This window comes from Nyctereutes procyonoides, unplaced genomic scaffold (genome assembly GCF_905146905.1).
Source record: "Nyctereutes procyonoides isolate TBG_1078 unplaced genomic scaffold, NYPRO_anot_genome, whole genome shotgun sequence".
NCBI lineage: Eukaryota > Metazoa > Chordata > Mammalia > Carnivora > Canidae > Nyctereutes > Nyctereutes procyonoides.
The window spans coordinates 20,011,870-20,082,157 of NW_026575035.1; the positions used below are offsets into that span (position 1 = coordinate 20,011,870).

The 70,288-nt window shown below is 37.7% G+C and overlaps 2 protein-coding genes across 2 annotated transcripts; one reads left to right on the forward strand and one right to left on the reverse strand.

Annotated features, from left to right (window-relative positions):
- Positions 1 to 22,894: 22,894 nt before the first annotated feature.
- Positions 22,895 to 23,203, reverse strand: LOC129505246 (ATP synthase subunit g, mitochondrial-like). The gene has a single exon (XM_055318200.1). It carries the CDS (start codon positions 23,201 to 23,203, stop codon positions 22,895 to 22,897), a length of 309 nt encoding a protein of 102 aa, XP_055174175.1.
- Positions 23,204 to 33,373: 10,170 nt separating this feature from the next.
- Positions 33,374 to 43,895, forward strand: LOC129505321 (cytochrome P450 7A1). The gene is made up of 6 exons (XM_055318329.1): positions 33,374 to 33,529; positions 35,689 to 35,929; positions 36,731 to 37,308; positions 39,131 to 39,261; positions 40,890 to 41,065; positions 41,885 to 43,895. Exons 1-6 carry the CDS (start codon positions 33,450 to 33,452, stop codon positions 42,182 to 42,184), a joined length of 1,506 nt encoding a protein of 501 aa, XP_055174304.1. The 5' UTR covers positions 33,374 to 33,449; the 3' UTR covers positions 42,185 to 43,895.
- Positions 43,896 to 70,288: the final 26,393 nt, after the last annotated feature.

A 70,288-nucleotide genomic window follows, 5' to 3' on the forward strand; every position in this document is an offset into this window, starting at 1 on the left:
GTAGAAAGGCTACATACTGCATGATTCTGACTATATGACATTATGGAAAAAGTGAAATTACAGAGGCAGTAAAGAAATAATTGTCAGAAGTTTGGGCAATAAAGAGAAAGATAAGTAGGTGAAACACAAGACGGTGAAGCTATTTTGTATGATATCATAATGGTAGACAATAACATTAGCATTTGTCAAAAGCCATACGACAGTATGCGGTGTGCATGTGTGTGTGTGTGTGTGTGTGTGTGTGTGTGTGTGTGTATATAGTCTTTGTCTCCAGTTCCTGGATCAATGCTTCAGAAACGCTTTTGAGTTTCAGGAGTGATAGGTGTGTCCTAATGAGGTGGCTAATGGCTATAGGGGGAAGGAGCCCTAGATAACTCCAGGATGGAGGCTGGTTGCCAGGAAGATGAACCATTTGAATAGAGCTGGAACTTTTAGCCCCTGCTCCCCACACTTAAGGAAGAGAGTGCACTGGAGAGTGAGTTCATACACAGGTTTCCAGATAGAAGAAATAGGTCCTGTGCTCATGACTGAGAATCAGAATGGATTGGACTTCTCAACAGAAATGCCTGAAGCCAGGAGACAATGGAACAATGCCTTCAAAATCACAAGGGAAAGTGATTTCTGGAGCACCTGGGTGGCTCAGTGGTTGAGCGTCTGCCTTTGGCTCAGGTCATGATCCTGGGGTCCTGGGATCGAGTCCTGCATCAGGCTCCCCACAGGAAGCCTGCTTCTCCCTCTGCCCATGTCTCTGCCTCTTTCTGTGTGTCTCTCTCATGAGTAAATAAAATCTTTAATAAAAAGGGGGCAGTGATTTCTAACCTAGGAGTCTACACTGTGGCAGATGAGATCATTTGAGAGTGATAATTGAAGACTTTTGTATAAATACTACAAAGTATCATAAAGTCGGGGATGCCTGGATGGCTCAGCGGTTGAGCATCTGCCTTCGGCTCAGGGCATGACCCGGGGTCCAGGGATTGAGTCCCACATCAGGCTCCCTGTGAGGAGGCTACTTCTCCCTCTGTCTGTGCCTCTGCTTCTCTCTGTGTTTCTCATGAATAAATAAATAAAATATTTTTTAAAAATCATAAAGTCTATGTCTCGTGTTCTCTTTATCAGAAGGTAACTGACAAAGTAAATGTGCATTTGTGGCATGAAAGAATACGATAAGGGCAAGGAAAAGTGGGTGAAGAGTTTCCCACAACACAGAAAGGCATCAGATGCCTTTCAGCATCAGAAAGGCAAACATAGTTGAAGGATGTCGTCAAAGGGAGATCCTCAAATGACAGCTATGCAAAAGGCAAAAGGAGCAATCCCATTTGAAGCTGGATGATAGAGGGCTCTAGAGGGAATGTCTCCAGGAAAAGTAACATATTTGAACAAGAGATTCCTGCTTCTGGGAGAGGGGAGATGAATTAATAAATTAGAGTACAAAGCAGTGGAAAAAAATGAGGCAAATTGACCAAGAAAAGACATGTAATTGTATCTCTTTACATGACTCATCTTTGAAGAATATTTATGTAGATACAGTAAGATGAACATATTATTTATTAGTTTAGACCCAAACCATGATCGCAGGTTAGCTGCAGACATTAATGTAGTTATTTTCCAGAACATGTTATTTTCTTTGGACTTTGAGTGGTCTGATACAAAAACAGATCCACAAATATGAATATACTCTAACAATTACCATGGTAGGGTATGCCTAACCAAAGATATTACTATGTATTAAATCTCTTTGGGGCGCCTCGGTGGCTCAGTTGTTGAACATCTGCCCTTGGCTCTGCTCATGATCTCAGAATCTGGAGATAGAGTCCTGCATCACGCTTCCTGTGAGGAGCCGGCTTCTCTCTCTGCCTGTGTCTCTGCCCAATCTCTCTCTCTCTCTCTCTCTCTCTCTCTCTCTCTCTCTCTCATGAATAAATAAACTCCTAAAAAAAAAAAAACAAAATTTCTTTATATTCTCTGCCATAAAGTTCAGTATTCTTATTTTAAAAATAACCTCTTGGATCTCTTCCTGGCTTATAATGTTGTTTATGGGTAGGAGTAAAGATAAGAATGATTATGATACATTTTTATTCAATTTTCAGAACTGAGAACTTTGTCTTTTTAAGGTCCTTGATATACTAATAATGAATAGTACTATCCGAATTAGCATTGTTGCTATTTCTAAAGATTTAATTTTATCGTAAAGAGCAAAAATAGTTGATCACTCACAGGTCACTTGCTCTATTGAATTATGCAACTTCCTCTTCTTTTTTAAAATCCCAGCCACATGACAAACCAGACTCCCCTAAACTCTTTATGATGTTAGCTTTCATTCCGGAACACATTTCCTTCCTCAGGGTTTTACATCAACACGATTATGAACAATGTTTTATTGAACAGTTAAACCACCACTAGAAAGCTCCTCAGCTGACTTTCTTGAAACAAACTTATTTATGCACATTTTAGAGAATCACACTTAAAAGAGAGTATCTTTCTGGAAAACAGATAAATTATATTTTGTCAAGTCAGTCACTTTTTCAATGTACATGGGGTACTCCCTATTTAAAAAGAACATTGAATTAAAGACACTTGTGAAAAGCAATTATTTCTTAGCAAATATTACTTTTTTAAGTTTGGAGTTAGTATAACTGGTTATTTTATAAAAGAACATTCATGTGTAAATATGAATAGTCTCTGTTGTTAAATTACCATTTTCCCAGGTACTTACAATTCTTACAAAGCTACTTTTTAAAAAGTTTTTATCTTAATTCCAGTTAATTAACATACTGTGTTATATTAGTTTCAGGGGAACAATACAGTGATTCAACACGTCCATACATCACGCTGTGTTCATCTCAACAAATACACTCCTTCATCCCCATCTCCTATATCACCCATCCCCCGCCATCCACCAGTTTGTTCTGTATAATTAAGAGTCTGTTTCTTGATTTCTCTCTCTCTCTCTTATTTTTTTCCTTTTGCTTATTTGCTTTGTTTTCTTTCTTAAATTCCCACATGAGTGAAATCACATGGTATTTGTCTTTCTCTGATTAACTTATTTCACTAAGCATTATACTCTAGCACCATCCATGTCATTGCATGTGGCAAGATTTCATTCTTTCTTATGGCTGAATAATTTTCCATAGTATATATACATAGTATGTGTATACCACATCTTCTATATCCATTCCTCAATCGATGGACACTTGGGCTGCTTCCATATCTTAGCTATTGTATATGAAGCTGCCATAAACATAAGGGTGCATGTATCCCTTTGAATTAGTGTTCTTGTGTTCTTTTACAAAGCTATTTTTAAAATTCTTTCATCGTAGATTATTTTGCTAGAGTGAAGTGGTCATCAGTACTAAAAATTCTGTCATAGTCATGAGGCACACCTTTCACAGGTAATAAAAATATTGTTGGATGACATACCAATATGTTAAACATAACTTGTAAAAATGATTAAACTAACTTACAGTATGGTATTTGACTTTCCTTTCAAAGATGTGTGTTGAATTCTGCTTCCCTAAAATATTTAAATTTTACCATATTTAAAAAGTTCTCTCCTCCACAAAACAAATATTCTAGGGGTCTGCTGAAAAATTTTCAAGCAAAACTAAAGTGAAATGTGACTTAAAAAAAGGAGTTGCAGTTGTCAACTGGGACATTTGCTTTATTTCAAGGTTTTTTTTTTCGATATTCTTTCACTAACCATGATGAATAATTCTTACAAGGAGCGAAATTTAAATATATTTTAATACGCACTTGATCTATGGATTCTTACACAGAAAATATAAAGAAATAGAAATGGTCAATAATATACAAGAATTTGCTATAGCCCATTTGAAATAGCTATGTTGGTAAAAGGACATAGCTCTTTTTCTTCATCAGTGTCCAAAACAATCATTAAAGGAGCACTGTAATACATTGAGTCCACTTATATTTGATTTAATTTTTAATAATACCTGGACTATTTAAGAGCACCTGGGTTCTATTAAGAAAGTAAAATCATTAAAGTCTCTAAATGCATCCATGGACCACAGGGGATGTGCCAAATTAACATTTGGGTTACCCTGGGCTCCATCAGTTATTAGCTGGGTGTTCCTCTACCACACAGGACAGTACTCTTTCAGTATAGTAAAAATTGTATTTGCTATTAACTGTGGAATTCTATCTGGGATTCCTCCCTACACTGTGAAAGCACACACCCTAAAAAAGGATGCCAAATGCTTTGTTCCAAGTTCCACTTGGCCAAAAGTGTTCCAGATGTTCAGAATCAACTGTATTAGTTGCATTTACACAGCCAGGAAAATGCTTCATTTCTGAACTGTATTCATATGGAAAATTACTATAGTTTCAAACATTTAGTCTCTTGTGTGTGGATAATGAGGCAATTGTATTAATTTGACCCTTGGATGGCACCCTCATCCTTCAGCTCTTGCCATAGTCCTTACCATATAATTTTACATGTAATCAGAAGTGGTTTTGTCTTTGCTTTTCTTCCCTGCTGTTTCTTCTGTGTAATCATTACTTCATCTTATAGAAACTTCCTGAGGGCTGGGGCGACGCTTGAAATGGTCTTTGATGCTTGGCACAATGCCTGAGGAACAGAAATTTTTCTATAATGCTAGAATTACTGTATTTTTCTGTTCCTAGGATCCACATTATTTTTCACATTTTAACAACTAAGGACATAAGATTTCTGTAATAATCAATGTCAATAGACTATTTCAGCTGCCAGGCCAAAGAGAGTAAGTTGAGACGTTTTTTTGTTTTGTTTTGTTTTGTTTTGTTTTGTTTTGTTTTGTTTTTTGGCTTCCGCATGTAGCCATGCCCAGAAGTAACCCTTGAACGCTTTGTCACCTGGCTGCATTGTTTGCATTCTTACCACTCCAGCTGTTAAATTTTTAACATAAAGTCTGGATTCCTTGTTGTCACGGAAAGTGCCTTTAAAAGGTTACACAGTGAAGTAACTAAAAACCACAAGATAAGCAGCAGATTGCCTATGCAATTAAAGGCACTTGAAGCGTCCAGGTGGCTCAGTTGGTTGAGTGTCCAACTTAATTTCAGCTCAGGTCATGATCTCAGGGCCATGGGATCAAGCCCTGTGGTCGGCTCCACACTGAGCATGAAGTCAGCTTAAGATTCTTTCTCTCCCCCTCTGCTCCTCCCCCTACCTCACACGTGCTTCTGGGCATGTGTGTTCTCACTCTCATAAATGAATGAATGAATGAATGAATAAATGAATGAATGAATGAATGAATAAAACAAAATAAGGCAGGAAAGAGAATTTCATTACCTCACCTACATGTATATTTTAAATTATTTTATTATTTTTTTCATCATGATAAGTGTACCCTTTCATCCCAATCACCTATTTCACCATCTCCCGACCCACCTCCCCTCTGATAACCATCAGTTTGTTCTCTATAGTTGAGAGTCTATTTTCTTGATTTCTCTTTCTCTTTTTTCCCCTTTGTTCTTTTATTTTTTTATTTTTTTAAGATTTTATTTATTTTTTCATGAGACACACAGAGAGAGAGAGAGAGAGAGAGAGGCAGAGACACAGGCAGAGGGAGAAACAGGCTCCATGTAGGGAGCCCGATGTGGGACTCGATCCCTGGTCCCCAGGATTAGGCCCTGGGATGAAGGCGGCACTAAACCGCTGAGCCACCCGGGCTGCCCTGTTCTTTTATTTTGTTTCTTAAATTCCACATATGAGTGAAATCATATGGTATTTGTCTTTCTCTGTCTGACTTATGTTACTTAGCATTATACTCTCTAGCTTTATCTATGTCATTGCAAATGGCAAGATTTTATTTCTTTATAATATTTATAATATTCCATTGTGTGTATTATATATATAACACATATTATATATATATGATATATATACAACATCTTCATCCATTCATCAGTAGGGCTTTTGGTCTACTTCTATAGTTTGGCTATTGTAAATAATGCTGCAATAAACATGGGGGTGCATATATCCCTTTGAACTCATGTTTTTGTATTTTTTTGGTAAATGCCTAGTAGGGCAGTTACTGAATCATAGGTAGTTCTATTTTTAATTTTTTGAGGAAACTTCATAGTGTTTACCAGAGTGCTGCACCAGTTTGCATTCTCACCAACAGTGCATGAGAGTTCCTATTTCTCCACATCCTTGCCAACACTTGTTTCTTGTGTTTTTTATTTTAGTCATTTTGAGAGGTGTGAGGTGATATCTCATTGTGGTTTTGATTTGCATTTCCCTGATGATGAGTGATGTTAAACATCTTTTCACATGTCTGTTGGCCATCTGGATGTCTTCTTTGGAGAAATGTCTGTGTCTTCTGCCCATTTTTTAATTGAATTGTTTATTTTTTGGATTTGAGTTGTATAAGTTCTTTATATATTTTGGATACTAATTTTTTATTGGATAGGTCATTTGCAAATATCTTCTTCCAGTCAGTTGCCTTTTGGTTTTGTTGATTGTTTCTTTTGCTGTGCAGAAACTTTTTATTTTGATGTGGTTTTTACTTTTGCTTTCATTTTTTCTTTTGCCTCGGGAGACATATCTAGAAAAATGTTGCTGCAGCCAATGTCAGAGCCATTGCTGCCTGGCTATCTTCTAGGATTTTTATGGTTTCAGGTCTCACATTTAAGTTCTTAATTCATTTTGAGTTTATTTTTGTGTGTGGTGAAAGAAAGTGGTCCTGTTTCATTCTTTTGCATGTAGCTGTCCAGTTTTCCCAACACCATTTGTTGAAAAGACTTTTTCCCATTGTGTATTCATTCCTCCTTTGTCGAAGATTAATTGGCCATAAAATTATGGGTTTATTTCTGGGTTTTCTATTCTATTCTATTGGTCTATATGTCTATTTTTATGCCAGCGTCATACTATTTTAATTACTACCACTTTGTGTTATAACTTGAAGTCTGAAATTGTAATGCCTCCAGCTTTTCTTTTTCGTTTTCAAGATTGCTTTGTCTGCTTGTGGTCTTTTGCATCTCCATCAAAGTTTTGGATTTTTCTAGTTCTGTGAAAAATGCTGGTGGTATTTTGATAGAGATTGCATTAAATGTGTAGATTGCTTTGGATAGTATAGATATTTTAACAATATTTGTTATTCCAATCCATGAGCAAGAAATGTCTTTCCATTTCCATTTCTTTGCATTGTTTTGAATTTCTTTCAGGACATGTTTTAGTTTTCAGAATACAAGCCTTTCACCTCTTTAAGTTTATGCCTAGATATTTTGATTGTTTTCGATATAATTGTAAATGGGATTATTTTAATTACTTTCACTTTCTGCTGCTTTATTATTAGTGTATAGGAATGCAACAGATTTCTGTACAATGATAGACTTTACTGAATTTATTTATCAACTCTAGTAGTTTTTTGGTGGAGTCTTTTGTTTTATATACATAGTATCATGTCATCTGCAAATAGTGAGAATTTAATTCTTCCTTATCAATTTGAATGCCTTTCATTTCTTTATGTTGTGTAATGGCTATGGCTAGGACTTCCAGTACGGTGTTGAATAAAGTGGTAAGAGTGGACATCCTCGTCTTGTTCCTGACCTTAGGGAGAAAGCTCTCAGTTTTACACCATTGTGTATGATGTTGGTTGTGGGTTTTTCATATCATATTGAGATATACTCCCTCTAGACCTACTTTGCGGAGGTTTTTTTTTTTATCATGAACAGACATTGTACTTTGTCGAATGCTTTTTTTGCATCTACTGAAATGATCATATGTTTTTTATCCTTTTTCTTGATGATGTGATGTATTGTGTCAATTGATTTGAGAATCTTTTTTAAAAGATTTTATTTACTTATTAATGAGAGACACAGAGAGAGACAGAGAGAGGCAGAGACACAGGGAGAGGGAGAAGCAGGCTCCATGCAGGGAGCTCGATGTGGGACTCGATCCCGGGATGCTGGTGTCGTACCCTGAGCCAAAGGCAGACGTTCAACACAGGCACACTGATTTGAGAATATGGAATCACCTTGCAGCACTTGATCATGGTGTATGATTTTTTAAATGTATTGTTGGATCCAGCTTGCTAATATTTTGTTCAGAATTTTTATATCTGTATTCATGAGAGATATTGGCCTGTAGTTCTCCCTTTTTTGTGGTATCTTTTCTTGTTTTTGGTATCAGGATGATACGAGTCTCATAGAATGAATTTAGAAGTTTTCCTTTCTCTTGTATTTAATGGAATAGTTTGAGAAGAATAGGTATTAACTTGCAAGTATTTTAAAAGGTTGTCTTTCTATAAAGTCCCACCTTCTGCAAGGAAGGCCTACATTGCAATTAACCTAATATCTGACAAAGAGGTATATAAGGTAAGCAAGGAATCTTTTAGGAGCAAGATCTTGGCTGAGCCTAGGAAACTGGGAGAAATAGGTAGGTATACCGTTGCTATTTGAAGCCAAAGGTCGGATAAGGATATTCAGAAAGAACAAGTAGATCATCAGAATTTTACACCTCTGGGAGAAGTGCAGAGATGGCTCTTCTTGACCAGAGTTTGGGGAGGTAAAGAAGCCCTCTAGGAGCTATGCCACAGGCACAGAAGTATGAAGTATTCCATGTGCCTAGGACAAGTAAATCTATTAAAACTGCAGGATTGTTACTGGAACTCTTGAAATGTAACAGGCTGACATCCATTTTTCTATTCTTTGGTCCTAATGGACAGTGTAGTATGTGTGATCCACACTATATGGTGGGAGGTGCAAATATTGTCTTAATCTCTCACTTCTCAAATCAAGATAGGACTGGCATGGGATGCCTGGGTGGCTCAGTGGTTGAGGGTCTGCCTTCGGCTCAGGTCATGATCCTGGAGTCCTAGAAGCAGTCCCACAGCCTGCTTCTCCCTCTGCCTGTGTCTCTGACTCTCTCTCTGTCTCTCATGAATAAAGAAATAAAACTTAAAAAAAAAGTTAAGACTTGCTTTCTTGGTTTTACAGCTAATCCTTTCCAGTGTCCCCAGTAGAGCTACAAGATACCTTTATATGTTAATTTTTCTATGCTCAAGCATATCTCATCATTTGCACGTCCAAGGAACCCCATCTGTGCAATTTGTCTCCTGTCTGTTGAGGGAGGTTTCTTAGGGATCACTATCACCCTAGACCCTACCCCAGGCTCTACCCTGAGCCCCTGACTCCTGCATCCTGCCATTCATGCTTTCGTTCTGCAAGAGTATATCCTCTAGTAGCCTCCTGAGAAAAAAAGCATGAAGCTTAAAATGGCATTTTTCAAAACTTTTTTTCTAGATGATAAAGGAGAATGAAATTATAGAAGCTAGCAGGTTGGAAAGCCAATTGTGGCTGAAGAACTAGTGCTAAGTTGTGAAAGAAGAATATTGTATTAGTTATAGTTTGCTGTAGAGCTATTCTTCTTGCTTTCTTAGTATAGCTAGTCTGTTTTAAAAAATAAAATCATGTATGCATTCATTTAAAGCTTTGCATCCTACAAAAACATGTGCTAAAAACAAAAGGAACATATGGGATAAATAGGGTTGAGGCAGACCATACTGTCCAACTTTACAATAGGTGTGCTAACAAAAAAAAAATCTATTTCTTTTATTTTTTTAAATTTTTAAAAAAGATTTTATTTATTCATTTGACAGAGAGTACACGAGCAGAGGGAGCACCAGGCAAAGGGAGAGGGAAAAGTAGGCTTCCTGCTGAGTAAGGAGCTTAATGCAGGGCTCAATCTCAGGGTCCTGAAATCATGACCTGAGCCAAAGGTAGATGCTTAACCAACTGAGCCACTCAAGTGCCCCAAACATCTATGTTTTCAAAAGATTTTATTCATCTATTTAGAGAGAGTCCACATGTACATGGGGAGGGGCAGAGGAGGGGGGCAGAAAGAGCATCTCAAGCAGACTCTGTGCTGAGGCCTCTATCTCACAACCCTGAGGCCATGACCTGAGCCAAAACTAAGAGTCAGATGCTTAACCAAATGAGCTACCCAAGTGCCCCATTGTTTTTTTTAAATGGCTCAATTAGTCTCCACTAGCAACCTGGCCTGTGTAGTCTTTGAATTTGGGGGCTTATACTTTCTTCCTTAAAATACAGGGCATTGGGCAGCCCTGGTGGCTCAGTGGTTTAGTGCCGCCTTCAGCCCAGGGCCTGATCCTGGAGACTTGGGATCTTATCCCATGTCAGGCTCCCTGCAGGAAGTCTGCTTCTCCCTCTGCCTGTGTCTCTGCCTGTGTGTGTGTGTGTGTGTGTGTGTGTGTGTGTGTGTGTGTGTGTCTCATGAGTAAATAAATAAAACCTTTAAAAAAATACAGGGGCATTTGCTTCTAAGAGACCATATTTATCAAAATTAAAAATATGATTCAGGAAGCTACATCATTTTTTTTAATACAGAAGGAAATATTGTTGCAACCTCCTTATGTCTTCACAGGTTTAGCAAATAGCTTAATATAGGGAAACGGGTGGCATTTCTTGAACTACTCACCCAGCTCTTGCTTTCACTAAACGAAGCTATCTCTGTAGGATTTCTTTATTAAGGCCTTCATATGTTGTTGCTAAGGCTTGCTCTTTAATTGTAGAGGAAGTTTGCTCTGGATTTCTTGGAAATCACATGCTGGGAAAAATTGTTTATGAACAAAGTGACTTCTGCATTATTACTCTGATATCATTTCCCTACTTATCAGTTGTCTATGAGCTAATTTGTGTCGCCAAAACACATGTGATAGCAGAATAGATCGTACATTTTGCTCTTTGAAAGACTTTAGGAGGGCACCTGAGTGGTTCAGTCGGTTAAGCGTCTGCCTTCAGCTCAGGGCATGATCCTGGGGTCCTGGGATGAAGCCCCATATTGGGCTCACTGCTCAGCAGGGACTCTGCTTTCCCTTCCTTCTTCATCCTTCTCTTCTCCCTCTCCCTCTTTTCTCTGCTCATGCTCTCTCTCTCTCCCAAATAAATAAATAAATAAATAAAATATTAAAAAAAAAAAAGACTTTAGGGAATACACCAGCTCTAGAATCTTAACACTGTTTTGTTTTGTTTACCCATTTCCTCAATCTTCTCTCCATGTTTCTTTTCTTCTGTTCTCTACAAGCAAGGAAAACTATCCCTGATTTTGTTAGGATTATGTTCGGATACATACAGAAATCTAAAATAAAGTGGCTTAAACAATATGAATATAATTTTTCTTACATACAAACAATCCAGAGTAAAATGATGCAAAATTCCTGCTCCGTTCCACCCATCATATTTACATTCCAAACACAGGAAAGAGGAAGAGCCAATATGCCAAAGGGCACAGGTCCCTTCCTTTTGTGGCGCCTTCTTAGAAGCCTTAGAGAATACTTCTATTATATCTCACTGGCCACATCTAATTATAAAAGGGTCTAAGAAATATCATCTTATAGCCAAGTATATTTCCCAGGGTTATTTTATTAAGGAAGAAGGGAGAATGGGTAATATAAGCAATCAGGATTCTTTGATGCAGTATTACTTCAAAATAATTCATATATATTGAGCATTTTCAATATGCCAAACACTGTGTCACTTGATATCTACCATTAAAGATACATGACAGTATGATGGGTGTAGTTAGTCATAAGAATTCATGGTAAGTCAGAGAACAAGAACCCAAGCCCAGTCATAGAAGGATGCCTTACCAAAGAGTACATAACCTAAACTCACATTTGTTTAACTTTTCTCTTTGGAATTGCTACTTGCTTCATGGTCAGCCCAGGACAGAAAAATCACCTTGAAGCAGATTTTTCTTATGTGGGGGAAGGGCAAGAGGTAATTAAGGAATTCAGAGATTTTTTTAGAGGAAAGAAAGCTGTATTCCTTTTTTTTTAAGATTATTTTTGAGAGAGCATGAGAGCACAAGTGGGGGGAGGGGCAGAGGAAGAGGGAGAGAAGTCCTCAAGAGCCCTAAACAGAGCTGAATCCCAGGACCCCAAGATCACAACCTAAGCCAAAATCAAGAGTCGGATGCTTAACCGACTGAGCCACCCAAGAATCCCAAGGAAGCTCTATTCTAATTCTTGTTCTCTAAGATTTGAAGTTATGGACATCTTCCAGAATCAACCAAGCTAGGTACAAGGAATGGGGCCCCCGACATAGAGTGACTATAAAGATGAGGGTGAACTAGCCCTGCCACTGAAGCAGAGAGAGAGAAGCGAAGGGATGGCACATCTGGGTCATGGCAAGTTGGGTCTGAGGATATATTCTAGTAAATGAAACAATGATTCTAAAAATGAGGGATATATATGTGGGATATGAGAAATAGTGGAAATACCAACAAAACATATAAAGTCTGATAATTGGTGTATAATGTGAAAACAGCTAAAGCTTTAAAACAACAAAGTGAAACCTATTGAAAATTATCTCCATGTAGAAGATTCTGGGACATTAGAAGGAAGGAAATCAAATCATTCAATTTTTCTTCTGTTTGAGAACATAAAAAGACACCAAATATCTCTAGATGTTACTAGAAGAATACAAATTAAATACATGTGTTAAAAATATGAGTACAAGCACTATTAACATTGAAATTATATATGTATATATATATTAGGTGTTGGGAAGATATATAATATTAATAGAGATATAGAGGGGCGCCTGGGTGGCTCAGGGGTTGAGTGTCTGCCTTTGGCTCAGGTTGTGATCCTAGGGTCCTGGGATCGAGTACCGCCAGGCTCTCCACAGGGAGTCTGCTTCTCCCTCTGCCTGTGTCTCTGCCTCTCTCTCTCTCTGTGTGTCTCATGAACAAATAAATAGAGATCTTTAAAAAAAATAATAGATATAGATCTCTCTCTCTCTCTCTCTCTATATATATATATATATACTACAAGAAAGAATGAAAATTAAGTATACAGAGAAAAGAAAAACCAATCCAACAATGGTAGGAAGGGGATAAAGAACAAGAAAGAGTGATAATTGGCAAATAAAAAGTAGGATAGGATGATATGAGAAACAAAAATAAACATGAAATAGTTTCATCCTATTAAAAGACAGATGCTCTCCAGGGAGCCTGGCTGGCTCAGTCCATAGAGCATGTGACCTTTGACCTCAGGGTTGTGAGTTTGAGACTCACAGGTTGGGGATGGTGTCTACTTAAAAAAAAAAAAGAAAAGGGATCCCTGGGTGGCATGGTGGTTTGGCACCTGCCTTTGGCTCAGGGCGCGATCCTGGAGACCCGGGATCGAGTCCCATGTCGGGCTCCCGGTGCATGGAGCCTGCTTCTCCCTCTGCCTGTGTCTCTGCCTCTCTCTCTCTCTCTGTATGACTATCATAAATAAATAATTAAATAAATAAATAATTAAAAAAAAAAAAAGAAAAGCAGAAGCTCTTTTACTGTGGGGGATAAAAACAAACTCCAACTCTTTGATATTAAAAAATCATTCATTAAAAAGTGACCAGAAAGAATGTGAAAGATATACAATGTAACACTAATAAAACAAAGATAGTTTAGCAATATAAAAATAAAAATAACTAGACTATATGAAAAAATCTTTATTAGTGAGAAAGTCATTCCTTAATCATGAACTTCTAATGTACCTATCAATATACCTTCAAATATATGTCAAGCAAAACTTGACAGAATGACAAGGAGAAAATGAGAAATCCCCAGAGTAGGAAAGTTGATTATAATTCAGAAATAAAAATATCAAGCTGAGAATAGTAAAAATTCAAAAATTTAATGTAATTAAATAATTTAATGTAATTAATAGTTCTTCCTAATAAAAGGATAGAGAGCCCTACACTTAACATGTAAAAATACACTCTTCATTGTGAAATCCACATGGAATATTTACAAAATTGATAATATTAGGCCACACTGAAAAATTTTAGAGACCCCAAATCTGAATTCACATAAGACCACTTTCTCAACCATAATAAAGAAAATGTGGAAATGCACAACAAGATAATAAAAAAATCAAAGCAAAATACATTTCTTCCATTTGGAAATTTATAATCATCCTTTTAGGTTATTCTTGGCCAGGGGTGCCTGGGTGGCTCAGTGAGTTAAGTGTCTGACTCTTTTTTTTTTTTTTAATTTATGATAGTCACACAGAGAGAGAGAGAGAGGCAAAGACACAGGCAGGGGGAGAAGCAGGCTCCATGCACCGGGAGCCCGACGTGGGATTCGATCCCGGGTCTCCAGGATCACGCCCTTGGCCAAAGGCAGGCGCCAAACCGCTGCACCACCCAGGGATCCCGTGTCTGACTCTTGATTTCAGCTTAGGTCATGATTTTACAGTCATAAGATTGAGCCCCACATCAGGCTCCACACTGAGTGTGAAGTCTGCTTGAGATTCTCTCTCTCCTCCTCCCTCTGCCTCTGCCACTGCTCATGCTATAAATTAATTAATTAATTAATTAAATCTACAAATTATTCTTGGGCAAAGAAAAAATAGAAACAAGGGATCTAAATTAGCTATCTTAGGGTATTATTTTTCCTATATCAATTAAATGTTAAAAACAAAACACATACCAATATTGACAGTTGCTAACCATTTTTAACAAAATTGATAGACATGATTTTAATCATTTATTATTTGGATTAGAATCAAACTTTACTTGTTTGCTTAGTCTTTATAAATTCTTATTTACATAAACTGGGGAAACATTTGATAGCAATCTATTGAACAAACCAAAATAAGGATTCACAACTTTATTAATGTAACAAAAGATTTAGGTAAAAAAGGAATATTGACTTTGTCCAAATGAACTACCTAGGAACCAAGCCACAAAGTGGAGAGCTAATGGTCAAATAATGCTGATAAAAGGTTATGTAGTAGATACAATATAACTTAAGGTCCATCAGTCTTTGAAGTTGATCTTTTAATTTTATTCTTGTTTTCCAGTACATTTTCCCTAATCTTGATGCTCTTTTATTTTAAAGGGTTTTTTTTATTTATTCATTTGAGACACACACACAGAGAGAGAGAGAGAACACAAGCAGGGGAGAGAGGTAGAGGGAGAGAGAAAAGCTGACTCCCTGCTGAGCCAGGAGCCCAATGTGGGACTTGATCCCAGGACCCCGAGGTCATGACCTGAGCCAAAGGCAGATGCTTAACCATCTAAGCCACCTAGGCACCCCAATCCTATTGCTCTTGATGATACTAGCTACTCTTCAGACCTGGAGTTCCTTGATCATATAGTATCCAGAATAAGTGACTTTTCCCTCTACTGCTAGGTGGCATGACTTACAAATATCTGATAAACCCTTTTAAAAGTGTTAAAAGTTTAAAAGACTGAATGTGTACCAGTGTCTTCTTGCGGAGTGGTCTCTATTCGGAGAATCAGACAAGGACTTCAATGGTTACAAATGCCTAGTAGAGGCACCTGGGTGGCTCAGGGGTTGAGCATCTGCCTTTGGCTCAGGTCCTGATCCCAGAGTCCTGGGATCGAGTCCCACATCAGGCTCCCCGCAGAAAGCCTGCTTCTCCCTCTGCCTATGTCTCTGCCTCTCTCTGTGTCTCTCTCATGAATAAATAAATAAAATCTTTAAAAAATATAAAAAAATAAAAATGCCTAAGTATATGTTTTGGAGGTATTTGTGGGAAGTGTTGAGCTATTTGAGCAAACCAAACTAGAGAAGTAATCAAGCTCTTTGAAGTAATTGATGAGAATAATCAATGTATTGAAACAAATAGTATTGAGAATTGGTGTCTACATATTAGACTTTAAAAAAATGCCTAGATGACTGCTGTGTGGATGGAGTGAGAAACTATACCAGGATATACCCAACAGTATTCGAGTAAAGGTTAAATATTTCTAACTACATGGCAAAATATTCACTAGGTGGTCAGTCAGTGATACTACTTCAAGTGATAGAGGCTGTAAAGAAATTCTGACTTTTTTAGCTTTATATTTATGTGATGTAATAGGAGTACCATGTGGAGAGGTTTCAATGCCTCCAATAGTTAAAAGCTCTGTGGACTACAGAAACATGCAAACTGGAATAAGAAAACATAGAAAATGATAAACTCTGATATGGCTGTAGGACTGGATACAGGGCAGGAGAGGCACTGGGATCCAGATAGAACAGAGGGAGGAGATGTGGGTGAACAGTGGGCTGGGGTGGGGACTGTGGGAATTTGAGGGCAGGATTGCAGCTCTGTACAGCTCACCATGCATGTGTTGGAGTCCTTGATATTTAGCTATCCTTAGGGGTTATGTGACATAACACTTGGACGCAACCAAAAGCCATCGTGGACCAGGTACAGACAACCAGTGACATGATGGAACATGTTCAGATAAACTGGGAAGTGACGTCTTATAATGAGTCATGATATGAGAAATACATATGTCATACAGGAAGCAGACTTGATAAAAGCAAGGTAATTAATAAGAGATAAAAAGTATGCCTCAGGGGCACCTGGGTGGCTCAGTGGTTGAACATCTATCTGCCTTTGGCTCAGGTTGTGATACCAGAGTCCTGGGATAGAGTCCCACATCGAGCTCCCCACAGGGAGCCTGCTTCTCCCTCTGCCTATGTTTCTGCCTCTCTCTCTGTGTCTCACATGAATAAACAAATAAAATCTTAAAAAAAATAGTATGCCTCAGTTCTTGGATATATCAGAGTCCCATAGTATGCAAACATGTAAGTTCTGCCCAGAAGTTTCACATCCACAAAACTACAAGTTCTTTATTTTTCTTCTAGCCAGATGTCATCCTTCAACTTAGCCCAGTGATTCATATCCTCCCTTTCTACAACGCCAATCTTACAGGAGATTTCACTAGCTCAGTTCTGGAACCCTGGTTTCTGTCACTGCAGCTTCTGAAAAATATCTGTCTTTGTTCTTAGCCCAAGGTACATGGGTGCCATACTGTACTGTTACTCTCTGGGACAATACTAGACAATTCTTACATTGGTTCAAGGGACAATATATGTGGGTTTAATGAAAGCAATTAATGTAACAATCAATACCACTTCGAAGGCCAGAGCCTTCAGCCTTCATCAGCTGAAGGAAAATAGAGTACCTCAAGAGGAGAATTTGATGTTTGGATTAAAATTTATGAGAGCCAGAAATAACATCCACTAGCTTAAAACTTAGATTATCTTTATCAACTTACAGCCAAAATAGAAGTATTATCTAACGCTGTACAATAAGAAAATGCAATATAAAGAGGCCACAAGGTATTCATTAAACACACCTAACAACAGAGTAGACACATTGTCAAATTAGGAGCCAGTTTAGAACTCATAATTGGTGAAGTCTAAGCAGCTGGATGAAGCCCCCTGTGCGTGACAGCCCCGCCTTTGTATGCTATTATTTCCTGATTTGATCTTGCAGCTGAGTCAGACAGCAGCTATCTTCTTTACTTTGTCTTGGATAATAACCTGATACAAGAATTTATCATGTCCTAAATAGACACTCATTGATTTCCGATCAATAAGTGTGGAAAGGTGTGCCTTGAGGCAGTGCTCTACCTTGCACAAATCAAACAAATTCCATTTCCTCTTCACCATTCTGATTTTCCATTCTTACTTTGTTTTCTCCTGAACATTTCCTCTCCTTTCACTCTTTTTTTTCTAAAGATTTTGTTTATTTATTTGAGAGAGAGAGAGCAAGTCCACAAGTGGAGTGAGGGTCAGAGGGAGAGGGAGAAGCAGACTCCCCACTGAGCAGGGAGCCCAACATTGGGCAGACCACACTGGGATCATAACCTGAGCCAAAGGCAGACGCTTAACTCCCTGAGATACTCAGGTGGGGCCCCTCCCTTCACTCTTTTAACAAATATTTTCTACCTTTGTTGGGCCAGCACTCTTCCAGACATTTGGAATATAGTAGTATTTAAGGCAGACAAAACTCGCTGCCCAAAATATTAAGACTTTCAGAAGAAAATATAAAGGAAATACCGACATACATACCTTTATGACATTGGGATAGAATAGATTCATTTAACCAAGATGCGAATAGCACAGCATATTTTTTAAAAGATTGAAGAATTTGACATTAAAAGTCATATATATATATATATTCTATTACTTATGTTTTTCTAGAGAACCCTAATACAGATGTACCACAGTTGGTTTATTTATTCACTCAGTGAAAGACATCTTGGTTGTTCCCAATTTTTGGTAATCATGAATAAAGCTGCTATAAATATTTGTGTGCAGGTTTCCGTATGGACATAAGTTTTCAGCTCATTTGAGAAAACACCTGGAACATGATTATTGGATTGTATGGTAGTTTATATTTTGTGATCAATTGTCAAATGGTCTTCCAAAATGACTATACCATTCCCACCAGAGATGAATTAAGAGTTCCTGTTACTCCACATTGCTGTCAGCATTTGGTGTTATCAGTAGGAGCCAATTTTGAATAGTGCCATAATTTGTGGCAACAATATTTTAAAACTAGAATCTACTGGTGAACAGATGGGATTTTGTACTTGTCTCTCTTTGCAATGTTTGGGAACAAGACTGACCCCTTTGGATTAAGTTGGCCCTTTGGGTTCTTATGTCTTCTTGATGAGAAGAGTTTATAAGAGGTAATAGATGTCCTTCTAATTTACATGGGTGGGTACTTAAGCAATCAGTTGGAGACACAAAAGTGCTATTGGCATAACTGTACCTCAAGCTAGGGAAGGGAGTACTGTGTTATAAAGCACTGGTATGTACTTGGAAAATATTTCATCTACTTAAAATCTTCTTTAAGAACCTAACTAAAACCTGAAGGGTTAGTCAGCTGATTGCCAAGTAAAACTATGATTATCTTTCTTTTGCCTTCTGGCTCTCTATCTTCCACCTTTATCTACCACTGTGAGAAAAAAAGAAGTATAAATGTTTTATATAACTCCAATTCTTAGCTGCTTATGACTATTTATAAATACAAACTCACCCAAGACCTTGGTGTTTTAGCTTAAAGTTTTATAAGAATTTTAAACTGGGATTTAAAACTCGCTTTCCCATTTATTAAAAAAAAAAAGGAGAAAATTACCTTAGCAATGTTCAGTACTTTCAAATAAATAACATTTCCAACAAATTGAGTAAATTAATGATGACATTTAAATTTCAAGCTAAGAATAGTCAAGTGTGGGTGGTGGGATAATGGGTATGCAGTGTTTCTTCATTGTTCTTGACATTTCTACATATAATCTGTGTTTCTACAAGTACACTCGCCTAGGGATTCAGTAAGTAAACAATAACAATAATAAAACAGTAAGTTTCTGGCTCACATTTCACCTTGTGAATTAAGGGTTCTCCCATTGCATTCTGCAACACCATGCACCTCAGCTCCACACACACATCTCAAATTCCTCCCAGCTTTATCATTTCTGTGTTCTAGGCACTAAGCTGGACTTTTGGAAGAAACATTGATTATGTATCTGGAAACGAAAGTAGAACACGTCCCAGGTGCAATGTTTTACAAGTCCCAAGGGAGGGTGCACTGCTTGCCATTTGCCCTTAGCTCTTGCCCTGCTCCCATCTGGCCTTATAAATATTTGGTTTCCAGGCTGCCCCATATGCAGAAGTATGAGCTAGTCTGGCTCTCTGTTTGGGCTGCTTTGTTCTTATCTTAAATATATATGTCTGGGACTGAAAAGTCTGAAGATCTGTAGTCCAAAGGCCTGAGGAGGACAGCTGATGATTTAAGTTCCATTCCTGGTCCTAAGGCAAGGAAGGACTGAAGTCCCAGCTTGAAGAACCTCAGGCAAAGTGAGTGAATTCTCTCTGGCTCAGCCTTTTGTTCTATTCTGGCATTCAGTGGACTGGATGAGGACTGCCCACGTTGGGGAAGGCCATCTGCTTTACTCAGTCTGTTGATTCAAATGTTAATCTCATCCAGAAACACCCTCACTGACATACCCAGAATAATATTTAACCTAACATCTACCCCACCCTCTCCACCACCTCCCCTCCATGGCCCAGTCAAATTGACATGTAAAACTAACCATTACAACAACCATACACTGGAATATCATTCAGCAATATAAAGAGACATGAGCTATCAGGCCAAGCAAAGACACAGAGGAATCTTATACATATATTGTAAGTGAAAGAAGCCAATCTCAAAAGGCTACATGCTGTATGATTCCAACTCTATGACATTCTGGAAAAGACAAACTGTAGAGGCAGTAAAAAGATCAGTGGTTGAGAGGGGTTTGTCAGGGAGGAAGTAATGAATAAATAGATGGAGCCAGGAAATTATTCTATATGATGTTGTAATGGTGGCTATATGACATTATGCATTCATCAAAACTCCTAAAACTGTACAGCACAAGGGATGAATCCCAATGTGAACCAAGGACTTAGTTAATAATGTAATTATTGGTTTATAAATTATAACAAATATACCACATCAATGCAAAATAATAATAATAATAGGGGACACTGGGAGGGGGCATATATGAACTCTTTACTTTCTGCTCATTTCTTTGGTAAATCTAAACCTGTCTTAAAAATTGAAATCTATAGTTAAAAAGCAAGCAATCAAACAAACATTGTTCCATAGAGTCAGATGTATCCCTGCTGTGCTGTTGCTACTTGTTTGAATCCCTGTGCAGGCTGGGGTATCTTAGATTTGATACTTTATTTTCTGGCTTTTTATGTGAATTTTTATATTCACATACTTAGTTATTTTTGTGAAAGCTTGGCTGCCTTATGCGGAGGCCTGGCTTCAGATGCCCTTTCTGCCTCAGTCATATGTTCTAACAGACTTGGCTCTTGACCAGATACATCCAATCGGATCAGAGTTGCCAGTACAGAGTCTCCCTGCTCTCCTGGTGAGTTTTTATTTCCCACTAGCTAACATAGATGAATTTAAATATCATCACAGATAGCTTCTACAAAAGTAAGAAAAGTCAATCCCTCTTCAAGGAAAAAAGAATTCAACAGATCCAGACTAAGAGGAGATGAACAATCAGAGAGAATTGAAAAGAATTATGATTAAAATATTAAAAGATCTAATGAAAAAATGGACAGTGGGCAATAACAGATGGGGTATTATATTTAAAAAAGATGAAAACTATCAAATAATCTAGTGGAAATGCTAGAAATTAAAAAAAAAAACCCACCATGAGGTCAGAGATGAAGAATTTCTTCAATAAGCTTATGAACAGCCTATAAACTACAGAAGATTCAGTGCAATTGAAAATAAGTCCATTGGAATCATACAACTGAAACACAAGGAGAAAGAAGAAGGAGAAGTAGGAGGAGAGGAAGGGAACAACTATGTGATAATGAACTAACACACATGTAATTGGAGTCCCAGAAGAAGAGAGTGAGAGGAGAGAAAAGAACATTTGAAGAGACAAGGCCAAGAATTTTCCAAAGTCAACGAAGGAATACAAGCCAAAAATTTATTAAAGAAAACAAAAATCTTAAAAACAGCATTGTCAAACTCTTAAGAACCAAAGTCAAAGAAATCTTGAAGGCAATCAGAGGAGGAAAAGCATTATATACAGACCTGATACCATAGCCTGGCAAAACAACCATTTAGTCAGTATGAGTCAAGCAGAAGTTGCAACTGGCTATCTGACCCACTGCTAGGTTTCTCTTCATTGTCCACGTGTTAGGAAAACTCAAATGGACTTATCCTAAAATCTCTGGGTTTGGAGCTTCTCCAGGGTCCTGCTGTCACCAGCTAGACCCCAACACCTGACCTTTACTGCCCACTTGCTTATACTCACTGACCTTTGTCCTATGTTTTTTCTTAAGCTTTTCTTTCCAGCTTATCTCTTAACTCAGGCCAGCTGAAAGCAAAACCACTCCTCAGGTGGTAGCAACTGCCCTGACAAGACCTCCAGCCAGCCCAGACCACCCAGACCAGTTTGAGCTAAACCCCTTGTGCCTCCACAGAGAGGCCTTGGAATGACCTCTGGAATGATCAACAATTACCCTTACCTCATTATAATATTAGTACCTCCACCCAAGGAGGACCACTGGCCTCATTTACATAACATATAATGTATGTATGGGCATGTTCCTTTAAGGCACATGCATGACCTTATGCTCACCTCTACATATGATGACAAGACTTCCCTATCTAAATATTCATCATAGGGGCACCTAGGTAGCTCAGTCCATTAGGCTCCTTCTTCTTTTTTTTTTAAGCAAGCTTTTCTATTTATTTCAGAGTATAATGTACTCTTCAGAACCATGGAGGATATTAAATTTATAACTATTTAATATCCATAAGGTATTTTATTTTTGCAAAGATGGGTTCTAAAAACCATAAAACTGAATAGATTAATAATACAACACAGATCAAAATTAGATTTACTGTGGCTTTCAGTAGCTCTGCCCTGGTGCTTAAAGATGTCATACTTACTTAGAATACCACCAAGATGGTATAGATGTCATACTTACTTAGAATACCACCAAATTAAATTGAACACCAATAAAAATTAATTTATTAAAAAAAAAGAATAAAACAATTAAAAGTAGGTCCTAAAAAAAAATACCACCAAGTACTCTAACATTTATAAATGTGGGTGTTATCAAAAAGGTCTATCTCTGATTCTAGCAAAAAGAAACCACTGAAATTTTATTCTTTATATCACAGACATGATTTAACCATATCACTTTGGCACATGGTATTGCTATTTTTCCTACTGTAGCAAATCCTAGTTTTCCCAAGACCTTTCCCCTGACTATTCCTGAAATAAAAGAAATTTATCATATATTTCAAATTTTCAAATTAGAATGTTATTCTTATAAATGTATTTCCCAGGTTGGTATATTCATATACATCCTTTCCGATTTTAGGCTATGCAAAAGATATGCTCTGAGAGCTGTATCAATGTATTATAGCAAAAAGACAATCCATCTTATTATCAAGAGAAACTGTGATCCTTCCATGTAGTATCTGACAGAGAAAACACTGATTTTGATACATTATCTTATTTTATTCAAATACCAGTCTGATCACACATGGTCCAAGAACACCCAAATAACAAGCCACATGAAAAGAGATGTTGATAGAAAGATTGGTCTTCAAACATAGCCAATGATGCCATGCTTGCCTATGATCTCGCTGAAGTAAAAACACATCCACACCTCGGTGGACACCAAACCATTCAGCAGAGCTTCCTTAACTGTGAGCTGTTTGAAGCTACCAGTTGGAGCACTCTTGACTATTTTTTTCAATCTCTGAATAGCTGTAGGGATCTCAGCAGGGGCTGGAGGAATCAGCTCAACCCTGGCATAGTGCCAAAATGTGGCCAATGGAGGCTTCGAGTAAGTCACAGCAGCATTCATCAGCGCCAGAGCTTTCTTGGCGAGGTTACAGATGAACTGGGCCATGGTTCCAGGATGGTAGTTCCATCTCCTCAGATGGCCGCTGAATGTCCCATTAGGATTCTGACTGGGTTTCAGCTCAGGTCATGAACTCAGGGTTGTGGGATCAAGTTCCACATTGGGCTCCTGCTGAGCATGGAGCCTGCTTAGAATTCTCTCTTCCTCTCCTTCTGCCCTCCACCACCCTCAGCTCTCATATGTGCACAGCTGTGTGTTCTCTCAAAAACATAAATAAATAAAATGAAAACAAATATTCATCCTAAACCTAAACAAAAGAAATCCATTTGCCATTGCTTGGAGAGACACAGCTTTGGAAGTTATTCCCCATGATGTCTTTATTTTTTGCAAATAAATTTTCCTTTGTGTGACAACTCATCTGGTATAGTTTCTGTGAATCATCAAAGGACTGAACTCAACTTGTTTTGGTTACACTGCCCCTAGTGGTTTTACTGTTTTCTTTTGTAAATCCAAGGGCCTTGGCTTATAACAACAAAATGGAGGCTTCCCCAAGTCCAGGTTTTGCTGGCTCAAAAATGTGGGGTGGGAGACTGGCTGTATTTCTGTAGGTTGGATTTATACATTACTTTCTAAGCTGTAGTCCATGGTTCCATGGTTCCATGGTTCTTCTGGTTTCCTTCACTACAGAGAAAGTGTCAGTGTACGTGGCTGTCCACTAGAGAGCAATATGAGCATTAACTACTTTGAACATGGCACTGAGCCAGATTTCTATCAGGAATGTATTTTACACTAGGAAAAAAAGTAATGAACTCTATAACAATATTTAAATTATTTTCATATTACTTTCTGGTTTGTGCTATGGTTGGAACATGTTTAATATTTTCTAAAAATGCACATTAATAGGAGAAAAATCAAGCAAATGTAAGAGGAAATTATTGCTAGAGACATTCTAGAATGATAAAAGAATCAATTCACCAAGAAATTGTAACAATTATAAATATATACTCACCTAACAATAGAGTTCTAAAATATATGAAGTGAAACTGACAGAATTTAAGGGAGAAATAGCCAATTCAACAGTAATAGAGGCTTCAATACTTAATTTCCAATAACAAATAGATAAGAATCCAAAAGGAAACTAGAAAACTTGAACAGCATTATAAACAAACTAGAGTCAATAGACGTATTCAGAACATCCACACAATAACAGCAGAAAACAAAGTCTTAAGTGTAAGTGGAACATTGTTTTGACAGATATGCATTAGACCATAAAATAAGTCTTAATAAATTTAAAAGATTGAAATTATGTAACATATATTCTCTATTCATGATGGAATGAAATTAGTATTCAATAACTGAAAGAAATTTGTGGACTTCACAAATGTATAAAAATTAAATAATATGCTTCTAAATAACCAATAGATCAAAGAAGAAAACACAAAGGAAAGTAGAAAATACTTTGAGATGAGTGAAATTAAAACCACAATATGTCAAAAATTAATGCGCTAAAAGCAGTGCTTAGAAACTTACAACATTTTTTTAAAAAGTTCTCAAATAAATAACCTAAACTCTCAGCTTAAGAACTTAGGAAAGTAAAAGCAGGACAAACACAAAGCAGGCAGCAGGAAGGAAATAATAAAAATCAGAGCAGAAATAAATAAAATAGAGAATGGAAAAACAATAGACAATCAACAAAACCAAAAGTTAGTTCTTTGAAAAGATTAATGAAATTGATAAAACTTTATCTAGCTTTACAAAAAAAGAGAGAAGACTCAAATTCTAAAATGAAGAGTACATGAGGGGACATTACTACCAACATTACAGAAATAAAAAGGAGAAAAGAAATAAGGGAATGCTAAGAACAATTGTGTACAAACAAATTAGATAACCTAGATTAAATGGATATTCCCAGAAAAACACAGATTATCAAAAGTAACCCAAGAAGAATAAAAAAGTCTAAATAGACCTATAACAAGAAAAAGGACTGACATTAAAATTTTTTTAAATTCCTACAAAGAAAATCCCAAAACCAGATAGCTTCACTGGTGCATTTTACCAAACATTTAAGCAAGAAATAACATGAACTCTTCACAAATTCTCCAACAATTAGAAGAGGAGGGATCACTTCCTTGTTCATTCTGTGAATCCAGTATTATCTGATCCCAACATCAGATAAAGATATTACAGGTAAAATGAACTACAGGCCAATATTCTTTAAAAATATAGATGCAAAGGTCCTTAACAAAATACTAGCAAACTGAATATAGCAACATATAAAAAGCATAAACATTTTTGACAAATGTGATTTATCCTAGCAATGCAAGGATGGTTCAACATATGAAAATTAATCAATGAAATATACCATAAATGCAATAAGGACAAAAATGACGTGATTATTTCAATAGATGTAGAAAGAGTGTTTAACAAAAGTCTAACACCCTTTCATGATAAAATCATTTTTAAAAACCCCTAGAAATAGGACACTGCCTCAACACAATAAAAAGTATCTATGAAAAACCACAGCTAATATCATACTTAATGGTGAAAAGCTAAAAGCTTTTCCTGAAACATATGGAACAAGACAAGGACATCTGCTCTTGCCACTTCTATTCAACACTGTATTAGAAATTACATCCAGGGCACTTGGGCAAATAAAAGACATACATATTTGAAAGAAAAACTACCTCCATTTTCAGAAGACATGATCTTTTATGTTGAAAATCCTAAAGAATCCATAAATTTTTTTTAGAATAAACAAGTTCAGCAAAGTTATAGAATGCAAAATCAACATCTCCAAATTAGTTTATTTCCATACACTAGCAATGAACAATCTGTAAGTGAAATTAAGAAAACAACCTCCTGTACAACTGCACCAGTAAGAATAAAATAACAAGAATAAATTTAACAACAACAAAAGCATGCAAGATTTGTATACTAACATTTACAAAACATCATCAAAGGAAATTAGGGACCTAAATAAGTGGGAAGACACTTTTATCCATTTCATGGATTGAAAGACTTTAATATTGTTAAGATGACAATACTCTCCAAATTGTTCTACAGAACAAATGTAATCCCTATTAAAATCCCAACTACATTTTTTTGTAGAAATTTACAACCTTATTCTCAAATTCATGTAGAAATGTAAGAGATCCAGAATATCCAAAACGATCTTGAAAAAGAGTGAAGTGGGATAATTCATTCTCCTCAATTTCAAAACTTACTATGTGCCCAAAATAATTAAGACTCTAAGGTTCTGGCACCAAGACAAACACATAGATCAATGGAATATAGGGTTGAGAGTCCAGAAATAAACCCTTATATGTATGGTTAAAGAGTTTTCAACAAGAGTACCAAGAGATTTCCACGAGAATAAACATTCTTTCCCATAAATTGTGCTGGAACAATTGGATGTCCACATGCAAAAAAGAGCAAAGTTGGACTCTGTGCCTCATACCATATACAAAAATTAACACAAAATGAATCAAAGATACAAATATAAGAGATAGAATTATAAAACCCTTAGGAGAAAACATAGGTGTTATGTCCTCATGAGCTTAAATTAGGCCATGTTTCTTAGATACAACACCAACAGTATAAGTAACCAACACAAAAATAGATAAATTGGACTTCATCAAAAATAAAAACCTTGGGGGGAATCTGGGTGGCTCAGCAGTTGAGCATCTACCTTTGGCTTAGGTTGTGATCCTGGGGTCCTGGGATCGAGTCCCGCATCAGGCTTCTCCCCCTGCCTATGTCTCTGCCTCTCTCTCTGTGTCTCTCATGAATAAATAGGTAAAATCTTTAAAAAAGAATTTAAAAACTTTGTGCATCCGAAGACCTTATCAAGAAACTGATAAGACAAGCTACACGATGGGAGGAAATATTTAAAAATAATATCTGATAAAGGTAGAGTATCCAGATTATGGCAGGAATTCTAATAGCTAACAATAAAAAGACAGATAACTGAGTTAAAAAATGAGCAAAGGATTTGAATGACATTCTCCAAGGAAGAGCCAATAAGCACATAAAAAGATGCTCAAAAAAAAATAGATGCTCAACATCATTAGTTACTAAGGAAATGCAAATCAAAACCATAATGAGATATTACTTCACACCCCCTAGGATCCCTATACTCAAAAAAGACAGACAATAATAAGTATTGACCAGGACAAGGAAAAATTGGTACATTGCTACTGGAAGTGTAAAATGATACAGCCATTTGGAAGCCAGTTTTGTAGTTCAAAAAGTTAGATATGGAGGTACCACATGACCTAGGAAATCCAATCTTAGCTACCTACCCAGGAAATTTCCAACAAGTTCATACAAAAACTTGACATGAATATTCATAATAGTACTAATCATAACAAGTAAAAAGTAGGGGGGAAGAAATGGGGAAAGCATCAGTTTCCTCCTTCTCTGGCTGCACTCTGCTTTCTCTCTCTTCCTGAGCTCTCTTACCTCCCTGGCTGGGTTGGTTGGGCCCAATGAGTCCAGTGACTCATTGCTTCTCTTCTTTCACTGTCCAGTTGCTCTTCCTGGATTAAGCTCCAGAAAGTTCTGATTAAGGTGAGACCCATGAAAAAAGCAAGGCAGCACTTAACCTTTTTTGATTCTAGGTCCTTGGGCCTGCCTTTAACTTAAGAGAAAGGACTCCTCCCTATGATACAGTGCAGCAGAACAGGTATTGCACAGGGGCATGGAGCCAGAGCTTTGTAGCATAGAGTCATCTACAAAGGGAGACAACAGTGTCCATCTCCTATTTCTGGCAAGTGGATCAAATGAGGCAAGCCTGTGAACATCTCTCGGCACAGAACACTAATGCGTGGCCTGACCTTCTGTGGTAATAGAGATAATGCTTTCTTTATCAGAAATCAAACAGTGGCTTTGTTCTCCTGATGATTGGCAGCATCCCCCTGAGGCCAGAGACTTATCTACCTCTGTATCTTCAGCACCTAAGAAGTGCCTTGCACAAAGTAGGTGCTAAGTTAATATGAATGGATGCATGAAATAAGTATTTGCTAAATGATCAGTTCATCTTTCCCTCATTGCTTACTTAATAGCACCTTCTACATACTCAGTGTTCAAAACATGTTTGATGAATCAACTTATTTCTGAATATGTACGTGGCATGCTTACTTTTTCCTAAATGTGTAGTTAGGTGCCCTCTGGTTGCAATGAACTTCTTGTGAGGTTCTGAGCTGTAAAGGAGGAATGCTGAGCTTCAGTTCAGAAAAATCCGGGGTAATCCTAAATTTGCCACTTAATAATTACAACAAACATTTGAGGGCACAGATTGTGCCAAGCCCTGGGCTAAACATTTTATGCACATTGCCATATTTCACCTTGACATCTATATTATGAGTCATGTACTATAATTATCCCTATTTTACAGATAAGAAAGCAAGAGCTTTCTTGCTTGAAGAGGAGAGCACCTTGTTCAAAGACAAATGCTTAATCGGTGGCAGAGTCAGAATGCAAACTTAGATTTAATTCCAGCTACCACTCCAATATTTGAACTATTACAAGCTGTGCAACATTAGCCACTAAACCTCCACACTTCTATTTCCTTATCTGTTCTTTTTAAAGATTTATTCACTAATTTTAGAGAGATCATTAATTTTAGAGAGAGAAAGCATGAGTACATATGAAAGCACTTGCTCTGTGGGAGGGGCAGAGGGAGAGAGAAAATCTCAGGCAGATTCCCCACTGAGCAGGGACCCCAACTGGCCTCGATCTCACGACCCTAAGATCATGACCTACGCCAAAATCAAAAGTCAGACCTTTGACCTACTGAGCCACCCAGGTGCTTTTTCCTCTTATTTTTTTTTTTATTTTTTAAAAGATCCATTCATTTATTTGAGAGAGAGGGAGAGAAAAAGAGAGAGAGAGCATGGGGGAATGAGGGAGAGGCAGAGGATGAAAGAAAGAATCTTAAACTGAGCGTGGAGTCCAATCTCCTGCCGCTGAGATCATGAATTGAGCCAAAATCAAGTTGGACACTTAACCAACTGAGCCACCCAGGCACCCCTTTTCTCATCATTAAAAGAGCTAAATGCCTGCTCTGCACAACTGAGCTGATTATTCAAGTAGGAAAATGTATGTTAGAAGTTTTTAAAAAGTGACAACTTCAAAACTAATGTAAAAACGATTATGATTGTCTGAAACAGGACTTATCAACACTTTCTTATTTTCTAATCTGGTCAAATTATATTTGTTCAATGGGCATATACTAAGCATTTACAACCTCAACACCTTTTGTTTAAGATTCAAAACTGTATTTGGGAATCAGTTACTCTATATCTCTCCCATAACATAATTGGGATTTTTATTTTCTAAGAAAAATAGATTATATGAATCAAATGTGAATAGACTTATTTCCTAATTGCGATTGAAAAAGCCCTGAATTAATCATAACAAAACTTCACCAACTCATTTTACTTTGGTTTCCCACTGACTTGCCCTGAATTAGGAACTGGATGTGCAGTCTTGATCCGTGGGAACTGAGATGCTCTTGAAAAAATGCAAGGCATTGCATTAATTCGGGCAATCTATGTTCCACAATAGACAGCTGGTCTGACTTGTAAATTATGGAAAACAACTTGTGTGATTCAATTTTTTGGCCACATTCACAGTTCATTTTATTTAAAGCAATCCTACTGATGCGCAAGTTCCATGTAAACTATGTTTACTGCATTTCTTAATAGAAACCACTTAAATGTGTCATCTGTTTACCTAAGCGGATAGCGCTAGTTGTTCTTTTTTACTTTCTGTTCCTCTAGTTTGAATTTCCTTGTTTTGTATACATCTCTTTGTGGCGATGGGGTATTAGACTCAAGCCCTATATTCTCTGAGGCACAGAATAAGGGTTTCCTCTGCACCTCAGTAAGCGTGTACTTTATGCTACTCTACAAAGAAAGAGGAAATTGACAGGCAACGGAGGGATTTAAGTTTTAGATAACCTCTAGTTTTAGATAGACCCAGTTTATCATGCTGGGCCTACTGGCAACTAGAACATCCTTCCTTGTGTATCAAGACACTTATTCTTTCCCCCACTGCAGTGGAAACCCCACAGGATCAGGGTTCATGGCTGCTTTGTTTACCCACTATATCCCCAGTTTTGCTGAGTGCCTGACACAAGTAGTAGATTCTCAGTGTAAGTGTGGCTGCGTATGAATGTGTGTGCATGGGTGAGTGTGAGTATATTAGTTTGGAGACAGAGAGAAGTGGAGCGGGAGAAAACAAAACTTCACATTTTGAAACAGTGGAGAATAAAAAAGGACTTTCCGACTCAGCTAGCATTTATTTAATGCCTGGTACTCTGAACACCATGCTGAACACACTGGGATTTTCCTAAAATCCATGCATGAAACTTTATACCCTTGTTTCATCAGGGAATCTTTTAGGTATTTCCATGAAGCCTACTAAGAGTTTTGACAACTGCAACAAGCATCTCCATTCCCACTCATCAGATTAGAAGCAGAATTTAGGGGTGTAATGGATGCCATTTGTGGACATGTGACAACAAGAAGTAACATCCTCAGAAGGAACACATAAACCATATATAATAAAAATATGAGTATTGATATTCAAGTCATTGCTTTCCCTCGGCCAACTGAAAGAAATTGTATGGGTATATTTCCTGGGCTTGTATTGTATAGAAGAGGGATGGTAAGTGGAGGAGTTAAAAGAATAGATCAGGGTAAAGGAAACTGAGATAAATACTGACTAGGTTGTATTTGAAAGGAGTTTGTAGGGTTCTCAGAGGTAGTGGGGAAGACAAAACCTAAGAAAGTTTTCCCAGGGTTGTGAACATATTTCCCCTTCACTGTTTGGAAATCTTTAATTTTCATATAATTACAGATTCACAGGAAGTTGCAAGATGATACTTAGAGGTCCCATGCCCCGTTTCCTCTAGGTATTTTGTTTTCATTTGTTTGCTTGAGAGGTGACTCTAAGTGGTTAAATTGTTCAGGTAGTAGGTTGGTGCTTCCTCTAACTGTGATATCCTGCCTATAAAGGTTTAGCTTTCAGAGTCATAGAGAAAACAGAATAATTCAAAAAAGCACATCACTCTAAATGCATTTAGCATGCACAAAGCCCTAAAAAAAGCCTAAGTCAATGAAGAAATCTATATACTGACGTACAATGGTTGATATTGATAATCATGATCATAAATCATACACACACACACACACACAGATTTGTGGTCTCTGTTTAAGGAGGCAAAAAAAAAAAAAAAACCATGAGATAATTCTATGGGTTCTATGGCCAAAATCTGGAAACAAACCAAATGTCCATCAGTAGGGAGGGAGTCAGTTAATTGATTTAGTCAATGGAAGACTATACATACACACATTAAAAGTAAAGAGACATATACAATATGTAAAAAAAATTTTTTCTCTTCCTCTCTCTCTCTCCCTCTCACAGGAAATGTCCATAATGTGGTATTCATTTTTTAATGCCATAGAACAAAAAACGTATTCAATATAAGCCATCTCTGAATATGACTCACCAACTATATCTATGTTGTCAAATCCAGGGTTTCTTTGTCATCTTTATTGACCTCAAAGAAGCATGTGATACAGTTAATCACTCATTTTCAAGTGCATTCTCCTCTTGCTTTTTGTGACACCATATTCTCTTGGTTTTCTTTTTGGTTCTTCCTTACCTTTCTTCTCTTTTCCTGCTCCCCTACTGACCTCAATAAATGGAGTCCTTTGTGGCTTGGTGTTGGACTCTATTCTATTTTCCTGAGCTTTATTGTCTCCCTTGATCTTTTCAGGTCTTTTGGCTTTAAAAACCAACCAAATGCTAAAGACTTAAGTCTATTTCCAACCTGGCTTTTCTTCCTAGCTTCAGATTCTTTTACATTCAATTGTCAACTTGACAACACACAACAATCTACAGAGCTAAAGATTGTATTTTGACCTGTTGCCCCCCAAAATCTGTCTTTCCCTACTCTAAAGCATCACTGTATATGAACTAGCTCTTGTCTACCTCAAGCTCTTATATATTGTAACCAATAATATTGTAATATTTCCCCTTACTGCCTCTGCTCTGATCTATCTTACTTTTTTTCTGGTTCTTAGACACTTCAAGTTCATCCTTGACTCAGGATCTTTGCATTTGATGTTTCCTCTTCCTAGAATTCTCTTCCTTCTGATTTTCACTTAATCACTTCTTGCCATTCAGATCTTAAATGTCACCTCCTCAAAGAGCTCTTCCCTGAATATCGTATTTCTAAAGTTGCTCTCATCCCCAATACTCTCTACACCATGTTTTACTTTATTCATAGCACTTATATTTTAGTATCTATCTACTGAAATAGAATCTCCATTAGAGTAGGAAATTTGTCCGTTTTGTTAAAAAATACCTTTGAAGAATTCTTGGCACAGAATAGATGCTCAAGTAAGTATATGCGTACATTGAAATAAAATTTAGAAGGATACATACCATACAGTTAACAGTTGTCGACTCTGAGTGGCGAGTAGTAGGGGAAGTTAATTATAAATTGATTTTCACTTTCTAACGAGATATGTTTCAGTTAGTCCTAAATTTTTTGAAATGAAATTGTATTACTGTAACTATTAGAAAAATTAATAAACATGTTTTCAATTAGCAAAAATGGATAAATGGATGCTTAAACTGTTTAATTGGAAGATGAACTTATGTGGATACTTTCTTGAGAATGTTAGGTAAGTAATGTGTTACTATATATAGTAAAATATCTATGATTTTGTAAAAGCACTGAAACATGAGGCAGCAGAAACATTTCACCTAGTTCTCTTTCCTTTGAACTTGAACCACCATGTCTCCTGTTAATCATTTAAATTGATTTCTTCTTCAAAAGGTAACAAGATCCAACCATTAGCTTGATGATAAAGTATGCTTATTTTTCTTTAAGTTATTATATTTTACATTGCTATTTGATATGTTCATCCTGAACACTTTTATATTTTGTCCTTTTTATAAGCATACTCAACTTGAGATATTAGCTGTTGTTACCAGTTCTGAATGCTAAGTCAGCATATGTTTGAGAGACCTTCAACTTATCAAGTATTGCAGGTCTCTGATTGTTTTGGAACCTCTTCTGATACCTGTGGACTTAGTTCAAGGCCAGTTATTTATTTTTTTTCTAATAGGATGAACAAATGGTTAATTGTTTGTTTTGGTCACTCAAATGTAGGATCGTACCTTATATAAAAGTCTAGCTGGAGTCTCTCTTCAGTGATATCTTTACCTCTCTATTCAGAGATTCTCTTCTTTAAAAGTTTTGCATTAGATTTGCAAAATGATGACCATATCTTTGATCTGGGGGATTGTTGTAGCAGTATGCTGTTGTTTATGGCTTATTTTTGGAATGAGGAGAAGGTAAGGAAAGTTTTACCTTTAAACTGCATTTTAATTAATTTAATGTTCTTTTACCTTCATTGTTCTATATAATAAATTTGGTGTTCTGTAACACTCCTAGCATTTTTAACCTAAAAAGCTTTAAATTGAAAATGTAATTTAGAGATGTATTTTTAAAAATATTTTTTTATTTATTCATGATAGACACACAGAGAGAGGCAGAGACATAGGCAGAGGGAAAAGCAGGCTCCCCAAGCCTATGTGGGACTCAATCCCAGGACCCCGGGATCATGACCTGAGTCAAAGGCAGATGCACAACTGCTGAGCTACCCAGGTGCCTCTAATTTAAAGATTTAAAGTGGTTTATGGGATGCCTGGGTGGCTCAGAAATTGAGCATCTGCCTTTGACTCAGGTCATGATCCCGGGGTCCTGAGATCGAGTCCTGAATCGGGCTCCCTGACAGGAGCCTACTTCTCCCTCTGCCTATGTCTCTGCCTTTCTCTCTCTGTGTCTCATGAATAAATAAAATCTTAAAAAAAATAAAAGTGGTATTTTATTATATCTAAGAAAAGATAGAATGATAGTGATTCCCTTTTAGTATTGACATATCCATGGTCATGCAAAAATGTACAAAATTATACAGAAATTTTATAAGGTTTCTGTGTATGTTTCTGGGTGGATTTAAAGATGAAGTCTGGATTAGTAAGGATACAAGTGGTAAGTGGGATCTGCAGTGGAAAGTGTTTTTTTGTAGCACAAGGATTAAATAGATGCTCTGACTAAATGAATGTTCTCTTCTCAGCTAGTTCTTATGTGCTGTATAGACTCTGTCTAGGTTTGGATAAGAGCCACAGAGCCTGCTTTGATCCTTCTATTACCTTCTTCTCATTAATGATAATCAACCATGGTAAATTGGGAAACTGCTAAATGTATATAGCATCACTTTTATTTATATGTCATTTATTTATAACTGGTTCAAGAATACAAGAAATGCAAATAGAGTCACATACATAGTCAATACTTATTTACCTTCTGATGAGCTCAAAGAGCATTTGGGAGATGGGCTTGTAAGTATTCTGTTGTCAACCTCCAAAAGATAGACTTACCCACAGCATATCTTTAGTTACAAAGATTGCTATGTGTTGACTCTCTTTTACAAGTTTGTGTGTCCATGTGTCCGTGTGTGTGTGTGCATGTGTGCACGCTCTAAGGTATTTTAATTCAGGCCTGGTAATTTCTAGTTTTAGTTAACCTTACTTATCATTGAACTAATAAAGTGAAACTAATTATTTTATGCTAAGTAGTTCTGTCAAGAGGGAAGGAGTTTATGTTGGAAAATTAACGCTTATGTTATTCAATAAAAACATTTAAAATAGCATGAAGGACTGTGTGTCAACTATACTTCAATAAAAAAGAGACAACAAGTAGCATGAATGCTGAATCACAGTTGATGATCCTATCAATACTTACTTTACTTAATTTCATTTTATAATAAGCGAGTTTCTCAAATGAGATTCTTCTTATCTTCAACTATCATTATAGAATAATAATAGCATTAAACTGGGACACCTGGGTGGTGGTTAGGCACCTGCCTTCAGCTCAGTCTGTGATCCTGGGGTCATGGGATCCAGCCCCACAGCAGGCTCCTTGTTCAGTAGGGAGCCTACTACCCTCCCCAACCATGCTCTCTCTCACTCTCTCTCAAACAGATAAATAAAATCTTTTTAAAAAATCTTTAAACTATGAAGATTTTGAAAACTTCAATTTTGCCATCTTCCCTGCAATGGAGTATTCTATATCTTTAAATAATCAAAACATTTTGAGATAGGCAAATGATGGCTGGGAAAAATATAAACACTAGAATGTACTGAGAGGAAGAATCTTGTTGGCTTTTTTGACCTTTTTATCCTCATCATTGGGAAAAGGTCACATAGCCGACATTCAGTAAGTGTTTGTGGAATGCATGGATGGATGGATGGATTTAGCAATTATTTTGATCAACATACTAGGTTAATATAATTCATTATTTTAGGAAAAGAGCAGGGCCCCATCAACAAAAAAACCATAACTGTAGAGTTTTGAAGTTTGAAGTCAGTAGTAAAAGTTTTAAAAAGTTTAAAAGGTATAAATAAAAAAAATGTATAATTTCCTATATCTATCATATGTTTATGTCTTACAGACAAATGGGTGAACCACCGCTGGAGAATGGGTTGATTCCATACCTGGGATGTGCTTTGAAATTTGGTGCCAATCCTCTTGAGTTCCTGAGAGCAAATCAAAGGAAATATGGTCATGTTTTTACCTGCAGATTGATGGGAAACTATGTCCACTTCATCACAAATCCCTTGTCATACCAGAAAGTGTTGTGCCATGGAAAATACTTGGATTGGAAAAAGTTTCACTTTACTACTTCTGCAAAGGTAACCAGTTTCTCATTTATGCAGCATTCTTCTTGTTTTTTACTTTTTAGTATGTCAGTCTACTTAGCATTTTGATGTACTTAGAGTTAAAAATAGAGATGTTGAATAGAGTTACCCTTCCATGGAGATCCTTAGAAACACGATAAATCCAATTAGACATAACCTCTTGGCACTAATTGTTTCAAAAGTCAAAATAGGTATAGATTTGTTATTTCTTAATCACCTAGAGTGCAATAAAAATGAAATATTTTACTGAGCCAGATGGCACCCCATCAGTAAAATAGGTACAAACTCCTTCATGTCAGTGACATCTACATAACTCCCAGAGCACATGTGGTGGAAACTTTTCACTGAATAATTGTTTTACCACACCTAGGCCACAAAATTGTTTATTTTGGTAAGCAACTGTATGTTTAGTGAGTCTCTGCAAGGAAATATTAGACATGGTCTCGGCTGCCTGGTTAAAGTTCATCTACAAAAAATATGGAAGACATGGTGGTTAAGACAAATTTGGATTAGTATCAAATTAACATGCCAATAGATGCAGTAGCATAAGAAAAGTAAGAAATGGACAACTTGTGTGGTTGAGGGAAGTTTCACCGAAGAACTGGAATTTCAACTTGGCCTTCCAGGAAGAGTAGGATTTGGCCATTTAATTTGAAGAGTGCTATGAAATTGTAGGTTTTCCTGCCTTGCTTTTAACAAGTAGAGAATCCTGAAAGTATATAAGCTGTTTTTCAGCCATTTTCTAGCACTGTATCAGGTTTAATCTCTTTTTTCACACATTTCATGTATTCTCAGGCATTTGGGCACAGAAGCATTGACCCGAGTGATGGAAATACCACTGAAAATATAAATAAAACTTTCATCAAAACCCTGCAGGGCGATGCCTTGAATTCCCTTACAGAAGCCATGATGGAAAACCTCCAACTTGTCATGAGATGTCCCCTGGTATCTAAATCAAAGACTCCTGCCTGGGTGACGGAAGGAATGTATTCCTTCTGTTACCGAGTGATGTTTGAAGCTGGGTATTTAACTCTCTTTGGCAAAGATCTTACAGGGCAAGATGCACAAAAAGGACTTATTCTGAATAACCTTGACCACTTCAAGGAATTTGACAAAATCTTTCCTGCTCTGGTAGCAGGCCTCCCCATTCATGTGTTCAAGACGGCACACCACGCTAGGGAAAAGCTGGCAGAGGGCTTGAGGCATGAGAACCTTGGAAAGAGAGACCACATCTCGGAACTGGTCAGGTTTCTGAATGACATGCTTTCCACCTTAGATGACATGGATAAGGCTAAGACGCACCTCGCTATCCTCTGGGCATCACAAGCAAACACCATTCCAGCGACCTTCTGGAGCTTATTTCAAATGATTAGGTAACTAGCAATTTATCCATTTATTTTTTTTATTTTAATGGAAAGTAGAAAAGCTACTATTTTAACAAAAAAAAAAATAAGAGTCATGGTACTTTCTCATGCTATCAATCAAGAATGTGACATTGACTTTATAAGTTTTTAATATGTATCAGCTCTTCCAATCCTCACAAAAGCATAAACAACTATGACTAGTACACACATCTTGTGGAAGCAGAGAACTTTCCAGGGGGAAGGATGCACTGCGGAGGGTCAGTTCAGGCTGTCGGGGCCCAGAACCCTTGCTTTCAACCCCAGGCTGTTCCTCATGATGCCTACTTATGTTGATGAATTCTGTCTTCATAATCATAAAAATGTATTTAAGTGATTCTGACTTGTGGACAGTGAGAGGGCGGAGTCTATGCCTTAGTCCTTTGTGCATTAACAGTTTGTTTCCACTGCATTAGTAACTTCTGTTTTAGTGTTTATTTGATCAACTATGATAGCTATGGACCAATCCTATTAATATTGATTATTATTGATGGGCTTTAGCTAGATTTTGCCTTTAAAATGTATGTAACAAAAACACTATATGTAACATATACTTTACATGATTTTGTTTAAAACTGTTAGTCTGTTGGAAATTGGACATTCAAATGGTTTAATTATTCCAGTTAAATTGGGTGTTTAATGTCACATGGACACAAAATTACTGTTTTGTAGCATTGGGAATGCCAAATTTCCAATGATGGCTGGTAACCGTATGTCTTTAATATAAAAAATACTTAAGGGCACCTGGATGACCCAGTTGGTTAAGCGTCCAACTCTTGATTTCAGCTCAGGTCATGATCTCAGGGTTGTGAGATCACATCAGGCTCTGCCCTGGGCATGAAGCCTACTCAAGATTCTCTCTTCCTCGGCCCCTCCCATCCCATGCACATGTCCATGCATGCACGCGCTCTCCCTCTCTGTCTCAAAAAAAAATGTATTAACAATTTCAGATATAAAAACCCATTACTAATCTGTCTCAAATGTTAAATGTCTTCCAAAGTTTTTACTTGAAAGACCTCCATCTAGAATAAATTCATATATTTACAGTAAGGTTACAACATCAATGTAATATTATAAGGGTAATAGTAGCCATTTTATGACAATCAGACAGATACTTATCAGTCAAACATTTCTGAGAATTTACTGCAATCATGTTATATAGATCTGTTCCCATGGCACTAAGGATCCAGTAAATGTCCATGTACTAAAACGAAGTAGCATTCATTTTACAAGTTAAAGTGTTAGAATAGGAAATTATAATATGAATGGAAAAGCTGTTCTAAAACAACAGCTGAAATCATGGGATTTTAAGAGTAAATTTGATACCCATTTGCAATTTAGTTGATACTTTATGTACATGCAATTTTCCTTTTCAACGGCTATGTACATGTCAAATTTGACCATTTAATCCTTATTAGAAACATTTATTTATAAAAGTATGGCCAAAGTTTTACTTTTGTATTGCAAAGCCTTTGAAGGCAACAATTCTCACTAATATCCAAGAACTTAAGCACAATTACAAAACACGGTAAAAGGTGATTGGGGAATGTCCTTTTCCCCATCTTCTCTGGTATCTTGACCCCTAGTTAAAAGGAGAGGAAAACTTCTATCTGTTTGCAGATCTTTCGATATAGAAAACATTTATATATATATATATATATATATATATATATATATATATATATATATATATTTCTTTTCTTTTCAAGGGCTAACTTGCTATGATTTATATATATATATATATATATATATATATATATATATATATATATCTTTTCTTTTCTCACTTTGTTAGGAGCCCTGAAGCAATGAAAGCAGCTACTGAAGAAGTGAATAAAACACTAGAGAATGCTGGCCAAAAAATCAGCCTTGATGGCAGTCCTATTTGTCTGAATCAAATGCAACTGAATGACATGCCAGTGCTAGGTATGCTTACTATGTTCCATTTCATTTACTGTGTCTCAAAAGTAGTAATCGTCAATCTATATTATGCACTTACTGGTAGCATTAAGCTAAGTATTTCATATGTGTTGTCCTGTTTGATCCTCACAGCAATCCTATGACTGGGGACAAGTTTCTATAGAATAGGTCAGGAAATTGACATTGAAAGGTGAAGTTTGTACCTGGGCTGGAATGGTGGAATGAGATTCAGGGTTAATGTGGGACTCCTGACCCTACATTCTCAAATGTTTCTCTATCCTGTCTTACTCTATCTCATTTCTTACTACTCTTACCACTAATGTTAGGATTAATGGGAGCATATTACTGATTTTCATGAAATAAAGGAGGAAAAAGTTCCATCAAGAAACCATAATTTGGGCAGCCCGGGTGGCTCAGCGGTTTAGCGCTACCTTCAGCCCAGGGCGTGACCCTGGAAACACAGAATCGAGTCCCACGTTGGGCTCCGTGCGTGGAGCCTGCTTCTCCCTCTGCCTGTGTCTCTGCCTCTCTCTCTCTCTCTCTCTCTCTCTCTCTCTGTCTCTCTCTCTGTCTCTCTCTCTCTCCGTCTCTCATGAATAAATAAATAAAATCTTAAAAAAAAAAGAAAGAAACTACAATTAGCTTCCTGGGTTGAGTGATGGGATTGAAGTTTATTTTACATTTCTTATTTCTGCTTCTCTGTGTTTTATAGAAATATAAAAGTACTTTATTTTTATAGTGATAAAGAGTATTCTTTTTGTTTTTGTTATTTTTCTCTTGAGGAAAAAAAACCAGTATGTGTTGTTAGGGGTAGCAGGTCTTACTGGAAAGGATCATGAGGCAAGAAGAATAGGTTCTATGTTGGGTTCTGCCTGCCATCACTTCAACAAACACATCACTTCATTGGGGGGGGGGGACTTGCTGTTCTCATTTGTAAAATAAAGGGCTAACTTGCTATGATTTTACACACAAGCACATGATGAACACCTAAAACATGACAGTTAAAAGGACAGGGGCCAGAAGGTCAGGCTAGACCTTCTTATTGGATTTGCCTATTTTAGCTATTTGCAGGGTGATTCTTTTTGTCCCTTTATATCTTTACCAGGCACCAGGGCATTATCATACAACATCAGTGTAATTATAAAAATGGGTTCTTGGAAACACTGAACTGAAGTGGCATTAAACATCTGGAAAAATATTTCTATATGAAAATGTTATCAGTATATTAAATCTCACAAGTAACAAACTTTGAATAATTCACATAAAAGTGATTTACTGATTTTTCTAATTATATTAGATGTCCAGTGTCGCACAGAAATAAGATTATTTTTCCATAAAATTTTAAAAGTCTAGTTGCCGTTGATGACCAAAAGATTTTTTCTTTACCAAATGATTATTATAAATTCAGATTATCAGATTAAAAGCTACCTTCAGACACAACTGAATCATTGATTACATCATAGCGGCAATAAAAAATATTGGGGGAAGTTTTATCAGGCCAGCTTCCCCTAGTTTATCCAGCTTGTGTTATAGGCTGCTAGTCGTATTTCAGACTCCATATTATGAAGCCTTTAAATACTTGATTTGTTCTTCCTTTCCTCCTTCCCCTTGTTTCTTCCTTTAAAAATATCTAGATAGCCTCATCAAGGAGTCTCTGAGGCTTTCCAGTGCTTCCCTGAACATCCGGACTGCTACAGAGGATTTTACTTTGCACCTCCAAGACAGTTCCTATAACATCCGCAAAGATGACATCATAGCTTTTTATCCGCAGTTAGTGCATTTAGATCCAGAAATCTACCCAGACCCTTTGGTAAGTGACTTTTCATCAAAGTTCAATATCCAGATGATGTCTACCCAGATGGAAATAAAGAGGAAATTTACCAGGGTGCGCCTGAGTGGCTCATTTGGTTAGATGTTGGGCTCTTGGTTTTGGCTCAGTTCCTGACCTCATGGGTCATGAGATCAAGCCCCATGGGTTGGGTGCTGTGCTTTGCCGGAAGTCCGTTTAAGATTATGTCTCTCTTTCTTCCTCTGTCCCTTCCCCCACAATGCACTTTCTCTCTCTAATAAATCAATCCATCAATCTTTAAGCAAAATACAGAGGAAATATACCATTGCAGAACTGATTTAACCATTGAAGCCATAAGCATTGTCTTCTTAATAATGTCCAATATTCATGTATTTTGGAAAGCCTGGATGATGGCCTGAATTTGAAAATTCGTGATACTTGTCTTCATATCATCTCTGCTAAATTATGTTTACAATCATGATAATAAAGCTGCAGCCTTTCTTTTTCTTTAACAACTGCCTGCTCCCAAATCCAGGAAATTAGTGGCTTACATACTGACTCTTCTAGTTTCTAATCTGAACTCTTCCTTCTTGTTCTGCTTAATGGAGGAACTAGTCACCCAGGCAGGATGGAAGGTATTATAAAGCATTTTCTGTTCCCATCCATTCTTGTCAAGTTCCTATTCCTTATTATCTTCTGAGTCAAGGTGGGGAATTTTCTAAATTACCAGTAGATTGGATTAAAAAAGAAAATTACTCTTTGGAGCATCCAGATCAAGAAACAGATAAATTCATTTTAAAACTAGCTTATAGATTTGTTTTCTTTGTATTTTTATTGCAGACTTTTAAATATGATCGGTATCTTGATGAAAATGGGAAGACAAAGACCACCTTCTATAGTAACGGAATCAAGTTAAAGTATTACTACATGCCTTTTGGGTCAGGAGCGACAATGTGTCCTGGAAGATTATTTGCTGTCCAGGAAATCAAGCAGTTTTTGATTCTGATGCTTTCCTATTTTGAACTAGAGCTTGTGGAGAGCCAAGTCAAATGTCCCCCTTTGGACCAGTCCCGTGCAGGCTTAGGCATTTTACCACCATTAAATGATATCGAGTTTAAATATAAATTCAAACATTTGTGAACATATAATTGGAAGCAGAGGACATGAGATGATGTTATTAGTCTCCAGAACACCATCATGTATCTGTCCCTTTGGACAGTGACCTTTGGTGGTGGTGGCACTGAGTTACCAGGGGTCCAGCTCTATACATGGATGCTTGCTTCTGAATCTTAACATTTTGGTGACTGTTTCCAGATGCTATCTCAGACTGTGCTAGTGAAAAAACCTAGATTCTAGAAGCACAATAATTTCTTTTCATTTGAATAAGTCCATGAATGTTCATCTAACCAGGCAGCGAAGTTCATTATTTTCAGAGGAAAAATTCTTTGTTTTTTTTCCCCAGAGTGAAGATATTCTGATTGGCAAAAGTTTTTTTTTCCCCTAAGGAAACACCTTTATTTTTATAAAAACCACCCATTAATTATGAAAAAGGTAAAAATTCACGTTTTAGTGAAACCATATGAGTTTTTTGAATAGATATTTTTTTTCTTTTTTAGAACATAGCCCTCTTATTGTCCAGCACCTGTGACAGTTTCATGTCTCTCTAAAGAAGGCAGGAAGCTTAGAGCACTATTAGCTCTTTCAAAGGAAAAGGAGTGGGTAGGCACACCCAGAAGTCAGTGACTCTCTTAACACTTGGGAATGTGCTACTAGTACAACCAAGCCCACGCCCAACATACTCCCTACCAGTCAAATGTAGATATATATTATAAAAGATGTTTTAAATGATTTTTATCATGCTTTTTAATAAAAAGAAAATGTTTTTCAGCTTTCCCTATATGTGGTATTTAGGGCTTTTCAAACGGTGACATTTATGTTTTGAAAATATTAAAGATGGTTTTAATATATTCTCTTTATCTTTTAATGTATTTTTGCTGGAAACTCTAATGTCTACATCAGGTTGCAACTATCTTATCTATATTTTCATAAGATTCTATATTAATGAGAAGATTTTTTTCAGAGAATGCAGTTTTTTTCTGGTACTACGAAACATGCATCAATAAAGAGAACATAGCTCTTGTGTGATATCTTTTAAAATGAAAATGACCATTTGAAAGCCTTGGATATGAAACATACAAAGAGTTTGTTAAATGGAGCTAGAATTGCCTTATTTAAATACTTTTTATCTTTAAATGAATTGTAGATGAAGGAAATATAATTGAAGGCTATATAGTAGTGTTTAACCACTATGCATAACAGTGCTTTGGTAAAATATTTTAAACATTGGAGTTATCAGCTATACTATTTTTATTGATATTTCTGTATGTATATATGTATATATATATATATATTTTTTTATTTTTGAGAGAGGGACAGAGCAAGCACACATTGCGGGTGGGGAGGAAGAGTAGAGGGAAAGGGAAAGAAAGAATCTCAAGCAGCCTCCACACCCATTGTGGAGCCTCACACAGGGCTTGATCTCATGACCCTGAGATCACAACCTGAGCTGAAATCAAGAGTCCAATTGTTGACTGAGCCACCAGGCACCTCTTATGTATGTATTTATATATAAATTATTTTTCCCTTTTTCCTTGTATACAAATACTAAGAAAATATTGTAACATTTGATAATTTTGAAATGATTCACATTTCAGAAATAAAAATATAAATGTGTGTATTTTAAATTCTTAAATATTCAGAATGTTTAAAGCATTCACCTAGTGACAGTTGCAACAATTTTGTTCATTATTCATCTCTTAGAAAAATTAAAATATCCATTCACTCAAAAATCTCCTCCATGTTTCATAAAGGTCATTGAAGGTTCTTAATCTTGCTATTTAATATTACCGTGGAATTATCTCTTATGTAGGTTATTTTATATACTAAGAAAATCAGTTATTTAGATATGGTGCATGATGAACAAAATTCCATTTTATACCAAATTGTTTTAAACTAAATTTTTAATTGTGGTTCCCTAAGCATTGTGGATGGGTCTATACATATTACTGCACCTTTATTCTGATAGAGCAAGGGTCGGCAATTGATACAACTGTAGGCCAAAAGTGCCTCTCCACCTGTTTTTTTTTTTTTAATGGGTTGAAAGCTAAGAATGGTTTTTTACATCTTTAAATGGTTGTGAGAAAATCAAAAGAATACTTTGTGACATATGAAAATTATATGAAATTCAGATTTCCATGTCCACAAGTGAAGTTTTACTGCACCATGGGCCCAAGCCCATTTGTGTTCCTGTTTGGGCTGCTCTTGCAATGCAGGTGCAGAGCTAAAGTACTTGCAACAGACCCTGTGGTTGCAAAGTTTCAAATATGTATTAAGTTGTAAAGCCTAAAAGAGATATATTAGTAGCTAAATGTATTCAGGGTTATTGCAGTCCAGATTCAAACTTGAACACTACTTGCACAATCTCATTTGATCCTCAGAACAGTCCTGTGAGGTGCTTGTTACTATTAGCCCTACATGACAGAGGAGAGAAAGGTTAAGTCACTGACCCAAGGTTACAGTGCTGGCAAATGGCAGAGCATTGGAATCCAAGTTGTTACCACTCCAGAGCCAGCGTTTTTCACCTTATGTCAAGTCCAAGTGACAGGCTGTCTTTTTAAACTCAGGTCATTGAAGGTAGGCCACAGTAAACAAAATCCATGTTGTCACTTCTGTCCTAAAATCTCCACCTTTTGGGAGTATCACCTGGCCATACTCAGCTGGTCCGGGGTTACCAGGATACTTGGGACCCCACCTTGCAGTGACTTCAGCTGTGAGCCTGTGAGGAGCTACTGTGTAATCACATACATGTTGCTATATTGAATTATGCTCTCCTTCACACTGGAAGGCATTCCTTTGCCTCCCCAATAACTTGGACTTATTCATTGTGGTACTTCAGGCTGTTCCTCCTAAGATCAGTTTTAGACATTTTTAAGGTGGTTGGGATTAAGACTTCAGCCTTCATTTCATTTAGTAGATAATGGAATGCCAGTATCATACTCACCAGTCCCTTCTCCACATCATCTTGACTTATCCCAATTCAGAGGCTTAGGCATAGAAAGGGACACCAAGACAACAGCATTGATGTTTCATGGAGCATCAAAACTGCTCCGATTCTTCTAGTCTATGCTCTCACTTTAGTGACAAACTGGCATCTGGTAAAAGAGAATGATTTTGTTAAATAAGTAGCACAGCAAATTATAGGGCAGGCCCAAGGTCTGGAAATCTTCTGTTTGCACAGCAAATGCTGTAGTCACTGAATTAACCAGTATACACTTAATATTATGAACACTGCTCTCCAAACTAGATGGATTAGGTTTCATAGATTCCATGAGGTCCATTTCTTTATCTATAGGGATATCCATGAACAAAAATAGAAAAATTTAAAATATTCATAAACTTTAACATTACTATATTTTTACAAAATTCCCACCTTTAGGGATGCCTGGGTGGCTCAGTGGCTGAGTGTCTGCCTTTGTCTCAGGTCATGATCCCGGGGTCTGGGATCAAGTCCCACATCGGGCTCCCCAAAGGAAGCCTGCTTCTCACTCTGCCTGTGTCTCTGCCTCTCTGTGTCTCTCATGAATAAATAAATAAAATCTTTTTAAAAAAAGATTTTATTTATTTATTCATTTAGAGAGAGCGAGAGAGAGGCAGAGACACAGGCAGAGGGAGAAACAGGCCCCATGCAGGAAGCCCGATGCGGGACTCAATCCTGGGTCTCCAGGATCACAGCCTGGGCTGCAGGCAGCCCTAAACCGCTGCACCACCGGGGCTGCCCTAAATAAATAAAATCTTAAAAAAAATAATTCTCACCTTTATTTGAAAAAAGTATATACCAACAATGTCTGGTATCCTCAACCCCATTTACAAAAGAACTTCCCAGTGAAAGTTATGCAACAATCTGCTGTTAACTTAATTGGAATATAGATGCACCACTTGGTAGCTCTGGAACCAATTTATCATGGATTAAAAGAAGGACAATTTTAATGAAAGTTTGTGTGAGCGAGTTTCCAAGAGAAGGGAGAGCTTAGAGGAGAAAGCAAGATCCCCTCCCTGATGTGCTATTCTGCAAAATTTCAAACGCTAAGAAAAAGGTTAGAGAACAGAGTGAACAACCTCCACTTTCATCCAGATCCACCAATTGTTCACTTTGCTGCATTTGCTTTTCCCAAGAAAGCTGCCTTGAACATCAATTTGAGTAGGGTTTTCATTTCTAATTATTTTCCTTTTTTAAAAAAAGATTTTACTTATTTACTTGAGAGAGAGCATGAACAGGGGAGGAGCAGAGGGAGAGGGAGAAGCAGGTTCCCCACTGAGCAAGGATCTCCATCCCAGGACCCTGGGATCATGACCTGGGCGGAAGGCAGATGCTTAACCCACTCATCCACCCAGGCGCCCCTATAATTATTTTCCTTTTTAAGTTCCCAATTTTGGCGTTTGATATCTGGTTCCTCTGACCTTTAGGGTGGAGAAAGGGATGCGGGAACCAGGCAGTCACTGAGAGTTATTGATTCTCTTCCCACTAGCACTACATCCATACATGATCTTGTTTTACTTTTCTGTCAGGAAAAAAAAAAAAGTGAAATTCACTTAAACTCCCCTGGAAACAGAAATATTTTTTTAAGCATAAAAATATATACATGTGGGGAAATCTACACAGGAAACTATTTTTCTTCAGGAGTTTACTTGGGGTGGGTTGGTGAGAATATGGTCAGGGGGAAGGTCCAATTTTTTAGCGAAGTATTTGGTGCTCTAAGTCACGTGCGTCTGTCGAGGGCTGTCCCCGAGGAGGGAGGGCAGGTGTCCTTGGGGGTCGGGCAAGGACACAGGACAATCAGGCGGACTCAGCAGTCAGTTTCTCAGAAATCTGGACCTTCGTGCCTTTACTTCATCACTTCTTTGGAGTGATTCCAGGGAATGCCACCCCAGAAGGGCACTATTTTATTCTCCTCTATAGCTCACCAAAGCTCCTGACTGATGTTTTACACATAGTAGGAGCTCAAATGTTTGAAGCCAGTGGCGAAGTGAATAAACGAAGTAAATGTGTGTGGAGGCACTTTGCTCTCTGGGCGGTATGTGGGTGGGGTGTCCCTGTTTTTCTTAGTCCAGGCTTCACAAGTTGCAAATGCCTTATTTGGTTGCTTTGCTAGCGGACCTTTCTGCTTCTCTCTATTGATTTCTCACTCTATTAAAATATTGGGAAAGAGTTACACACAGAATTGAGAACACAGCTGGCCTGAGCTCAGGCCCAGATTGCGCGATAAGGCAGGTTCAGTATTTACTAAGATAAAGCAGAGGCAGAGAGGGTCTCAGGCCTGGGCACAGCTGAGCAGTCTGCCCATGGATCAGAGACAGAAAGGTGGCCTCCGAGTGGTGTCAGAGATAGGAAGTGGAGCACAGGCTGGGTGGAAACCTAATAGAACTCTTCAGTATTCAATAATGTATCATATTCCTTATATTTATACTTTATATTTTGTTAATTGAAGTTTCAGAAATTCTCACCCTGCTGAGGGTCTAGGCCGATTTTTGGTGATAATCAGGCCTTTGCTCATAGCACAATGCACTAACCCATTCATTGTACAGTTTTCTAGGGCCTGCCACTTCTTAAGATTTCTGCTCATGTTATAATTAGGTCAGGCTGCTTGTCTCATAATAATTAAAGCTAATTGCCAAAGAAATAGCATCGAGATATATAACTTCTTTCAGTTCAACCGTGTTCAGATAGTTGCAATTCATAAATCGTGTGTTCCAAACATGCACTGTGAATAGGATATTTGGGACTCAGAACATACTTTATTGAAAAAAACTATGTTATAAATGGGATTTAAATTCTTAGAGAAACGAACAAAAGCTAATTTAATCTATAACAGCACATGGTCATTCTGTTTTGAATAATTTTGCAGTGCAAAAGGAAAGAGGGGGGAAATGCTGTTGAAATGTGCATATTTTAAACTGAAAACAGATGTCTTAAGCGTATGGGAGATGGAATATGAAGCATCAGAAGAGGTCATCTAGGCACTTTCAAAGGAAAAGCTTTTACAGGAGGTGGTTTAGAATCACAATCTCCAAGTTATGGGTACTCACTTATTTTATAGCTGAGGAAAGCAAGAGACAGAAAGTTATTTCTCATTTTATCTCAAAGTTCATCCATTTTATTTACTTTTATTCAGCTATGTCACTAGTGCTGAGAAGGTGGTGGGAGAAGGCTAACGGTGTATAAAGAAGAATGTGAGAAAATTGGACAGGTCAGTGTATCCGTTTTCAAGGGCTGCCATAACAAAATACCACAAAGGAGGAACCAAACCTGCCAACACCATGATCTCAGACATCTCTCTTCCTGGCTTGCAGATGACCATCTTCACCCTGTGTCCTCACACGGTCTTTTTTCTGTGCATGCATATCATATCCCTGGTGTCTCTTCCTCTTTTTATAAGGAATCGGTCGTGTTGGATTAGGGCTCCACCAATATGACCTCAATAAGGGCCTTAATTATCTCCTTAAAGTTGTATATCCAAACACAGTCACATTCTGAGGAACTGGGCTGCAAGATACAAAATAGGCGGGGAACACAATTCAGTCCATACCAGCACGGAAAGTGAGAGAAAGCAAGAAGTAAGTTAAAGAGTTGTGTGCTGCCAATGTGACAAGTGAACAAGGCAGGGCATACAGAGCAGTGGTTGGGAAGAAGATGGCTGGGAACTTCGGCATGGGGATATGGAGTGGGGTACAGGGCTCCTGAATCAGCTTGACCCAGCCTTCTGTGCAAATGTGTGCATGGCGGGGGTGTAATTAAGACACCTCAATTCTCACCCCCATGACTTTTACTTTTTCCTTAAGGGCCCAAAATGCCAACACCATCACACACAGGCTCCATGAAGAGTTTTATCCTGTCTTAAACCCCTTGAACAGGAAGCTATCCAAAAGGGTTGTGGCACACCCCCATCCACCCATGAGGACATACTTCCCAGTACCCATTTCACGCATGGCAATCAGATAACATGGCCAAGGGATTCCTTCTCAGTTATCCAACGCTAACCAAGGAGCTTCCCCACCTAATCGTAGGTCTTTTCCATGTCTCACATGGGAATTTCAGAATGATTGCTAAGCAGTGACCCCTATATGTCTTCCACTCTTTCCTACTCTAAATGGGAGGGTTTTCTTGCATTTACTCCACTCCTGCTTCACCCTGGTTCATTAGTCCAGTGTGTGTCTTTTTATTTTTTTTTTATTTTTATTTTTTTTCAGTGTGTGTCTTTTTAGTCCATAGATGTCCAGATCAAGAGGAGGCATCTCTGACTTGATGTAGTCTATGCCAGAGACCCTAGACTTTCAGCTGGAATGGGACTGATCATCTTCTAGGGAATCTCCCTTGGGAAGGGGTTGATAGTGCTCTATGAATGAGAAGAACAATGGAATTGTTAGAGCTGGACAGAGGGTGGACTGCTGCAGAGACAATGGTATGGGTCTTCAAATTCTATCTCATTGCTCTCTTCCTAGGTACATGGGTACCTATCTTGCCTTCTCTTGTAGTGAGGTTGGAGCCACATGACTGCGTTAGTTAGCAGAAGGCTAACTGGATGAGGTCTCTAGCACTGTAAGTCACTCCCAGCTTGACCTTTAGGAACCTTCTTCAAGACTGGCGATTTGTCTTTTCCCTCGCCATGGTGACTGCAGATCATGCATTGGAGGCTAGCATGCGATGGACGAGGGCTGCCTGACCCACACCGGGTGTTCCATCAGTGAGAAATAAATCTGCATCATTATGTGTATGCCATCAAAACATGGGCCTATCCCAGCCTTTCCTAATACTGAAACTGCATCTCTGTTGTTCTGTTTTCCTGCTTGTGTACTTCCTTTCCAATCTCCTTTGACTTTTGCTTTCATAAAGACTTCTTATCTTAAATTCCAGCCAGTCTCACATGCTAACTTATTCCAAATAGTCCCGTACATACTTTGTTCTCCAAAAGTTTAGGGCAACTTCACAAGATGCTGTTCTGAGGTTTTGTTTCTCAGCTCTCAAACTGCTCCCCTGTGCTACACTCCAGTTCCCCTCAGAACCAAAGTCAAGTAAAAGGGTGGATCAGCTGGGCAGCTGCTCTGATAGCCAACCCATGAGGACCAATGGAAAACACTGACATGCAATAAAGTGAAAAGAATTGTATTTACCAAAATTCCTCTCAGAATACTTTAATCAGTTGTTTGTGGCAAGGGGTAGGAATGAAACCCCCTCAAGGAGCACATTCCTATAATGGCTAGTATCTGCTCAATTGCTTTCAAAGGAAAGAAGTGTGCAACCCTGAGACTGGCTGATTGCTCAAGATGAGGAAGGAGAAGCTAAGAACCACCAGCAACAGCCCTTTCCCCCATTTAGCACTCAGCTCTCTCTGAGAACATAAATAACAGCTTGATTTGATCTGATCCTGACCCTTTCTGCTTCGTAGTCAACATATTCTTTCATTCACTGCAACCCAAAAGTAAGAGAAATAGCATAAATATCTACACAGAGTGAGGCCTCTCCCCACTCCTATTACCCAGTGGGTAAGCAGGTAATTGCAGGACTAATAGAGCCACAGAACAAATCTCAGTCTCACCAGGTACCCAGTATTTACATATAGGCAGTGGGTCTGTTAGCAGCTAATGATAACAAATATTGTAACTACCCAGAATCTATAGCATTCCTGCAATGAGATTGACCCTTTGGAACTCCTGGACTAATCCAACATGCTTTTAGCCTGACACTTGAGAACAAGGCAAGGTGAAATTATGAAGTGAGGCTTATCTTTGGTGGCTCCTTCCTCATTTTTCTCCACCCATATTTCATTCATGAAAGAGTTAAGAGTTGTTAAGTGCTCAGGCTGCCCAGATATGGTGCCAGGAACAGTAATTTATGGAGATGAAAAGACCCAATCCTGCCCTCAAAGAGTTAAGAGCTGCGTTCAATCATTTCAGAAGCCCAGAAAGATAGAACTCCAACACCATGTTTACCTAAGAGTAGATTTAAAATAACATTTTTTTCATTCCTCATATGTAACTTCTGATTTCAGAGCAAAGAGACCCCATCCTATATCAGAGGATTTCAAGTAGCAGATGGATAAAGCTATCTTCCTAAGGTCTTGCAGTCATGCCTGGAGACAAATGTTCTTTGCAGGCTGGCCCTGTTTCAGGGACATGATGATTGCCTCTTCTATCTGACTGCTCACTTACAAAACAAGCTTTTTGCTTATTCATCAAATTTTGTTTTGTCCTTATCAACCATCATGTGCCATATGAATCCTGCAAAGCAATCCTGGGCCTCAGTGCTCTAAACTAATAACTCTCATTGGATGTCTTCCAATGCTGTCTCATGGTGTTTGGAATTTTGGCAGGAGATACAGGGTCACTAGTTGTTTACAAAGAATTCACCTTGGTTACTCTTGGTGAAATGATGTAACTATCACTCTATCTTTGGTAAATCAGTTTTTTTTTTTTCTTTAAGTAGGCTCCATGCTGGGCATGAATTCATGACCTTAAGATCGGGACCTTGAGATCAAGACCTGAGCTGAGACCAAGAGTTGAATGCCTAACTGACTGAGCTACTCAGGCACTCCTGATAAATCAGCTTTGGAATCTAAAGTCACTTAATGGCAGTGGCAAAGCTGATGGGTAAGAATATAAAAAAACTAAAGCCATGCCATATGGGGCAACACACATGCACACACACACAAACACACAATTTAAGTAATCTTTTACATTTTATATGTAAAAAGAGCATTTACATCTATATGTAAAGAGAAAAATATTTTCTTTCTTTTTTTTAAGATTTTATTTATTTATTAATCAGAGACACAGAGAGAGAGAGGCAGAGACATAGACAGAGGGAGAAGCAGGCTTCCTGCGGGGAACCCAATGTGGGACTCAATCCCAGAACCTCAGGATCACGGGCTGAGCCAAAAGTAGACGCTCAACCACTGAGCCACCCAGGTCCCCAAAAAAGCATTTTCAAATAATGAAACATCTCCTGACTAGATGGCAAACTTTAAAAATGATCCAAGCCAAAGGACTTTGAGGAGAAATAAGAGAACAGCAAAAACAAACAGATTAAGTAGCCCCTTGGTACTCAGAGTTGTGTTTTTAAGATCATGTAAACTTACAAATAGCACTGCAACATATGATTCCTCCGTTAAATATATCTGCCACAAAGCATTAAGATGTTGATATTGGGCTAATGTTCATGTGTCTGCTCAAAGGCAAGCACCTCACTCCTGTACACAAATATCAGTTGGCATAACTGCAGATTACTAAATGTTATAAATGGTGGAGGGATCCTCCTGGATGTCCAAAGCTGTGATGGTAAATTGTCAAAGGAGGGACTGTCTCATGATTATGGGGCAAAAATTGAAGAAACAGAGGCTGATGACTCACTGATCACATACATCCTTGACTTCTATTGATAAATATGTTAAAGAGGTTCTTAGCTCAAATTCATGAGTAACTTGTACAAATTAGATGGACAAAACCATATTATAGTATCTCACCACTTCTAAGCTGAATTGATAAATATAAAAAACCTTAATAAACCTGAATGAAAATAATTTGATTGTTTTTTAGGAATGTAGGGGAAAGTTTCTGGTCAGAATGTGTTCATTGTGCTAGCTGAGAAGATTACAAATAGATTTCCTGTACACAGACACACACAGATGCATTCACACTTCACACACAGGGATGAAGAAGAAAAAAAAGTGAAAAAAAGACACTGAAAGTGTCAGGTGGAAAAGGTAGGCTGGGTCATCACCTATGGGTGATTCTCCATACTGCTCAAGCTCATGGAGCCTGTACTATATAGAGTGATCACTCCTCATTAACCAAAAGTTGTCTGCAGAATTCTAGTGAGGTGGATTGACATGACAAAATGGATTTCTTTGAGAGAGGAATTATATAACAGGAAGCAGTGAATAAATTTAGAATTTCAAAAAGTATTTGATAAGTTTCAAAAAAAAATCAATCATGAAATTTTTACAGAAATAATTCTGCTTAAACAGGAATAAAAAACTTGCTTGGAGTAAACCATCAACATAAGCACCACAAATAGCTTAGTGCCCTCACTAACCACTGGCTTTATTGAGAAATGCAAATTCTTTAAAAAAAAAAAAAAAGAAAGAATGCAAATTCTCAATGTAATATCTTGTATGTGAACTGGTGCAGCCACTCTGGAAAACTGTGTGGAGGTTCCTCAAAGAGTTAAAAATAGACCTGCCCTACGACCCAGCAATTGCACTGCTGCTGGGGATTTACCCCAAAGATTCAGATGCAATGAATCGCCGGGACACCTGCACCCCGATGTTTCTAGCAGCCATGTCCACAATAGCCAAACTGTGGAAGGAGCCTCGGTGCCCATCGAAAGATGAATGGATAAAGAAGATGTGGTTTATGTATACAATGGAATATTCCTCAGCCATTAGAAACGACGAATACCCACCATTTGCTTCAACGTGGATGGAACTGGAGGGTATTATGCTGAGTGAAGTAAGTCAATCGGAGAAGGACAAACATTATATGTTCTCATTCATTTGGGGAATATAAATAATAGTGAAAGGTAATATAAGGGAAGGGAGAAGAAATGTGTGGGAAATATCAGGAAGGGAGACAGAACATAAAGACTCCTAACTCTGGGAAGCGAACTAGGGGTGGTGGAAGGGGAGGAGGGCGGGGGGTGGGGGTGAATGGGTGACGGGCACTGAGGGGGGCACTTGATGGGATGAGCACTGAGTGTTATTCTGTATGTTGGCAAATTGAACACCAATAAAAAATAAATTTATTATAAAAAATAAAATAAACAAAAGACTGAGCAGTATTGTTTAGCAGTTGCATTGTTGCTATATAGCAAATTACCCCCAAACTTAGTAGCTTAAAACAACAAATATTAATTCATCATTTCTGTGAGCCAGGAGTCCACACCTCTTAGCTGGGTACGTGTGACTCAAAGTCTTTCCTGAGACTGCAGTCATCTCAAGGGCAGATTGGGGCTGAGGAATCTGCTGCCAAGCTCACTCACATAGCTGTTGACAGACTTAGAAATTTGTACTCAGTTTACTTGCGTGGGCTTCTCCACAGGGCTGCTTCATGCCATGGCAGCTGGCTTTCCCCAGGGTGAGTCACCCAAGAGATAGCGAGAGGGAGTGTCCAAAATGGACCCTATAGATTTTTTATATACTAACTGCAGAAGTAATATATGGTCACTCCTGCTGTTCTATTTATTAGAAGCAAGTCACATTTCCAGCTCCCACACAAGGGCATGAATACAAGAAGGCAGGGATCACTGGGGCCATCTTAGGGGCTAACACAGTGGCTAGAAGTCTGATTCTAGAACCAGGATATTTGCATTCACTGCTCAGCTTTTCCACTTTCTAGCCTCATAATTTTGATCTCTCTGTGCCTCAATTTTCTTACCTTTAAAAAGAGTATAATAGAGCATCCACCTCAGAGAGGTGTTATGAATAGTTGGTGAGTACTTAAAATATGGCATAGCACTAAGTAAGCCTTATAGAACTTGTGGTTATTATTACAAAAATTACTTAATGCTCTAGCTTTTAGAATGTTATTGGGATAAAATGAGAACTTTCTGTATTGGTTTACATAGTAGGTAATATATTTATTATGTGTATTATCCACAGAGAAGTGGTACTGAAGGAAAACTAAAATGGCAGAACTATAAATGGCTGTCCAAGCAGAGCATTGCCAGAGTTCCCCTCTCATGGCAAAGGGCCTTGGATGGAGAGAGAGATGTTGACAGGATGAACCTAAAATCTCACCATGGAAGTCCCACAAGTTGCAATTCTCAGAACCTGAAGAATAGTAGCTTTGTCCTGTTTCTGATGGTCCCCTATCTCTATTGCTAAGAAGAGGATAGGGGATGGGGAACCTCTTGACTTTGCCCTTCAGAAAAAATATATTTGAGAACTGCCCAAGGTTACAGAATTCCAATAGAACTAAAGTCAAAGTAAACATATCTTTGCAAGTCATTATTGACTTTAGGGTACAGCTATGCCTCCCCACCAGGCCTGAACACCATGCAATTGCCAGCAAAGAAAACACTTCTGTGATTTACCTGTGAGGCTGGAAAATGTAAGAACAAAAGAAATCAGAGGTCAACCTCCAACTTCTTAATAAGGATCATTACATAAGGCACAGAGGCACATCTCCCAGAATACATCTTTTTCAAATTATAGCAGGATGAGAATTCCAAAGATTTTCCAACCCTTCACTCCATCCCCCACCCCATGGATATATCCAGGGGAATGGATATAAAAATCACATAGAAGTTATTGTAATTAATGACATTTAGTAATGGAAAGTGACATAGGAATTCTGTTGAGATTTTCATAGATCAGACCTCTTGATTTATTAAATCAGATTGAGATCTTTAGTGTCTAATTCCACCAATATTTCAGACTGAGACTGTTACTAATAGTAAATGTATTGCACACTTAGTATGGGTTGGGCACTGTGCTGAGGGCTCCCATGAATTGTCTCACTTAACCCTCTTGATCACCCTATGAGGTTTATACTATTATCTTTTTTTCTAGATGAGGAAACTGAGATTTCAGAAAGCTAGGTGACTCATGGCTAGGAATGATCTGTACCCTGAAGCCCCCCAAAGCAAAGCCCTGAAGAGCTTCTGCTATTGTTGGTGAGAAGGGAAAGGCAGAAGGTGTTTAGTAACAGCTGGTGTGAGATGGGAGTATGCTGAAGATGGACTATTAAATTTGGATGTCCTAGCAGGGCTGGATCATTATAGACCAGCATTCACAGGCTAAGGATGTTGGGAAACCTAGCTAGCTACATTTCAGCTCACTAGCCATTGATTAGATGGTGAAGAAAGAAAGAACTGAGGCATACCAGCTGGGTTTGACAAAACAGGTAAGGGAAGACAGGGCTGAGCACCACTTTTCCTGCTGTCCCAGCCCTCTGTGAGCAGAAGTGGGGAAGCAGGACAGGGGAAGGAGATTAGGACAGAGGAGTCAGACACATGGAGCTCTATCATCAGAGAAACCAGGGGGAAATGAGACCACAGAGTGGCTCTGCTTACTTCATGTTCTGGCTGAGAACATGGTAAAGCAGGGCTTGGTAACTGCAATAAATATCCCCATTTGGAAAAAGAGGAAACCCAGCAGCCACTCCTTCTCTACAAAGACAGAATCCCACAGGGTAGGAGGAGCTGTAAGGATTCTGTGTCTGGCAGTGTGTCTGTAGCCCCTCAAAAGACTTTGATCACATTCTCTGTGAAGAATCCCTTGTCTGTGTTCTCCAGGTCCTGGGATCCTCCCTCTGGCACAGTGTTCATAATCCCCATGGTCACATCTGAAGTGGGCTCTGGGTAGGCTGAGCTCCTTGAAGGCTGCTAAAGTCAATCAGGTGCTGAAGGTTGTTGAGTTAAATTAGGTCCTGAAGCAGTTGTATTTTTTGCCATGTGGAGAAGGCCAGGATACAGAGAGAGAAAGAAGGATAAGGCTGGCAGACAAGAGGAAAGTAGATATAAGAGAGAAAGTCTTGACACCATTTGAGTTCCTGGTCCAGCTTTTCTTGCACCTTAAATAAGTCCTTCCCTTTCTACTCCTTGGATTCTCTTTAGATTCTGTGAGATGCCCCTGAGGCCTTAGCAACCAAGAGTCCTCACTAATACAATCCTATAATGAATCCAACCAACAAAGATATTCCATTGAGTGTCATACATACTCAAGTTCTTTGGCCTGGACTGGAGTTCTAATAATTTTTGCCCCATTTTTATTAGATAACATCCATTAACATTACCAAGGCAAAAGCAAAAACAAACAAATAAGCAACCCCTACCAAAACAAACAAATATTGTGGCTGACTTAGGAGCAGAGGCATTTACTTAAGAGGGATGAATGACAATGAGTCATAATGCAGTGGCTCTAGATCTTGCTCCAGAAGATCAGGTAAATTTGTTTCAATAGTAGAAATATGTATAAAACATAGGTGGGTTGAAAAATTGCCGTAGACACATAAAATGGAATATCACTCAACTTTTAAAAGAAAGGAAATTCTGAAGTATGCTACAACGTACATGAACTTTGAGGACATTATGCTAAGTGAAATGAACCAGTCACAAGAAGACAGATGCTGTACAATCCCACTCACGTGAGGTACTTAGAGTAGTCAAATTCATAAAGGCAGAGAAGAAAATGGTGGTTGCTAGGGGCTGGGAGGAGGGGGCTATAGGAAGTTGTTTAAAGGGTACTAATTTTAGTTTTGTGACATGAAAAAAGTTCTGGAAATTGGTTGTCCAAAAATAGAAATGTACTCAACACTACTGAACTGTGCACTTAAAAATGGGTAAGATGGTAAATTTTATGTTATGTATATTTTACCACGATTACAAAAAAACAAACAACCGGTGAGACCAATGTTCTACAATGTTGCTGTTGTTAGAAAATAAATACATTTGTTGATAAATTTGTCTAGATACTAGACTAGATGACCTCCGAACCTGGATGCTTAAAAAATTGATGATAGCTATTACCAGGTGGGTGGTTCTTAATTTTTCCCTTAACATGTTACACGTAGGAAAAATTTTCTATTTTAGGCACATGGGCGTAACTGGAAGGGCCTGCTTGAAGCTGGAGGTCATTGGTCAGGAGCAGGGATGGTATTGGGGGGCTCTAGTTGTCCCAACACCCAACCAGCTTGCCAAACCCTGTCTCTGCACTCCAGTCACTTATTCGTGCATACCTGCACATGCAGACCATAGATGGGAAGCTCCCATCTACAGGGTCTGGTCACAGGACAATTACCTCTGTCAGTGGCTAGATTCCAAAGCTGACAAATCAAGTTTGTGTAACCTGTAGCTCTGGAAAGATGGAACAGTTTTGCACTGGTTGTTGTTGTTTTGTAGCCTGCTGATTTTATCTGCAAAGCCTTGATCAAGGCAATGTTCTCAGATGCTACACTAGACTAAAAGTAAGAATATGCATTAGTTGTTTATTAAAGTGGATAAAGCACAACTATCAGACCCTGAGACATTATTTTTCACATTTAGTGTTACTGTTGGATACAGACATAAATATTGATTCCTTTTGGAAGCATAATTTCTTCTCCCTATCCAACCACCCACAACTTTGATGAAATAACTTATCCAAACCTGGGGTGTGAATTTTCTGAAGTCACATTAACAAGGAAAATGGATCCCTAAATTAGAGCATTTGCATTGTGCTATATTATTACACATTATATTACATTATAGTTTACTTAACTCCAAAACAAAGAAAGAACTTCTCTGTATCTTAGATCAAATCCTGCCTGTGTGACTCATAGAATCCATCATGGCTTTCTGAAATGTCATTTTGGGTAAAAATGTTTGAGAATGATGTTTCTGGAAGATGAACTTGTGACAGACTAAAGGTGACCCTCTTCTCTTTGAGAGTTGGGGTCAATTCCCTTGCCCTTGAGTCTGGGTGGGCCATGACTTGTTTGGCCAGAAGTGATGCTGTGGTATTAAATGCTAGGCTGGAAATAGCATTGCCCTCACAGAAATCCTGCTTTCTGTGTACAGCAGGTTACATCCATCTATGAGCTTAGATATGCCCAAACAGTACTAAGATAACTCATCCAAAGAAAAATTCAAATAATACTTAAGGATACGAATGACTAATATGTTGTCTCTGTATTTGTCTTCTCTCTTGCCATTCTGATCACAGTCCTCAAGAAATCATCAAAGCATCCCAAAGTTGGAAGAATCTTCAGGAGTACTGGTCTACATTGATTTTGTATTTGGGGAGAAATAAGTAGGCTTCTAAGTCAGCATGTTATTATCATGGTCAAATGTTGAGAGGAGATTTGGGAGATGACTCTATGATCATGACAGTTATCAACAGAGTAGCTTTATTTTTCATTGAATTCCAATTATTTAAGAAGTATTGGACCCCTTAAGATATAAATACATTTTAGAAAAACTAAAAATAATTTGCAGGGAGAGGTTAGCAAAGCAAGAAAGACCTCAAATCAATACATGATACATAATCATTTCTCATTTGTTTAATACTTTAGAGGAGTGAAGTGATTTGCCTAAGGTCCCACTGTTGTTAAGTGTTGGAATAAAGATGGGATTTCTCCTTTCTTTCCCCTAAGCCATGCTGTGTCTATATATCATATTGCTTCTATAGAAGAAACCTATATAAGATGTGAACATTTGAGAAATAGACAACTTTAAACATGCAACCCAATGAGCTCATTGCCATGGTGTTAATTTACCAAAACTTAACTGAAAAACTGGTTCAAGCATCTGAAGCCATGGGACATGCTATTTTTGTTGGTTGCTTAACTGAAGTTCAAAGAAAGATAGCAATAACTTTCTCCCTACTCCAGCCTCCAGTTCACAGTGGGTTCATCCAATACTGGCCACACCTATTAGGTGCTATAAGTGTTTAAAAAATCTCTCTCAAAGGAGGAGCCAAAGTTGGTTTTATTGACATATGTTATTTGAGTTGATATTATTTTTCTTTCCTTGTTCTGTTCAGCTTGAAATGGCATACTTTTCAAAGCTTACAAATAAAAGGTTTATACAAAAAGGTAGTTAAACTCATAACCATATCTCTTGGGACAAAGAAATACCAGTAGAAGTGAAGTGTGCATTTGTATGTATTTTAGAAAGCTTGGAAATGGCAAACATTTTGTCACTAAAGAGCTATGAAGCTTCCAAAGTCAACATAAGCAAATAGGTTATATACATAGCCTGTTCAACTCTGGACCAAATAGCCAAGATCAAGGCCATTTACTGATAAGAGTAGACCTTGAACAGTATTTATCAAGGTCTTTCTCTCTCCCTTTTTTTTGGGAACAAAGCTACACTACAGCTATTTGGGAACATTGAAACCAAACTGCACTTGCATGTAACCTTGAACCTGTGTGTGTTTTACTTCTTATGTTTATTTTGAAGTAGTTCTCTATTACTAGGTCTATAATCTCTAGGTAAATGGCATTTAAAAAAACTGATGCTATAGTCACAACTTTCATTAAGAGCTCAAACCATGATGTAATGGATGGGGAAAATGCTATTTACAAGTTCTACGGAAGATAATCCTATGGAATGGGAAAGGGTAAGTCCTTTTCTACCGAGGACATCACTGGTTTGGTGAAGAGGCTAAGTCTGTGATTAGAGATAGAAAAGAGGGAACTGGCTCTATTTGGAAAGAAAATTTGGAATCCTAGGGAGCACTAACTTCCTAACAGGGAACATAAAGTTGGCACAGTGGCATAAGCTTGAAGGTGCAGCGCAGAACAAGATGGCCAAAGAATAATCCCTAGGAATGGAAGTGGTAGGACTTGCTGAGTGGTCTACTGAAGTTATTGTATTGCTGTAATATTTCTCGTCTTCCTCTGCAATCTCCTTTTATTCAAGTTGGCTGCCAAAAGAAAGGCCTTGTCTTCCAGGTTCTATTTTTGCTGAGCTTAGGTTTTGGGTGAGAGTAGGGTGGGTGATGAAACAATGGGAAGTGTCCAAGTTTGACATCTGTGTCAATGTCATGTAGAATATGAACCGCATATGAGGAGTGGTGGTATGGCTGTTCATAAATCAAATTAATTAGAAGAAGGAAGTTAGAGATGGGGGAAATGTTGGGAAGGGCTTTTGACTTCCATAGGACATAGAAGTCAGAGCCAATCTCATGTAGAAGTCAGAAGGATGGGAAATCATGGCTACTCCTGGTAGAAGTACTTAACATGTGTCTCTTGCTCTCTCTTTCTTTCTCTCTCTGGAAGGGGGTGTTGAACAAATGTGTCTTTGCTTCATTTTGATTTTATAGATGAAGATACTAGAGCTCTGAGTCTCTTTTCTAGGGCCACTTAGGAAAAGCAGGAGAGCAAGGGATTAAGCTGAAACCTGACACCACGGGTGATGGTTAGGGCACAGGGAAGTGACTATAACATGGATGCCCCTGGAGTCACTGAACAGCTTACTACCTTACACTGGGGTTGGGGAGGATATCTGATGGCTTGTGATCTAAACAGCTCAGTTTGCCATGTATTAGTGACTCTAACTATATATTGATCTATATGTTCAGATCTCTAAAGAAAAAAGTAGATTTTAAAGGAATGAATGACTTTTGGCATATCATCATTTTCATTTAATCTCTCAAAATGGGTTCTTTATCAGAGTCAGTTTTCTTGGGTGAATTTGCTCCAGAGAATAGAATGTTTCTGTTCTTTCCACAGAAATTGCAGGAACTGAATAAGTATGATGAAATACGGAAAAGAATTCCTCATGTGTGAATGAGCGACAGGTAGGAGAGGATGATGAGCAGCTGCAATCAAATGAGAGAGTTTAATACATTACTGGAAAAGAAAAAAAAGCCAGTTATATGTAAATCAAGATTGATTCATCACAATCATCAGCAACTGAAACACCTGAAAATTAGAGATCTCAAGGAGGATTTTGGATTTATTTGAGAAAGAAGAGGTTAAGGAAGACCTTATCCTGCTGCTTCTTGAGGGTAACAAAGGTTAGTACCCAATGTAGGGAGAGAATTGGAGAGCGGACACAGAGGAGGTTCAAGGGTTTACACAAAGCCCACTTAATTCAGACTCCACTGAGGAGCAAAATAAAGGAATCATGAAGACAAGAGAAGCATAGGGATGCTGAAGGAGAAAAACTGTACTCCCTTACATATCTTTCATGAGACAGAAAGAGACAGAATAGTGGAAGGGTAAGAAGGGGAGAGAATGAATGAATGAATGAGAATAAACCAGGCAGGATTATTTTAGGAAATAAACAGCTGAAGGAGATTATGAAGAGTCAGTAAGAAAAAAGATATTGTCCTAAATGAACAGTCACCAAGTGACACAGCAGCAGGGATTGTTAAATTCTTTAGTGACAAACAGACCAAGAGAAGTGAGTAGTCATGTAATCAGAGTACTCAATGGCACAGAGATAACAAAGGATAATTTCACAGAGTCCTCATAGCACAGAGAGAACAAAATAATCTTGAGTGGGAATCAGAATGAAATCAAGTGAAAGCTTAAAACAGGAACAAAGAGGAGATTTTTTTTTTTAAATTTAGGACAGAAAAATAGATCAAGCATCAGGAGGTTAATGGGAAAATTGCAGTTGATAGTTGTTACACTATGCATCATCTCATCTAATTCCCATTGCCTGTAAGTATATAGCATAATGAGGTAATTAAGGTATAGAGTTTGCATGCCTTGACCAGCTGGTAAATGGTGAAATTAGGGATCAAACCCAGCCTGTCTCCAAAGCCAATATTCCACAACCATTAACATTTTTGTAATTAATGAGCATTAACATTTTTGAATACCTTAGTATACATTAAATTTTTTTCTTCATAACTAAAAATATTAGTCACACTTCACAAAACTAATCATAATTTTCAATATTCCCAGTCCACATTTCACAAGTTGCCTTCAAAATACCATGTAGAGCTAGATCAGGATCCAGCCCAGTGCACACTATAGCTGTATTCCTTACTCCTCCTTTAATCTAGAAAAGTCTTCTTTTCATGACATGGATCTGTCCTGAAAAACTTTTCATCTTCTGGCTTTGTCTGACTACTTTTTCAGACAACTATTAACTTATTCTTCTATATCTTTCCTATAAAGTAGAAGTTACATCTAAAAGCTTGATGGAGGGATCCCTGGGTGGCGCAGCGGTTTGGCGCCTGCCTTTGGCCCAGGGCGCGATCCTGGAGACCCGGGATCGAATCCCACGTCGGGCTCCCGGTGCATGGAGCCTGCTTCTCCCTCTGCCTATGTCTCTGCCTCTCTCCCTCTCTCTCTCTCTGTGACTTTCATAAATAAATAAAAAAAAATTAAAAGCTTGATGGATTCAAGTCAAATATTTTAGTTGAGAGTACATCACGGGTTACATGTATACACCACAGGTAACCCATGAGGAGATACAGAGTTTCTGGTTGTTCCGCCACTGGGGTTGCTAAGTTAGGTCAATGAATTAGGGTGATAATGGCCTTATTTTTCATTGTGCAGTCACGGTTTCCCCCTTCCCACAATATATTTTTTTAAGATTTTATTTATTTATTTGTGAGAGACAGAAAGAGAGAGAAAGAGGCAGAGACACGGGCAGAGGGAGAAGCAGGCTCCATGCAGGGAGCCGGATGTGGGATTCGATCCCAGGACTCGATCCCGGGACTCCAGGACCGCGCCCTGGGCCGAAGGCAGGCGCTAAACTGCTGAGCCACCCAGGGATCCCCCTTCCCACAGTATTTTTTGATGTGCCTTGGGCAAACTACATAGAAAATTCATTTCCCCCAATCAATCATTTGGTAATTTTAACACCAGCTGATAATCCTCGTCTGAGTTAGTAATTTCATTAGGGACTTCAAATGGTGATTTTATATTTCTATACCATCAACATTTATTAGCTGGTGTTCTTCTGTAAAGTACAGCTTTCACTTATTGCTATGGCTACTGGTTACTAGAAATGAAGGTCTTGGGAAAGGCAGGGTAAATGCTTCCCTTTACTTACCAGTTTTCAAAAGTAATGGCTTCCTCACATGGCGACAAAGAAGTTTTAATAGCTCATTTGATTGTCATAAAGATTTAGGGGATTTTTGTAGACCCAATGTCTTTTGGTTAACCAAAATCTAGATGCTGATATGGTGCCAGTGGGAATCACATCAGCTGGCTCTTGACTCCATCGGTAATTGAAAGCACCTTTACTTTTAGTCACAAGATAACCTTTTAGTCACCTGTGTTTCCCTTTCCTAAATTTGGAATCAGACATTTTTTGAAGGGGCTCTGGCTACCCTTAGTGAGGAATATATTAGAGACCAAAATTTGGGCTAGAAAAGCTTGTTTGCTCATTTTGCTTTTCCTAAGTAAACTGTCATCCTATGGTAAATTTTTTCTAACTTGACTTTGTTCTTATCATGAATTTTTTCACATCATTAAATATTCTACATTAAAAAAATGACCGAATACTGTTATATGAAGACACCATCATTTTTGTTGATTAAATCTGTAGTTAGACCCTAACATAGTTTTTTTAAAGAAGCTATTAAACAATTAGGAAAATTGTATTGACCTGTAAAATTATCTTTAACCTATTTGCTAATCTATACCTTACCAGTTATCCTACAGATATTACTAGAATAAAAATGCTTTTAATAAGAATTCTCAAATTCTTTTACCAGGAAGATAGTGCCAGAAAACCAACCAAAAGGAAGAGGATGAACAATGCAAGTTATATTTCCTATGGATTTATTTATTGATTGCCACTGAATTGTATCATTTGACCTCTTTAGCTCCATCACACCATCTTTAGACATGTTATGTTGGTTGGCACTTAATTTTGGGGAAAGAATCAGAACTGAAAACTGAAGGACTGTGTTCTAATCTTGTTTTGGAGATAAGAAAATCGAGACTTGCCGAGTTGGTGGCGGAGGCATGATGAGCAGAGTAGGACCTCCAGCTCTTATGCCAATCCTCTCCATTTTAATTTTACAATTCTATCACTTCTTTTTCCATTAGTGGGCTTGGTGATCATAAAGTTGCACACACAACTCTGGAAGAACTGGTGACTGTAAGAATTGAAATTTGAGTAATCAGAATTTAGCCAAGGAAAACAAGAGGGAATATGATATAGGTGAAAGAAAAAAACAAAACAAAACAGACAAAGCATTTAGGGCAGTGCATCAAAATGAAAAATGCATTATTGAGGGAATTAAAACATTTGGGGCATTTTAAATACTTTCTAGGGAGAACGGCCTGTGGGCATATGACAAAATGATAAACATCTGGCCACTATCACACTAAAAAAACCCAAGGCCTAGTACTTGATACTATTGATATTTTTCATTTAATACTATTACATTTCTGAAAATGCAAATTATATTTAGCTTATATTTCTTATATATACTACAGGTCAGAAAAAGCAGTGCTAAATGATATTGATGTCTGGGTAATCCCCAGTTCTTATTTTAACAAGTAAATTTTAGACTCTCCTTCACTTTTTTTAAACAGCTTGGTGAGACAGAATGATGTAAATTCCTTCCCAGGGCCTATACACCCTCTGGTGGAGATAATAAGTAACCAAATTCCCACATACTGATGTAGTATTAACTTGTCAAAGGTACTATAACGTTTTGTTTTATTAACAGCAGCACTTTGATCATTGTGGAGATCAAAGGGGCCCATGGCCTTAGATATTTCTTGTCAGACGATGACATATGAAAAAAAAAAATCTTCACTCACTTTTCTACCTCACACGGCTCCTCCTCCAGACATATGTATCAGTGGGTAGGAATGCAGTTCTTCCATCTTCCATGCTGGGCTGTTTTGTAAAATTGGAAGCATTTTGTGAAAGTCAAAACTGTAATCAACAATAGCATTTTTGATATTGTTAATTGCTTCCAGGCAATTATAGGTGCTATAGTAATCTCAATTATTTTCTTACATTGAAGATAATCACCTAACATCACCCATTCCCCACTTTCCTGCCATGATATAAGATTTTTAAAAGCCTATATGAAGAACTTCTCAGATTTCTAAGATTACCAACTTTTTGGATTTCAAGATATTCTGGGTTAGAGTTTAGTAAGAACACCAGTACTCATCCGCTAGATCAATATAAAAAAGAACTTGATATTCGTATCTCCAGTTAATAAAAACCCCACATATTCCTATAGAAAGTCAGTTCCCTTCAAATACTTCGCTTTCTCTGCATTATTCTTGATGAACAAAATTGCTAGAGAGACAGCAAACGCTGAGGAAAGATATAACAAAACTTTTAACTGTATTTGAGTACTCCACACAGAAAGTTACATAAGCACCGAATTTACCAAATTATCATAGATTAACATTTTACCTGAGGATGGTTTTGGTGGTGAAGTTACTATATTTGCTGAATATCTTTTAGGATATTACTTAGCATGCTGAAAATTACTTGAAGTGGGGAATATTTACCACATTTGCTAAGTATCCTTTAGAAAATAACTTAATCTTTTATCAATGATCTATAAAACGAGTGTCCTGGTATCTCTGTACCTACACTGTAGATAATTAGTAAGAAATGAAGACAATGTTTGTTGGCTGACACTGATGGACATTGGAAATGGAAGCACACCAAGAAGGAGACGCTGACTTCATCTCTGTTTAGTGTGATTTTCCCAATGAAGATGATGGTGAAAACATTGATTCTGCTTATCTCCCAAAGTTCTCATGAAGGCTTGCCCCCCTCATCTTCCCTACACTCGACTCTTCTCCTTAACATCTGAAGATAGAAAACTTATTCCTCCAAGGAAAGCTTCCAGTAAGTCAGAAAGTTTGGGAAGTAGTATTCTCAAGTATGTGGAGAAAAAAAAGAAAAAAGGTAACCTGACAAGAGAAAGGAGGAGAAATAAAAATGGAAGTGAAAGTTTGTGTGTTGACTGGAAAACACACATCAGCACTATTCCCAATCTCCACATGTGTAGTATGAAGATTTTTAGATATTTTGGTAGCTCCTCTGAGTCAAACTAAGCACTATTGTTTATAATAGGAAGAATGATAAGGAAATAATCAAATATGCTTTTGCCTACACTTACATGCAATTGTTTGAGTGAAAATCCTAGCCTTGATTGGAGAACCATCCAAAAGTGGAATTAGGGGACTTACTGCACTTACTGCAGTTTTTCAGTGAAAAACTGAAATCATAAAGTTACAACTTCTAAAAATGCAAACATTTTTTATAATTTTTTCACTAATAGTTTAAGGTAGATCTCTTATTTAAAATAATAATTTAGAGAAAGAAAAGACATACAGTTTGTGAATCATCCAGTGGTCTTTCACATCTGAGGAGATTAGATCAAATGAATATATGCCACACACTCACTGGGTCATGTGCATGTTTTGGAAATAAATCTAGCCTCTTTGCTATTTTTATTACATCTAAAACAAAATGATTAAGATGCCTAGGGATACAATTCTATGTTAAAAGTCACTTATTTCAGGGCACCAGGGTGGCTCAGTCAGTTAAGCGTCTGCGTTTAGTTTGGGTCATGATCCCAGGGTTCTGGGATTGAGCCCCACATTGGGCTCTCTGCTCAACAGGGCAGCCTGCTTCTCCCTCTCACAAATAAATAAATAAAATCCTTAAAAAAAAAGTCATTTATTTCAAGGGCTGCACATAGAGAACCCTTGATCACTTACAACTATGAGCTCCAGTGACATTTTAAATGTCAAACATACTTAAGATCTGTATTTACAATGTGTTAAAAAATCTATGCAAATTAAATAAGTACTAGCTATTTTATTATACATAAAAAGCGCTATTAAAGCATATCAACAATAAGAGAATTTTAAACATTTTCTCTCTGAAAAATAATTTCAGAACATTGAAACTCCTACACGTTTGTTGGTATACTTGTCTGTTTAAAAGGTTATTTGGAAATCTGTAACTCCAGGTCATTTCTCCTTTCTTTGCTTGCGTGGAAGATTGGGTAATGGGAGTTAATTTAGAGAACAAGAACAATATAAAGTGACTAGTGAGAATTTTCTTTGCAAGTTCAGCCAAATTGAGAGTCAAGCCAAAGTCAACAGTTCCTCAAACTAGTTTCATTTCAAAGGCACGAGGGACGTGTAAGTAAAATCTCTAGTATCATATGACTTTCTGTTGCTTTTCAGTTAACAATAGTTTACATATATTTTAGCACACTCTCAACTGATTAAATCAACTTCCACATCTTTGAGATATCAGTATTAAAGTGCTAAATAAATTATGATGAAGTGTCACATTCCAAATAAAACGTTAATAAAACACTCTAAAACAAAAACATTAAGGTGCCACATTCTGAAATAAAACATTAATAAAACTAAAATGTTTTTTTTTAAGATTTTATTTATTCATGAGAGACAGAGAGAGAGAGAGAGAGAGAGAGAGAGAGAGAGAGAGAGAGAGGCAGAGACACAGGCAGAGGGAGAAGCAGGCTCCATGGGACTCCATCCTGGGTCTCCAGGATCAGGCCCTGGGCTGAAGGCAGCGCTAAACTGCTGAGCCATCCGGGCTGGCCTGAAACTAAAATGTTTAAATAAATTATGTGGAAGTGATATAATAAGTGATAGCTACTATGAGGCTAGTAGTATTTTACCTCTGATATAAAGTTAAAATCCATAAGAGAAATCATATCAAACATCAGATCGTATGACAAGAAAGCAGCATTCCTTTCTGAATAACCGAATAGAACATAATGGGTTGAAGGGTCTCTTCCACGTCTCTAGAGCAAAGTCCTCTCTTATCCTTAAACTTACAGAATTACAACACCTCCTGCTGGGCTTCAAACAATCTTGGGTATCTCTCATATTGTCAGGAGGGCATTCTTTAGCTCTCTTTATCCAGTTCTACCATGGGAACTACCAGGACCATTCACTTATAGGCATAGGTGCTACCACTTCTGGAGATGAATCAAGTCTGCCACTTACTGAACACTTTGTCTTCTCCTTCCTTTAAAACCCAAACAAGTATACAAATGTTTTCTCTCGCTAGTATTGACTCTGTTGGTATTTCTGAAGCTCTTGATTTTAAAACATTAATGCATGCATTCTTCCAACATTCAGAGGGTCCCATTCTTAATCCACTGATTTATCATTTATTAATCATTTATGAGTGACTCTTACATTTAAGACACTGTTCTAATTTCCAAGGATACAGTATAAGAAAAATTTCTGCTCTCACAAATGCACATTCTGAGAATATGGGATATTAAATTTAACTCATATATTAGGATTCACAAAATGTAGGATGTCCCAGTGCCTTGGTCTGTCACAATTTTAAACCTAAGCTGCTTTTATGGGGAATGCCTGTCAAGGAAACACATACCAATCACAATCCTCCAACTCAGCTTTAGCTAGCTTACCCTACCCTGGAAAATAGGCCATTAGCCTTGTAAGAAAATCCTCCACCTCCTAGCTGACCATGCATTTCCAAGTTGCCTCTTTTACCAGCTATAAAGCTTGCTCTTGCCTCAAACCCCTGAGATCAGTGCTCCAGCACTTATGAGGCACTGTACTCCCCCAATCCATGGACTGATTTCCTTGGATAAGGAACATCAAGCTGTTACTATATAGTTTTACTTTTATCATTTGATAGGAGGAACAGGAAAGACTGTCTCCATGTAAGATATTGACGAAAGCCAAACAAATTAACAAGAAAGTATCAGGTATTGCTAATGCTAGTAAACAGGGTAATATGACTAAGAGACAAGAGCATGATTTTTAGATAGAGGCCTCACAAAAGTCCTCTCTCAAGTCACACTTATACTGAGGTCAGGGTGACAAACTGTCAGAGTGGCACTGACCGTGAGTAACATGCTATCAAAATAGGATCCTGCCCTTGGTAAGCCCTCAATAAATGTTCAACCTGAGTAGTTACTATCTAAAACACAAAGTCCTTATTGCAAATGAATTACACATATGCTTAATTAAAGAATATAAAGTTAGATTCATTTGCTGTCATAGCATACCATGTACACAATGTTTCAGAAAAGTACCATCTACTTACATTATGGACCTTTATAATGTTTTCAAGGGGATAAAAAGACCTAGCCTTCATGTCATCATGTATTTTATAATATGCATATGTAAACTATCGATTTGCATAAAATTTTACTATATTAACAAAACACTTTATTAATATAGTAAAATTTATTTTACTATAATTTTATATTAAATAAATTTTATATTAAATTTATTTAATATAAATATTAAATTTATATTTATAAATATACTATATTTATAAAACACTTTATTAATATAGTAAAATATGAAATAAACTTCACCTCAGGGAATGTTATATCTGACTGATTATACTGAGGATGAACATTTCTTTTTTTTTTTTTTTTTAAAGATTTTACTTATTTGTTCATGCGAAACACAGAGAGACAGGCAGAGACACAGGCAGAATAAGAGCAGGCTCCCTGTGAAGAGCCTGATGTGGAACTCAATCCCAGAAGCCCGAGATCATGCCCTGAGCCAAAGGCAGACCCTCAACCACTGAGCCACCCAGGCACCCCTGAACATTTTGTTTTAAAAGGTGCTGCTCCATCCTCCTTCCTTCTACACTCAGAAGCTCAGACTTAGATAACTCCAGGCTGGTGGAAACAGGACCTCTGTTTGTACTCAACTACATTCATGCTTTCACTCTCAAGCCTACTGATGCTCTCAATAGTTGTAGTACTTATAGTTGCT

Excerpts from the sequence above, each read along its gene's own strand:
- LOC129505246 (XM_055318200.1), bottom strand. The coding sequence starts at position 23,203 with ATGGCCCAGTTCATCTGTAACCTCGCCAAGAAAGCTCTGGCGCTGATG.
- LOC129505321 (XM_055318329.1), top strand. The coding sequence starts at position 33,450 with ATGATGACCATATCTTTGATCTGGGGGATTGTTGTAGCAGTATGCTGT. Across the intron at positions 35,930-36,730 it reads ACTTTACTACTTCTGCAAAG|GCATTTGGGCACAGAAGCAT; the intron begins GTAACCAGTTTC and ends ATGTATTCTCAG. Across the intron at positions 39,262-40,889 it reads GAATGACATGCCAGTGCTAG|ATAGCCTCATCAAGGAGTCT; the intron begins GTATGCTTACTA and ends AAAAATATCTAG.